Source organism: Cannabis sativa, chromosome 6 (assembly GCF_029168945.1).
Source record: "Cannabis sativa cultivar Pink pepper isolate KNU-18-1 chromosome 6, ASM2916894v1, whole genome shotgun sequence".
Taxonomy (NCBI): Eukaryota; Viridiplantae; Streptophyta; class Magnoliopsida; order Rosales; family Cannabaceae; genus Cannabis; species Cannabis sativa.
In genome coordinates this window covers 47,255,494-47,327,582 of record NC_083606.1, presented here as the reverse complement: position 1 = coordinate 47,327,582, position 72,089 = coordinate 47,255,494, and the positions used below count along the sequence as shown (strand labels likewise).

Sequence of the window (72,089 nt, the reverse complement as noted above, 5' to 3'; positions counted from 1 at the left end):
TTATCTTTCGAGATTAAACGGTGCTAACTTGCTAATGAACGTTCCTCCATTAGGGAGGATTACTCACTAAAACAATAGCTATGTAAAACCAACAATGGAGATCGAATATCCTTATAATAATAAAGCTCATTATTTAATGAAGGTCGTATTTTCTTTTAATATTTATTTTAATCAATTTATTTTAAACATATATTTATTTAATTAAAATTTCCAATTTAGAATGAAAAATTCCAAATATAAATTTTAATTTAATATTTATAAATTATACTTAGATGGATATGAAAATAACGTGAATTATTTCCATCTTAGTAATAATTTCCATAAATATTTAGAAAATTATTCAATTTAAGTTGTTTCAAAATTAATTTACAACTCAAATTTAATTTTCTATAAATATATATTGCATTTCGAAAAATGAAGTGTATAAGAACAATACTTTCGAAAATGCTTTAAAATAAAATAAAATAAATCCTGGAAAATTACTCTAATTTTATGTTGGCCCAAAATTAATAAAAATTAATTTTCAACAAAAAAATATAATTTTTCTATTTAATTAAATATCTAAGAAAAATTTAAAATATTTAAGTATCATGATAAAGAATCAACTTAAATATTAATTTTCTATTTAATTAAATACACTAGAAAAATACTTCAAGCAAAACAGATAATATCTATCTAGACTTTCATAGACTAATTAATTCAATTTCTAATTATAATATATTTTAGTTCATTTATTTTAATTAATCATTAAATGAAAAAATTATTGATTTAAGTTGGTCAAAAATTAATAAAATAATTTTCAACTTTAATCTATTTTTCAAATAAAATTCAAAATTTCTACATAAAAGAAATGTAATTTCGAAATTTTGGGAAATGATTAATAAAATAAAATAAAATATATTTTGAAAATTATTGAAACTTAAGTTATTCTGAATTAAGATTCTAAACTTAAAATAATTTCCAATTTTAATTAAATAACATGAAAATAACAATATTTAAGTATCATAATGAAAATCAACTTAGATATTGAAATTTCAATTTAATTAAATGCATTAAATTCAAGAAATAAATAATTAAGTATAGAGGAAACTTAATTATTAATTCTAGTTTAATACTAGGAAAATATTCTAAACTTAGATTGTACCAAAATTAATTATAAAACAATTAATTTCACAATCTATGATATTTTCCTAATTAATATTAAAAATAATAATTAGTACTAGAAATAACTATCTAGAATATATATCATTAACTAAGTGTTTTTCTAAAATTAACTTAAAATATTAAAATGAAAAATAAATTTCATATATTTTAAAAGTTAATTATGTTGCTAATTCAATTTTAAATAGGTTAGACTAATATAATTAACCTAATACAATTATTTAAATAAGGTAAATGGGCCTTCACAATTGGGGTAGTTCATGTGAGGGGGAGCTGGGTTCAGTATGTCGTACCCACTTCTATTGGCCCCCAACTCTCACACAATGCCCAAAAGAGAGGAATTTAACCTTTAAATAAATAATTGTTATTCATTGAATAAGCCCAAATCTAATTGGGCCTAAATAAATTTACTTATGTCAAAATTTATTTTAGCAACCTAGTCCATTTACTTAGTATAAACTTAAATGGGCTTCCTATATGCATCTAAGCCCAAAAGCAAACATATAGGCTCACACAGGTCAAATGATTTGGATGGGCCCTATCATATTACTAGGTTTACACATATGAAAGAAGTACAAAATTTACCTCTTACAAATTATTTATCAGATCTATCGTCAATTGGACTATGAATAAAATCAGATCATTGGATCTGTCAACAAGTTAATCATAGCAATTTAGATCAGATAAATAATAGGTTTGTAAAAAAAATTTGAATAAACAATATTAATAAACAAACTGTAACACCCTAACTACCTTAGGCGTATTACGTGATTTTTAAACGTACTGTGCAGCTCGTTGCTAATCAACGAGGTTTATGGAAAAACGTGATTAATTAAAATTTTGCGTTTTGATTAAACTTGTAAAACATATTATAAAAGACTCGGGATCCCGATTATAAAAATATTTACAAAAAGTTTCACTGTTTAACTATTACATCAAAATAAAAGTCGTCTAACGACAGTTACAAAAATCTCAGCCTTGCTGTCCCGAGGATCGTACGCTCCAGGCCTAACCGCCCCGACATGTACAATCTCATAAGCTCGCTCACGGTCCATCAGCTACAGCCTTGCCTTTACCTACACATGAACATAAACTGTGAGTCGACAGACTCAGTAAGAAAAGCATAATAATACTCATACATAATACTAACTGCCGTGTCCAACACGATACTGAGTCCCGCTACTGCCATGTCCAACATGGTACTGAGCCACTACTGCCATGTCCAACATGGTACTGAGTTCTGAACGTTCATAGGGACGGTACTATTGACACGTAACAACCTGATCGGTCGAACCGGTCATACTCCGCCGCCGGGTCATACTCCAACCCGTACCGACGTGTTACTATATCCTCCCGATCGGCCGAACCGGTCATACTCCGCCGTCGGTCATACTCCAGCCTGTACCGACGGGATACGTCAATAGCACGGAACCACCAACCAAGTGTCACTGATCGGTCAAACCGGTCATACTCCGCCGCCGGTCATACTCCGACCGTACCGACGTGACAGGGTTGGATGGTTCGAAGCCAACATACAACTAATGTAATCTAATAGGCTTCCTACATGCGCGCTAAACATGTAATCTACATATGCATACTGTTATACTAATCTTACCTGGATTCTGATTTCAGGTGTGCCGGTCAACCTGACTGGAACTGAAGCTGAGCGCTGACATCGGCTCATAAATCATAAAAATCACAACGCTATAAGTGACACGCTAAATCACTTCCCGGGGACTAAAACTAAGAACTAAAAGTTTCCCTATCGATAAAAAGCATGGCAATACCCCCTAAAACATAAAAACGAGGAAAACTAGGGTTTCAGAAAATTCCCCAACCGGTAGACCGGTTGCCCAACCGGAATTCCGGTTCTGGGAAATTCAGGACACCCATCCGAAATTCTGGATACACAACCGGAATTCCGGTTCCTCGCAGGCAGCAACATCAAATAATCATATCTTGCACAATTCAACCCCAAATCACCTCAAACTTTCCAGACCTGTTCTATACCTTCCCTAGAACATATCCAAGGCATCAAAACAACCCAGAAACCTCAAACCCGAAAAATGCCATTGGAGCTCAAGCTTTGAGTTCTAAACTCAAACTTGAGCAAAACCACCTAATCATGCATTTCACTAGCTTAATTCTACTTAATAAAGCTTATCTAAGCCTCAGAAAACAATTAACAACAACAACAATAACTCAGAAACAGATTCACTATATTTTCTTCCAAAAATCACATTTTTGCATAGAAAAAATCAAAGCTTTGAACAACCTAACTAACATGCTTCAAAACAGCTCAATTAACATCAATTAAACATGATTTAAACCTCAAAAATCAACAATCAAACACAGCAATCACAACAGCCATAAAAAGCATGCATTTACTCAACTTTTCACCATTTTCTTCAAGAAAATAAAGGAGGAAAAATAAGAAACACCTACCACAAACAAGAGTTCCAAAGTTTTGATGAATCTAGCTTCAATTTTGATGAAAAACCCAGCCTTTGAACCACATGCACCCAGCCGAAAATGAGAAGGAAAAGAGAGAGGTTTTTGAAAGCTTTTCTTTGAAAAATTTCCAACTTTTCTAACTTATGATTTTTTTTGTAAAATGACAAATGAATAATGACACCTAGCATAAACCCATTTCAGCCAAATAACACTCAAATAAATAATTATTTTTCAAATAATAAACTCACATAAGACAAAACACTAATGGGGCAAAAAGACCATTTTGCCCCTCCACCATAAAATCACATAAATCATACTAGAGGGGTATTTTTGGGAAATTCTAAATTCCCGGCCAATCCCGACATTCCCAATGTCTAAAACCCGTCCCCAAATTACTAACATACTAAGTTGTGATTCCTACTGAGCCAAACGCCGAGTTCCAAAATACCGGACATCGGAAATGCAAAATATGCAAGCTACTGAATAACATAAATAACAGTATCATAAATTATTTAAATAGCTATAAATAATTTCATAATTAATCACATTCAACTGATAATTTCCAAATTAACTAAGCGGGCTTTACAACTTTCCCCCCCTTAAAAGGATTTCGTCCCCGAAATCTCACCTGAATAACTCTGGATATCGAGCTCTCATATCTGACTCTAGCTCCCAGGTGGCTTCCTCCACCTTGCTGTTTCTCCAGAGTACCTTGACCAAGGCTATGGTCTTATTCCGAAGGACTCTATCCTTTCTATCCAGGATCTGCACTGGTTGTTCCTCATATGTCATGTCTGGCTGAAGCTGAAGACTCTCATAACTGAGTATATGAGAGGGGTCTGAAAAGTATTTTCTCAACATTGAGACATGGAATACGTTGTGCACTGCTGATAAGGCTGGAGGCAATGCTAACTGATATGCCACTTGACCTATCTTCTCGAGAATCTCGAAAGGTCCTGCAAATCTAGGGCATAACCTGCCTCTTTTCCCGAAACGTTTAATCCCCTTCATCGGAGATACCCATAAAAACACATGTTCCCCTACTTGGAACTTAACATCTCTGCGTTTCGGATCTGCGTAACTCTTTTGTCTGCTCTGTGAGGCAAGCATTCTAGCTTTTCTTCTCTATTGCCTCATTGGTCCGCTGAACTGACTCTGGACCTAGGTATTCCCTTTCCCCTATCTCATCCCAGTGGTTAGGGGATCTACACTTCCTACCGTACAACAGTTCATAGGGAGCCATCCCTATTGTACTCTGATAACTGTTGTTGTACGCAAATTCTATCAACGGTAGATATTTATTCCATGAGCCTTCAAAGTCCATAACACAGGCTCTCAACATGTCCTCCAATATCTGAATTGTCCTTCCGGACTGACCATCTGTCTGAGGATGGAATGCTGTACTAAATTTCAGCCTCGTACCCATTGCCCGTTGCAAACTTTGCCAAAATTTGGAGGTGAACTTCGGATCCCTGTCCGAAACTATAGACTTCGGTACTCCCTGAAGTCTCATAATCTCACTAACGTACAATTCTGCCAACTGATCCACTATGAATGTTGTCCTAACCGGCAGAAAATGAGCAGATTTCGTAAATCGATCCACCACTACCCAGATGGAATCAAATAAACCCGTGGTCCTAGGTAACCCGACCAAAAAATCCATCGTGATATTTTTTCCTTTCCATTCTGGTAGGGTTAGAGGCTGCAACAACCCTGCTGATCTCTGATGTTCAGCCTTAATCTGCTGACAAGTGAGGCATCTCGATAGGAATTCTACCAAATTCTTCTTCATACCGCTCCACCAGAAGTACGGTTTTAAATCTTGGTACATCTTGGTGGTGCCGGGATGCAGGGAGTATGGGGTAGAATGAGCCTCCTCAAAGATTTCATTTCTAAATTCCACACTGTTCGGAACGCAAACTCTGGCTTTATACAAAAGCATCCCACTATCTGACACTGAAAAGTCCTTGACTTGACCAGCCAACACCCCATCTCGGATTTTCACTAACTCCGGATCTGTCATCTGAGCGACTTTTATTCTTTCCAACAGATCAGATTGCAGCGTCAAGTTGTGAAGCTGACCTACCACAAACTCAACGCTGGATCTAACCATATCCTCTGCTAGCTGAGGTGAGATCTGAACCATACTAACTACTTGCCCGGGACCCTTTCTGCTCAGGGCATCAGCCACTACATTGGCTTTTCCGGGATGATAGAGGATCTCGCAATCGTAATCCTTCACTAATTCCAACCAACGCCTTTGTCTCATGTTCAAATCTTTCTGAGTAAAGAAATACTTGAGACTTTTATGGTCGGTATAGGTCTCACACTTCTCCCCATAAAGGTAATGCCGCCAAATCTTCAGTGCAAAAACCATTGCGGTCAATTCTAGATCATGAGTCGGGTATCGCTGTTCATAATCCTTTAACTGACGGGAGGCATAAGCGATGACCCGACCGACTTGCATCAATACACACCCCAAACACTGTTTGGATGCGTCACAGTAGACTACGAACTTCTCCTTGTCCGAAGGCAAAGCTAGCACCGGAGCAGTAATCAACCTCTGCTTTAGCTCCTGAAAGCTAGCTTCGCACTTATCTGACCGAATAAATCTCTGATTTTTCTTTGTAAGCTCGGTTAGGGGCATTGAAATTTTGGAGAACCCTTCGACGAACCTACGGTAGTACTCAGCTAATCCCAAGAAGCTTCTGATCTCTGTCACTGTCTTCGGTCTCGGCCAATCCCTGACGGATTCAATCTTCCCGGGATCCACCTTGATCCCATCTTTACTCACAATGTGCCCTAGGAAGGACACCTGAGACAACCAGAACTCACATTTCTTGAACTTGGCGTAGAGCTTATGTTCTCGAAGTCGTTGCAGTACCATCTGAAGATGTAACTCATGCTCCTCTTCTGATTGAGAGTACACGAGGATGTCGTCGATAAACACAATCACACAGATATCGAGGAAATCCTTGAATACTCTATTCATCAGGTCCATGAATGCTGCAGGAGCATTGGTTAGTCCGAATGACATAACCAGAAACTCGTAGTGTCCATACCTAGTGCGGAGAGCCGTCTTTGGAATGTCCTCCTCTCGGATTCTCAACTGATGATAACCCGAACGGAGGTCAATCTTAGAAAAGACCGTCTTCCCCTGAAGCTGATCGGCATAGACCTAATCCCCCTATTGGAGATAACCAATTCTCCGTCAGGTAACAGGGTTCCAAACCCTGATTCATCTCTATCATACGATCTATCCAATTTACTAGAGATTCTAGCAGCCACACAAAAACAACCTTGACCCAAGCACTCACCCGGAGAATGCCTCTTACTAATAAGACACTCCAGTAGGAATAACGGGTCTTAACACTACCCTGACGATCGTCTTGATTCTGGTTCCCTCGGAACCTCTTGTTCTGCCTCGAGCCACCAGATGCAGTGGATGATTCCTCCTCCAGTCCATGGCCGAACCACTACCTCCCCTGCTGAAACCTGACGCAGGAGGGGTAGGAGCCCCGCCACATTCCGGAGTCCTAACTGATTCCACATACATCTAGCTGCGCCCTCAGCTCACCATGCTTTCTTCGCCATCTCAGCTTAGATGGTCTTATCGTCGGTAGTGATCATAAGGTCATACTTCATCTTCACATTAAGTCCATCGAGATATTTTCTTTCTTACTGAAATCGGTTGGCGCAAATCCCGAGGCTAACCTCGCCAACCAGCTGAACTGAGTAATATATTCCGTCATGCTCATATTCACTCGCTGGGTCAGGTGGGCGAACTCTTTCCTCTTGGCGCTTCTGACCGCCTTGTTATAACATTTAACGCTGAAGAGTTCCTAAAACCTTTCCCAGGTCATAGTGACGACGTCATGGATCTGAGACACCATGTCCCACCAAACCAAAGCGTCTTCTTAAAACTGAAAAGTGGCACTCACCACTCTGTCGTTCCCGGTGACACCCATAAAATTCAGAATCTTGGTGATCACCGTCAGCCATTGCTCGGCTTCACTACATCCGGACCTCCCAGGAAAACCGGAGGTGCCTGCTTCCGGAACCGTTCGTACAAAGGTTCCAATCTATGGGCCGCCACCACTATCTCGGCCTGGGCAGCAGGGGCAGGTGCCACTGGAACTACGGGCACTGGAACTGCAAGAGCATCCTGCTGTCTCAACCTCTGAATCTCGAGGTCTTGTTCTTCTATCCGGGCTTGCATTTTTGCAAACCGTAACTTCCCAATTCTGGGCTTCCTGATTGACTTGGGCAGCCTGCGGCGAGTTAACATCACTCCAACCGCGAACCCTGCCCCTTGGACCTCTACCTCGGCCCAAAACACTTGAGGGGAACTGAGCTCCTCGACCTTGATCTGACCCGATTGAGATGCCCTGACTCCTAATATTTCGTCTGGCGTCCATCTAGTCTGAACCGCCTCGAAATCCCGAGTTGGCACTTCAGGTCACGATCATCGAGAGCTTACTAATGCCGCTTAATTTGGAAATTAAAAACGAAACATGCGCCTATTCTACTATCAGGCTACTAACATGCTTCCTAACAGGCTTTTCTTTTTCATAACTGAATAAAATAAACTACTAAAGCAATAAAGGCTTACTGAACCGTGAACCGAGCTAACTGCTGATGATGATTGTACATGTCGTGACGATCTTCGGAAGACAACCTGGCGGCTCTGATACCAAAATTGTAACACCCTAACTACCTTAGGCGTATTACGTGATTTTTAAACGTACTGTGCAGCTCGTTGCTAATCAACGAGGTTTATGGAAAAACGTGATTAATTAAAATTTTGCTTTTTGATTAAACTTGTAAAACATATTATAAAAGACTCGGGATCCCGATTATAAAAATATTTACAAAAAGTTTCACTGTTTAACTATTACATCAAAATAAAAGTTGTGAAGCCCGCTTAGTTAATTTGGAAATTAGCAGTTGTTTATGTTTAATTATGAAATTTTTTATAGCTATTTAAATAATTTATTACTGTTATTTATGGAATTCAGAAATGCATGATTATGTCATCAGCAGTTTTTATATTTCGCATTTCCGGTGTCCGGTATTTTGGAACTCGGCGTTTGGCTCAGTAGAAATCACAACTTAGTATGTTAGTATTTGGGGACGGGTTTAGACATTGGGAATGTCGGGAATGGCCGGGAATTTAGAATGTCCCAAAAATACCCCTTTAGTATGATTTATGTGGTTTTATGGTGGAGGGGCAAAATGGTCTTTTTGCCCCATTAGTGTTTTGTCTTATGTGAGCTTTTTATTTGAAAATTTAAATGCTTAAGTGTTTAATTGTTGGCTGAATAAAATGAGATGTTATAGCTTTTATTCATTTTTCCCAAAATTAGAAAAAAAATTACATTTTCTCAAAGAAAACTCTCTCAACTCTCTCTCTCTCTTTTCGGCCATTTGAGGCAGCTTCTAGGGTGATTTTTCCTCTTCAATTTCAAGTAAATTTCAGCTTGTTGTGTGTCTCTAATCAAGGTAATTCTTGTCTTGCTTTTTTCTAATTAGTTTTCTTGAGATTTTTATGAAATTGGATGAAATGCATGCTTGATTTTGGTATATGTTGCTGCTGTGATTTTGTTGTTGATTTATGTGGATTAAAGCATGCTAATTGAAGTTAAATTGGGATGTGTTAAAGCATGTTAGTTAGGTTGTTCAAGCTTTTAGTTTTTATGTGAAAAAGTTATGAATTTTTTGAAAGAAATGGTTCATTTTGTTTCTGTGAAATTGCTGGATGTTCTTGTGTGTTTTCAGAAGCTTGTTCATGCTTAGTTGAGTAGAATTAGCTAGGTTTGGATGCATGTTAGTGGATTTAACCAAGTTTGAGTTTTGGAACTCAAAGCTTGGTCTTTAATGGTGATTTTTGTATATGTGTTTTCTGGGTGGTTTTGTTGCCTTGGATTTGTTCTAGGGATAGTTTAGAACAGGTCTGGAAAGTTTGGGACCAATTGGGGTTGAATTGGTCGAGTTATGAGAATTTTAGTTGGCTGCCTGCGAGGAACCGGAATTCCGGTTGTGCATCCAGAATTCCGGATGAGGGTTCAGTAATTCCCAGAACCGGAATTCGGGCAACCGGTCTGCCGGTTGGGGAATTTTTCCGAACCCTAGTTTTCCTCGTTTTTAGGTTTTTAGGGGTATTGCCATGCTTTTTATCGATACGGAAACTTTTAGTTCCAAGTTTTAGTCCCCGGGAAGTGATTTAGCGTGTCACTTATAGCGTTGTGATTTTTATGGTTTAGGAGCCAGTAATCCGCCGCTGAGCTTCAGTTCCAGTCAGGTTGACCGGCACACCTGAAATCGGAATCCAGGTAAGATTAGTATAACAAAGATGCATATGTAGATTACATGTTTAGCGTGCATGTAGGAAGCCTGCTAGATTACATTAGTTATGTATTTAGGCTTCGAACCACCCAACCCTGTCACGTCTGGTACAGCCGGAGTATGACCAAGAATGAGTATGACCGGCTCGACCGATCAGCCGACACTTGGTTGGTGGTTCGGTGCTATTGACCTATCCCGTCGAGACAGCCGGAGTATGACCAAGAATGAGTATGACCGGCTCGACCGATCAGGAGGATACTTGTCAATAGTACCGTCCCCCGAACGTTCAAAACTCGGTACCATGTTGGACATGGCAAGAGTGGCTCGCACCATGTTGGACATGGCGGTAGCGGGACTCGCATCGTGTTGGACACGGCGAGTTAGTATTATGTATGATATTATTATGCTTTTCTTACCGAGTCCGTCGACTCACGCTTATGTTCATGTGTAGGTAAAGGCAAGGCTATACCGATGGACCGTGAGCGAGCTTTTGAGATTGTACATGTCGTGGCGGTTAGGCTCCGAGCGTACGATCCTCGGGACAAAGAAGGCTGAGTTTTTGTAACTGGTCGTTAGACGACTTTATTTTGATGTAAAAGTTAAACAGTTAAAACGTTTGTAAATGATTTTATAAATCGGGATCCCGAGACTTTTATAATATGGTTTATAAGTTTAATTGAAAAGCAAAATTTTAATTAATCACGTTTTTCCATAAACCTCGTTGATTAGCAACGAGCTGCACAGTACGTTTAAAAATCACGTAATACGCCTAAGATAGTTAGGGTGTTACAATTTGGTATCGTAGCCGCTGTGTTGTCTTCCGAAGATCGTCACGACATGTACAATCATCATCGCCAGCTAGCTCGGTTCACGGTTCGCAAGCCTTTATTGCTTTAGTAGTTTATTTTATTCAGTTATGAAAAAGAAAAGCCTGTTAGGGAGCATGTTAGTAGCCTGATAGTAGAATAGGCGCATGTTTCATTTCTAATTTCCAAATTAAGCGGCATTAGTAAGCTCGCCTTGAATACGACCTGATATGCCAACTCTTGGTTTCGCAGGCGGTTCTAACTAGATGGACGCCAGGCGGACTACCGTGAGTCGTGCAACTCCGTAGGGTCGAATCGGGGACGGGGAGCTCGGTTTCCCCCACCGCTAGGGGGCCAAGGCAGAGGTCCCCGAGGCAGGCTCGTGGCCGGGGTGATGAGAACCCGCCACAAGCCGCCCAGTGCTCCCCGCCGATCGTGGAGCCCCGACTGGGAGTTACGGTTTGCGGAGATGCAAGCCCGGATCGAAGAACAAGACCTCGAGATTCGTAGGTTGAGACGACAGGGTGCTCCCGCAGCCTCGTGCCCATAGTTCCGCCGGCACCTCGCCCGCCGCCTGTGCCGAGATAGTGGTGGCGGCCCATAGATTGGAACCTTTGTATGAGCGGTTCCGGAAGCAGGCACCTCCGGTATTCCTGGGAGGTCCGGATGTAATGAAAGCCGAGCAGTGGCTGACGGTGATTACCAGAATCCTGAATTTCATGGGTGTCACCGGTAACGACAGAGTGGTGTGCGCCACGTTTCGGGCCCGGAGGACGCCCTGGTATGGTGGGACATGGTGTCTCAGATTCATGATGTCACCACCATGACCTGGGAAAGGTTTCAGGAACTCTTTAATGCGAAATACTATAATGAGGCGGTCAGAAGCGCCAAGAGGAAAGAGTTCGTTCACCTGACCCAGCGGGAGAACATGAGCGTCACTGAGTATACTACTCAGTTTGACCGGTTGGCGAGGTTAGCCTCGGGAATTGTGCCGACCGACTTCAGCAAGAAGGAGAAATATCTGGACGGGTTGAATCCCAAGATCAGGCATGACCTGATGATTACCACCGAAGACAGCACCACCTATGCTCAGATGGTGGAGAAGGCACTGCGAGCTGAGGGCGCAGTGGGATGCATGTCAGAGTCAGCTAGTACTCCGATTAGTGGCGGAGCTCCTACCCCTCCTGCATCAGGCTATAGCAGGGGGAGTAGTGGTTCGGCCATTGATCAGAGGAAGAGGGCACCCACTGCTTCCGGCGGCTCGAGTCAGAACAAGAGGTTCCGGGGGAACCAGAACAGAGGGAGTCGTCCTGGTGGTAATGAGACCCGATTCTCCTATCCCGAGTGCCCTAGCTGCAAGAGGCACCATCGGGGTGAGTGCAAAGGACAGGGATGCTTTCATTGTGGCATGCCCGGACACTTCAAGAGGGAATGTCCCCAGCTCCGACCAGAGGCACCGCGAGCTCCAGCGATACCCACTCCAGCCAGGGTATTCGCTATCACGCAGGCTGATGCAGATGCCACCCCATCGCAGTCACAGTCGCCTTTTCATTAACAACTCGCTTTGTTCGGTCTTTGTTTGATTACGGGGCTACACATTCTTATGTGGCGGCCGAGTCTTTAGTAAGTTGGGTAGACCCTTTGATAGATATGAATCGTGGTTTGGAACCCCGTTACACGGCGGAGAATTGGTTATCTCCAATAGGTGGATTAGGTCTATGCCGATCAGGATAGATGGTAGAGAGTTAAGCGCTGATCTGATAGAGATGAGCTTAGTCGAATTCGATATTATTTTAGGAATGGATTTCCTATCTAAATATTCGGCGAGCATTGACTGTAAGAGGAAGATGGTGGTCTTCCAACCGGAAAGTGAAGAACCGTTTGTATTTGTGGGTTCGGTTCAGGGATCTCGGATCCCGGTGATCTCGGCTATGTCAGCGAGAGAATTATTGCACGGTGGGTGCTTAGGGTTTCTGGCCGTGGTGGTGGACACCACTCGGCCAGACACCGTTCGGCCAGAGGACATCAGAGTGGTTCGGGAATTTTTGGACGTTTTTCCCGAAGAACTTCCAGGGTTACCACCTCAGCGGGAGATCTATTTCGTGATTGACTTGGCACCAGGGGTGGATCCGGTTTCCAAATCCCCGTATAGGATGGCTCCAGCTGAACTTAAGGAATTAAAGATTCAGCTCCAAGGGTTGCTTGACATAGGGTTCATTCGGCCCAGTGTGTCACCTTGGGGAGCCCCGGTTTTGTTCGTCAAGAAGAAGGATGGATCTATGAGGATGTGCATCGACTACAGAGAGTTGAACAAGTTGACGGTGAAGAATAAATATCCATTACCTAGGATCGATGACTTGTTCGATCAGCTTCAGGGGAAGACGGTCTTTTCTAAGATTGATCTCCGTTCGGGTTATCATCAGTTGAGAATCCGAGAGGAGGACATTCCAAAGATGGCTTTCCGCACTAGGTATGGACACTACGAGTTTCTGGTTATGTCATTCGGGCTAACCAATGCTCCTGCAGCATTCATGGACCTGATGAATAGAGTATTCAAGGATTTCCTCGATATCTGTGTGATTGTGTTTATCGACGACATCCTCGTGTACTCTCGCCGAAGAGGAGCATGAGTTACATCTTCAGATGGTACTGCAACGACTTCGAGAACATAAGCTCTACGCCAAGTTCAAGAAATGTGAATTCTGGTTGTCTCAGGTGTCCTTCCTAGGGCACATTGTGAGTAAAGATGGGATCAAGGTGGATCCCGGGAAGATTGAATCCGTCAGGGATTGGCCGAGACCGAAGACAGTGACAGAGATCAGAAGCTTCTTGGGATTAGCTGGGTACTATCGTTGGTTCGTGGAGGGGTTCTCCAAAATTTCAATGCCCCTAACCGAGCTTACAAAGAAAAATTAGCGATTTATCTGGTCAGATAAATGCGAAGCTAGTTTTCAGGAGCTAAAGCAGAGATTGATTACTGCTCCGGTACTAGCTTTGCCTTCGGACAAGGAGAAATTCGTAGTCTACTGTGACGCATCCAAACAGGGTTTGGGGTGTGTATTGATGCAAGCCGATCGGGTTATCGCTTATGCCTCCCGTCAGTTAAAGGATTATGAACAGCGATACCCGACTCATGATTTAGAATTAGCCGCAGTAGTTTTTGCACTGAAGATTTGGCGGCATTACTTGTATGGAGAGAAGTGTGAGATCTATACCGACCATAAGAGTCTCAAGTATTTCTTTACTCAGAAAGATTTGAACATGAGACAAAGACGTTGGTTGGAATTAGTGAAGGACTACGATTGTGAGATCCTCTATCATCCCGGAAAAGCCAATGTAGTGGCCGATGCCCTGAGCAGAAAGGGTCCCGGGCAAGTAGCTAGCATGGTTCAGATCTCACCTCAGCTAGCAGAGGATATGGTTAGATCCAGCATTGAGTTTGTGGTAGGTCAGCTTCACAACTTGACGCTGCAGTCTGATCTGTTGGAAAGAATAAAGGTCGCTCAGATGACAGATCCAGAGTTAGTGAAGATCCGAGATGAGGTATTGGCTGGTCAAGCCAAAGACTTTTCAGTGTCAGATAGTGGAATGCTTTTGTATAAAGCCAGGGTTTGTGTTCCGAACAGTGTGGAACTGAGAAATGAGATCTTTGAGGAGGCTCATTCTACCCCGTATTCTCTGCATCCCTGCATCTCAGCCTTGCTGTCCCGAGGATCGTACGCTCCAGGCCTAACCGCCCCGACATGTACAATCTCATAAGCTCGCTCACGGTCCATCAGCTACAGCCTTGCCTTTACCTACACATGAACATAAACTGTGAGTCGACAGACTCAGTAAGAAAAGCATAATAATACTCATACATAATACTAATTGCCGTGTCCAACACGATACTGAGTCTCGCTACTGCCATGTCCAACATGGTACTGAGCCACTACTGCCATGTCCAACATGGTACTGAGTTCTGAACGTTCATAGGGACGGTACTATTGACACGTAACAACCTGATCGGTCGAACCGGTCATACTCCGGCTGCTGGTCATACTCCAGCCTGTACCGACGTGTTACTATATCCTCCCGATCGGCCGAACCGGTCATACTCCGCCGCTGGTCATACTCCAGCCGTACCGACGGGATACGTCAATAGCACGGAACCACCAACCAAGTGTCACTGATCGGTCAAACCGGTCATACTCCGCCGTCGGTCATACTCCAAATTTCGTACCGACGTGACAGGGTTGGATGGTTCGAAGCCAACATACAACTAATGTAATCTAATCTGCTTCCTACATGCGCGCTAAACATGTAATCTACATATGCATACCGTTATACTAATCTTACCCGGATTCCGATTTCGTGTGTGCGGCCAACCCGACCGGAACCGAAGCCGAGCGCGGACATCGGCTCCTAAATCATAAAAATCACAACGCTATAAGTTGACACGCTAAATCACTTCCCGGACTAAAACTAAGAACTAAAAGTTTCCCTATCGATAAAAAGCATGGCAATACCCCCTAAAACATAAAAACGAGGAAAACTAGGGTTTCAGAAAAGTCCCCAACCGGTAGGCCAGGTTGCCCAACCCGGAATTCGGTTCTGGGAAATTCAGGACACCCATCCGGAATTCCGGATACACAACCGGAATTCCGGTTCCTCGCAGGCAGCAACATCAAATAATCATATCTTGCACAATTCAACCCCAAATCACCTCAAACTTTCCGCACCGTTCTATACCTTCCCTAGAACATATCCAAGGCATCAAAACAACCCAGAAACCTCAAACCCGAAAAATGCCATTGGAGCTCAAGCTTTGAGTTCTAAACTCAAACTTGAGCAAAACCACCTAATCATGCATTTCACTAGCTTAATTCTACTTAATCAAGCTTATCTAAGCCTCAGAAAACAATTAACAACAACAACAATAACTCAGAAACAGATTCACTATATTTTCTTCCAAAAATCACATTTTTGCATAGAAAAAATCAAAGCTTTGAACAACCTAACTAACATGCTTCAAAACAGCTCAATTAACATCAATTAAACATGATTTAAACCTCAGAAATCAACAATCAAACACAGCAATCACAACAGCCATAAAAAGCATGCATTTACTCAACTTTTCACCATTTTCTTCAAGAAAATAAAGGAGGAAAAATAAGAAACACCTACCACAAACAAGAGTTCCAAAGTTTTGATGAATCTAGCTTCAATTTTGATGAAAAACCCAGCCTTTGAACCACATGCACCCAGCCGAAAATGAGAAGGAAAAGAGAGAGGTTTTTGAAAGCTTTTCTTTGAAAAATTTCCAACTTTTCTAACTTATGATTTTTTTTGTAAAATGACAAATGAATAATGACACCTAGCATAAACTCATTTCAGCCAAATAACACTCAAATAAATAATTATTTTTCAAATAATAAACTCACATAAGACAAAACACTAATGGGGCAAAAAGACCATTTTGCCCCTCCACCATAAAATCACATAAATCATACTAGAGGGGTATTTTTGGGAAATTCTAAATTCCCGGCCAATCCCGACATTCCCAATGTCTAAAACCCGTCCCCAAATTACTAACATACTAAGTTGTGATTCCTACTGAGCCAAACGCCGAGTTCCAAAATACCGGACACCGGAAATGCAAAATATGCAAGCTACTGAATAACATAAATAACAGTATCATAAATTATTTAAATAGCTATAAATAATTTCATAATTAATCACATTCAACTGATAATTTCCAAATTAACTAAGCGGGCTTTACACAAACATTGTCCATGTAACAGATGTGAAAATAAGATATTAATATAACTAAATTATTATTCTTAAACTAACCAACTAAAGGAAACTAATTTTAAAAAATCTTGGTTTATTTGAATCAAATTAAATTAAATATCTAATAAGATCAATGATTTGAAAGGAAAGAATCTTCAATATCACTTTCAGATCTTATAATTTAATAAAATAAACCAATTTTAAAATAGATTTGGTTAGATAATTATTATTTTAGGAATAAAATAATAAATGAATAATAATTACCATAATTATATGTCAAAATATCTCAAATTAAGCAATATTCAAATCTCTACAAAAATATCTATGTTATTTAAATATTTAAGATATGATTTATAAATTTCTAATAAGAAAAAAAATGATATATATATAGAAAAAATATCATTTTTAAACTTATAATTTATAAATAATTAAATATTTAACAAAATAATGAATTTTTGAATTTGAAAAAACATTATGGTAAGTATATCTATAAAAATATCTATGTTAATTTTAAATTTATTAATTATTTAATTTGTCATATAAGATAATTTTAATATAATATTTTAAATAAAAAGACAAAGTTATCTTTTAATTTAAAATATCTTAAATATCAAAATATCTAATCTTATAATTAAATAATAAATAAATATTAAAGAAGTTAACAAATTTTTAAATCTGACCATAATAGGAAATATTTAAAATTGGAAACATTCCAAAATAGAAATATTTCAAAATTAGAAAAATTACAAATTGAAAATATTTAAAATTGGAAACATTTCAATTTAGAAATATTTAAAAATGGAAAAATGAATTTTTAGGAAACAATCCCATGGAAAAATTGGATTTTTGGGAAAAAATTCCAAAAAATTGCACTTTTGGGGAAGGCAGCCCAGGAGGCTGCACGCAGCCTCCTACGCGCGCGGACAAGGAGAGCTGCAGGGTGGGACGCCGAGTTTTCTCGGCAGGTGCAGCATCTCCTCGGGCGGATGTGCAGGGTGCACACCGGCGTGAGGCTCGTCACACGCGCGCGCAAGGGGGGGCTGATCCGAGTGCCTGGTGCTCGCGATTGAGCACCCATGCATACCCGAAATCCCAATTTTCCAAGATTCATAACTTTTTCAATTTTTATCGGAATCGAGTTCCGTAAAAAACAAAAAATGCTTAATTTTTCACAAGGAATCCAAATAAAATATTTTCAAACATCGAAAAAATATTTTTCATGGAAAAAATACTGTACAACATCAACATTCATCAACTAACACATAAACCAACATGAAACCATCCAAATCAACAAAAAAACATATAAATCATCGTTTTAATTCATATTACATGAAAGTAAATCATTACCATGGCTCTGGTGCCAGTTGTTGGAAATTATTTTACCAGGATCTAGATTTACTAACAAGTATGTTGTATTAACAACCTAATATGAATTCTAAAAGAATGAAAATAAACACATATAAAGTTAGAAAACCTTACAGTGGGTGCAGCGGAATAATATGACTCCTTCCGTTCAGATCTCTAGCCCTTGATTCCTTTAGCAGAGCATCACCAAGATCTGAACCTGGATCTTCTTTTCTCCTTCTTTGATGCAGAATTTCCATAGTCTTACATACTATGATTGAGGTACTACTTGATGTGTGTGGGCACTACTCATTCACTCAAAGGTTTCGAAATTTAGAGAAAAGAATGGAGAGAGAGGCGTGTGAGGCATTTTCTGAGAGAAACAAAGTGATCAAAGATGTGTGTATGTTTCCTCAAGCCAACACTTTCTATTTATAGAAAACCCTCGAGGTTTAGGTTAGAATTGTATGGCATTAAAATAATGGAAACTACAAATAGAATTTCCTATGCATAGGGCCGGCCATACAAAGGGTATTGGGCCTCACTTTGCAACTTTCCCATTTTCTTATTTTCCATTCCCATTTTCTCAAAAATACCTATTTTCCAATTTAACCTTTTAAATGCCAATTCTAATTATTTAATAACTTGGAATTAATTATTAAATAATATTGCCATTTAATATATTTATTAATTTAGACATATAAAGTCTCTTAATCAATAAATTAACCTAAAATCTCTTTTCTTTACAATTTCGCCCTTGCTTAGTGAAAATTCATAAAGTAGACATAGTCTAACTTTTAGAATTATAATTGATTAATTAAAATCAATTAACTGAGTCTTACAAGTAGTATGGTCTCAACTAGTATGGGGACCATGGGTCTATATAACCGAGCTTCCAATAAGTCGAACCGAATTTACCAAGTAAATTCCCTAACTTATTAATTCCTCATTGAATCCACACTTAGAACTTGGAATTGCACTCTCAGTCATATAGAACGCTCTATATGTTCCATGATATAGACACGTCATTAGTTATCCATTGTTATAACCCTAATGTGATCAATGATCCTCTATATAGATGATTTACACTGTAAAGGGATTAAATTACCGTAACACCCTACAATGTATTTTATCCTTAAAACACTTAACCCTGTATAAATGATATTTCAGCTAAGTGAAATGAGATCTCCACCATTTATTTTTGTTTGGTTAAGCTCGAAGGAAATCATCCTTTACTTTCTATTCGCCAGATAGAAGCTATAGATTCCATATTTATGTTAGCGCTCCCACTCAATTGCACTACCGTGTTCCCAAAATGTACGTATCACCCTGACCCAAAAGTAGGCATAACTAACAAATCAAAGAACACGGATAACACTCTTGAGATTGAACCTAACCATATCAGGATTAAGATCATTTGATCTAGGATCAACAGGTGATATTTACTTGAATAGATATTACGGTAAGTGTTAATATATCTAATCAAAATTCAATATCGATCCCTTCCGATGTATACTCCATACATCCGATACTGGTAAACTTTGCCAATGTCCTGGAAAGGACATAACACATTTCCAAGGTGTAAGAATACCTATCGCTGATTATACCATGTCAGTCTAAATCAAGTGTTCTAACAAATCATGGAAGAAACTTTTGAACTTATAATTAAGATTATATTCCACTGTACTGACAACACTATAATCTTTAACAAACTCATATGTTCTGGACTTAAAAAGAATTCATACATTATATACATATAATCATGAAATAAATCATGTGAACCATGCAACATAAATGTTATTTCTGATCTTTATTAATAAGTAAATCTGATTATATTGAAATGAGTTTTATTTAGGGCACAAAACCCAACAAGAACATGTATAATACTCTTGAGATGGAACCTAATCATATCAGGATTAAGATCATTTGATCTATGATCAACTAGGTGATATTGAATTGAATAGATATTACGATAAATTTAACATATCTAATCAAAGTTCAATATCGGTCCCTTCCGATGTATACTCCATACATCCAATACTGGTAAACTTTTCCAATGCCTTGGAAAGGACATAACACTTATCCAAGGTGTAAGCATACCTATCGCTGATTATCATGCCAGTCTAAATTCAGTGAAATTACAAATCAGGGAATTAAACTTTCGAACATATAATCAAGATTATATTCCACTGTGCTGACAAACACTATAATCATTAACAAATACATATGTTCTCGACTTAATGGAATTTATACATTAAATATAATCATGAAATAAATCATGTGAACCATGCAACATAAAAATATTATTTCTGATCTTTATTAGTAAATCTCATTATATTAAAATGAGTTTTATTTAGGGCATAAAACCCAACATAGACCAGGTGGTATTTTTGTAATTTTTTAGTTTTGGACTGTATAAATGTCGAATGGGCCGGCCCATAGTAATATTGTAATTTTTTTCCCTTTTTTGTATTTTCCGGTTATTTTCCCTTAATTTAATGTATACTTTACATTTTGTTGAATATAGTATAATTAAATTGTTAATATATATAGATATATATAATTACTGCAAATTAGTATAAAAATAAGAAACTGATAATTTTTATATTTTTAAATAATAAAATATATTAAGAAATATCTAAAATCGTAAATATTATTATTTCATAGAAAACTATTAAATAAACATAATGAAATAATATTTATTGTTGGAGGAAAATAAATAACACTAAAAACTGCAAAAATTCAACAAGAAAAAAAAAACACTCACACAATAATCACGATAAAAAAAGTATTTCAATCAATAAATGAATAATAAATAAGTAAACAATAGATAAAAGCAATAATGTAAACAATGATACCAGAAATATAGTAGTTCAGCATAGCTCCGTCTGCCTAGTCACAACTAGAAAAACTCCCTTTATCTTTGCTTTTTGTACTGGTCTATCTTTGGTTAAAAAAAAAACTCAAAATCAAAGACTTTTTAGGCGATGACATAGGTTTCAAAAATACTGGAACCTATGTCTTCGATTATTATAAATAATCAAAGATACAGGTATTTATTTTCTTTAAAATAATTGATATTTTTACTTTCAATCGAAGCCACCGTTTAACGTCGCAACCGCCAAGCCTCAAACCCCATAAAATCCTAAATTCAAATAATTATTTTTTTTTTACTTTAAATCCACTTAACCCTACGCTTATGTACTATAGTAATAGGTCTTTAACAATAAAATCTTTAGACAATATTATTTTTGGATTAAAAAAAATCAAAATACAAAAAATGTAAAGCAAGGTAAAAGACATCAAATTATAGTAACTTATACCTCAATACAAGCTAAAAGACAACATCAAAATCTTTAAAATCGATGCCATTAATTGACCGTCGTTGTCCAAAAAACCTAAAAAATCTATCAGCCTAAACGTCCTTTTTTGCCCTCAAATCCTAAAATAAATTAAATTTTATTGTGCATAAGTATTTTTGGGTGAGGAAACTAGAGGATGTAAAAGAAAAATAAGGAAAAACAATAGTGTATGGAGAAAATAGATATTTAGAAGCACTGGCAGCGATTTTTTCATTAAGAGATAACTGGTAAAGAAAGAAGAAATGAGGATTTTAGATATGAGATTATGGTTTCATAGACCTATGTTATCAATTATTATGAAATAACTGAAGAAATAGGCCTTTATGTGTATTTATCGGCAATTTCCACAAAGCAAGATTGTCTTTGGGTCCGATAGATTAATAACATTTTTATAAAGAATTGAGATTTTTTGTTGTTTTCTCCTGGTTTGGACACAAGCTAGTACTTTAGAAAACTCATCAAGTTGAGAAATATTATTGACAAGCATGAGTTGTTGGGCGCTGGTAGCTCAAGGAAGTTTAAGGCTAAAAAATCCTACTTGCTCCTTATTTTAAAAGAGAAGGTGAATTACCACAAGCTAGTCTAGCATAAGTTAAAGATCCCGAAGCATCGTTTTATTTTGTGGCAGGCAGTTAACGAACATGTCTTGACTTGTGATCTCCTTACTAGGTTTATTAATGTGGAGTCTTTATTGTAAAGTCCTTTTTTGGCAAGTTAGGTGAAAAAATAATTTTTTCATTTATGGTAAAATTGCTATGCATTCATTTTCGATTTCTTACCTTATAAATTCAGTTTTTAGTTGCTCTTTTCCTTGTTTGGAAAGTTGCACTTTCAGCTGAACTTTCCTTTGTTGAAAACTTCTCAAAAGAGAAGGAATTCTCTTTTGGAAAGTTGTCTTTTTTAGGGAAACTTTGATTATTGCCTTTTCCTTATTAATTTTGATTGTATCTTGATACAATCAGAATATCTAATCTGTTTTTGGCAAGAATCAAGCATTGATAGAGGATCGGACCCGATTTTAGCATGTTTCCCGTTTCCGGTCAGATCTGCTGCGTCAGCATCCGAATCTGATGTAGCAGATCGTGTTGTCTTAGGAAGGTTTTTGTACAGCCGCTAATTCGAACTTGTGGTTGCCTCTTTTGTTTCTATGGTCTATAAATAGAGCCTAGAGAGCAGCCATTCGGATTACCTCTTCTATTATTCATTTTTTGCATTTATCTTTTGAGAGAAGAGAGTGTTTCTTTGTTTTGTGAGAGCCTAGTTGTTCATCTAGGTTCTAGTTGTTCTATTTCTGTTCTTACTCTATCCTAGAGGTTGTGAAGAACTACTTGACTGAGCAAGAGATTGGTCTTCGGGAGAAGACTTGATAAAGCCTTACTTCGGGAGGAAGTAAGCACTTGGTCTTCGGGAGAAGACTTGTTGAAGCCTTACTTCGGGAGGAAGTAAGCACTCACACTTCAAAGACGAAGGGAGTTCGGGCTTGAAGGTGTTTCAAGAAGTCAGATTCATAAAGTGGATTATAAAGGATTGCGGCAATACTTTAGAGGGAGTCTAAACTTGTTTAAGTCAATTGTCTTTGTAATTTTGATACTTTATTAATTGATTTCATTCTCTGGGCGTGGCCCCGTGGACTAGGAGTGTTCGTGAGAACACTGATACCACGTATAAATCTCTTGTGTCAAGTTATTTATTTTTCTGCAAATATTTTATATTCTGCCTGTTCTGTTTTGCTGTAGCAGAATTACTTTCTGCTGCTGCAAACACTTATAGTTTTTATATTTTCTTATATACAATTGACATTTGTAAAAACACGATTTTTCAATTGGTATCAGAGCGTGACACTAAACTCTTAGTGTTGTCCTATAACGTTTTTGTGTTAAACTGTCATTTTTTGCAGAAGGAAGTTCTATTTCTAGACCATTGTTGCTTAATGACTCTAACTATCCTTATTGGAAAGTTAGAATGAGGGCCTTCATCAAATCTCAAGATGAGAAGGCTTGGAGAATGGTTCTTTCAGGTTGGTCTCTTCCAGTTGAGACAGATTCTTCAGGTAATACTACTATAAAATCTGAACTGGAATGGTCTATTGAAGATGATAAACTTTCTGCCTACAATAGCAAAGCCTTGCATGCTATCTTTAACGGTGTAGGTGAGGGTTACATTAAACTTATATCATCTTGTGTTTCTGCTAAGGAAGCTTGGGAGATCCTTCAAACTCAGTTTGAGGGAACTTCTGATGTGAAAAGATCTAGATTTATCATGCTTCAAACTAAATTTGATGAGCTTAGAATGTCTGATAATGAAACCTTAACTGAATTCTATGAAAAATTATCTGATATTGCTAATGAATATTTTGCTCTTGGTGAAAAGCTTGATGATTCTGTTCTTGTGAGAAAAATTGTTAGAGTACTTCCAGAAAGGTTCGATACTAAACTTTTGGCAATGGAGGAAGCTAAAGATTTTAGCACAATGAAGGTAGAAGAATTGATGGGTTCCTTGCGTACCTTTGAATTAAATCAACAGATTAAACAAAAGGACAAACCCAAATCCATTGTTGATAAAGGTAAAAGTATTGCTTTGAAAGTTGTTGATAATGAAAATTCTGATAGTGAATGTGATGATGAGATTGCTTTATTAACTAAGAATTTTCAGAAATATATGAAAAAGATGGGAAATAAAAAGAATATTTCGAAAGGTTCAAAAGGTAATACTTTTATTAAACCATCTGTTTCTAACAAAAAGGGAATTCAGTGCAGGGAATGTGAAGGTTTTGGGCATATTCAAGCTGAGTGTGCAAAAACTTTGAAAAAGAATAAGAAAAGTTTCAATGTCACTTGGAGTGATGATGAAACCGAAAGTGATGAAGATAATTCTGAAAATGTTGCCCTAACCTCTGTTATGTCTAATGTGTTGTGTGATTCACAGGTGAAAGATAGATTGGTATGTCTGAATAATACCACCGAACAAGAGGAATCAGATTCAGATGAGTCTGAAATCTGTGAAGAGTCTCTTGCTGAATCATACAAAGTCATGTATGAAAAATGGATTCAGGTTGCTTCTGAAAATAGAGAGTTGAATAAATTGAATAAAAAATTGTCTCATCAGATTGAAATGTGTGAATTGAAAATAAAAGAGTATGAGACAAGTTTTTGTGATAAAGATGAAAAAATCACTCTCTTAAAAAAGGAACTTGAAAATTTTAAGAAAAATGTTCAAATGCTTAACCCTGGATATTCTATTTTTGAAAAAGCTCAGAATGCAGGTCAAAGAGGTTTCGCAAGCCTTGGTTCAAATGGAATGGAAAGTTCTGGAGTCACGAAGTTTGTAAAATCTAGTGTCCCAACGAATCACTCTGAGGCTACAAAGTCTGCTGTAACAGTTTCACAGCCTGTTGCAGCAAGAGCAGTTTCTGATGCTGCAAAATTTCCAGGATTTTCGAAAAGAGTAAGATCTCAGGTAAAAAGATTTGTTCCCACTTGTCATTTTTGTGGTCGAAAAAGGACATATCAGACCTAAATGTTTCACGTTGAAAAATCTGTTTAAAACAAATTATTTTGATAATTTGGAAAAATCTCAAAAGAAACATAAAGGTTTGAAACAAATATGGCTGAAAAAGAATTGTCTAGCTGGTTTTTCTGATAAAACTGCTGCATCTCAAATGTGGTATTTTGACAGTGGTTGTTCTAGACATATGACAGGTGACAAGGACTTTTTGACTATTCGGCCTATGCAATGTGGAGAAGTCACCTTTGGTAATGGCTTATCTGGAAAAGTTGTTGGTATGGGAACTCTAAATTTTGAAGGGTTACCTAGACTGAAAAATGTGATGTTAGTTGAAGGACTGAGGGCTAATTTACTTAGCATTAGTCAAATTTGTGACCAAGGGTTTACTGTTTCATTTGATAGTGATCATTGCTATGTTCTTAATGATGATAATGAATGTATCTTGCAAGGATTTCGATCCATTGATAACTGTTACACTCTAACCCCTGTGTTTACTTGTCATTCAGCTATCAACGACACCACAGATTTGTGGCATGCCAAGCTTGGGCACATTAATTATAAAAACCTGAAAAAATTGTCAAATGCAGGTATTGTTCGAGGTCTTCCCAAGCTTGGTAAGGAAAGTGTAGGTAAGTGTGAACCGTGTCAACTTGGGAAGCAATTAAAAATCACTCACAAGCCTGTGTCTCATATCAATACCTCAAAAGTATTGGAATTGCTTCACATGGATCTTATGGGTCCAATCCAAGTTGAAAGTTTGAATGGTAAACGATATATCTTTGTTTGTGTTGATGATTTCTCTCGTTTACCTTGGGTAGATTTCTTAAGAGAAAAATCTGACACTTTTGATGCCTTTAAAACTCTTTGTTTGAGATTAAGAGTTGAGAAAGGTTGTAATATTGGGAAAATTGTTCGAATTCTAAGTGATCATGGTAAGGAGTTTTAAAATTCTGTCTATGATGATTTTTGCAAGTCTACAGGTATAACTCATGAATTTTCAGCTCCCAAAACTCCTCAACAAAATGGAGTTGTTGAGAGGAAGAATCGAACATTGCAGGAAATGGCAAGAGTGATGTTAAATAGCAAGAAGTTGACAAAGTGCTTATGGGCTGAAGCTATTAACACAACTTGCTATATAATAAACAGAGTGTTTATTCGTCCAGGTACCTCAAAAACATCTTATGAAATCTTGAAAGGTAAGCGCCCCAATGTAAGTCATTTTCATTTTTTTGGATGTGTGTGTTATGTCTATAGAGATTGTGAGCATATTGGTAAATTTGATGCTAAAAGTGATGTTGGTGTGTTTATTGGATATTCCTTAAATAGTAGAGCTTATCGTGTTTATAACATGAGAACTCAAACTGTTTTGGAATCAGCTAATGTGGTTGTTGATGATTTTAAAGATTTTTCAGAGTTTTCCACAGAAGCCAAGATAGATAGTCTCATGGATGCTCCTCCAGAAGCAGCAAAAGCAGATCCTGATGCAGCAGAACCCATTGTTGATGCTGCAAATGACGAATCTGCTGCTGCAACTGAGACTGGAGAACCAGAACCGTCTATCTTGACTCATCCAAACATCATCACTGATTCTATTCAGAAAGAACCAAGCACCAGAGTCAAATTGAATCATCCAAAAGATCTCATTCTTGGAAATCCTTAAGAAAGCATGGTAACTCGCAGAAGGTATGTTAATTTAATCAGCTTTCTTTGCTTTGTTTCTCAATATGAACCGAAAAATGTGAAGGAGGCCATGACCTTTGAGGAATGGCTCAATGCAATGCAAGAGGAACTCAACCAATTTGTTCGCAACAAGGTATGGATTTTGGTCCGAAGACCAAAAGGTATAAATGTAATTGGAACAAAGTGGTTATTTAAAAATAAAAGTGATGAGTTCGGTACAATTGTGAGAAACAAGGCTCGTTTGGTGGCACAAGGATACACACAGGTAGAAGGTATTGATTTTGATGAAACTTTTGCTCCTGTTGCAAGATTAGAATCAATTCGTTTACTTTTGTGTATTGCTTGCATTTTGAATATTAAATTGTTTCAAATGGATGTGAAATCTGCCTTTCTAAATGGTATTTTGAATGAGGAAGTTTATGTTGAGCAACCAAAAGGATTCGAAGATCCTCAATTTCCAGACCATGTATACAAGCTTGAAAAAGCTTTGTATGGTCTGAAACAAGCTCGTCGAGCTTGGTATGAAAGGTTGACTCAATTTTTACTTTCTCATGACTATCACAGAGGTAGTGTGGATAAAACTCTTTTCATCAAGCATATAAAATCTGATTTTATCATTGCTCAAATTTATGTTGATGATATAGTTTTTGGTTCTACATCTAACCATGAAGTGCAGGTATTTGTTGATCAAATGAAAAGTGAATTTGAAATGAGCATGGTTGGTGAACTTAATTTCTTTTTAGGTCTTGAAGTGAGACAAATGGAAGGAGGTACATTTGTATCTCAAAGTAAGTATGCTAAGAACCTTGTCAATAAATTTGGCCTTCAATCGGCTAAGCAGGTAAGTACTCCAATGAGCACCACACTGAAATTAACAAAAGATGAGAATGGAGTAAAGGTAGACACTACACTCTATCGTAGCATGATTGGAAGTCTTTTGTATTTAACTGCTAGTCGTCCTGATATTTGTTACAGTGTGGGAGTGTGTGCTAGATATCAAAGTAATCCTATGGAATCTCATGTATCAGCTGTAAAAAGGATTATTAGATATGTTAATAGCACCCCTGATTATGGAATTTTGTACTCGAAAGATACTAATTCTAATCTTGCTTATTTTAGTGATGCAGATTGGGCAGGCAATGCTGATGATCGAAAGGGCACAAGTGGAGGGTGTTTCTTTCTTGGGAATAATCTAGTATCTTGGCATAGCAAGAAACAGAATTCCATATCCTTGTCCACTGCCGAAGCTGAGTTCATAGCTACTGGCAGTTGTTGTACTCAACTATTGTGGTTGAAACAAATGTTGATTGATTATGGATTTGAATTGGGTGTTTTGACTATTTTTTGTGATAATACTAGTGCCATAAATATTTCCAAAAATCTTGTTCAACATTCTAGAACAAAGCACATTGATATAAGACATCACTTTATCAGGGAACTTGTTGAAAATAAATCATTACAATTAGAATATGTTGATACTGAAAAATAATTAGCTGATATTTTCACAAAGGCCCTAGATGCAAGTCGCTCTGACTCCCTCAGAAAGTCTTTGGGAGTTTGCATTGTTTAATTTTATCATGTCCATAATTTTTGTACAATAGTGTTATGTGATTCTTCTCTAGCTTTTAATCTCCTATCATTGTATTTTGACAAATCATGTTTATGCTTTTGGATTATAATTAGTTAGGATCTCTTTCTTATCATACTTTGTGATGTTGTGTTAAAAGATTCATGTTACTATTCATGTGTGTCTGGGATTAAATAATGCCTTATACAGAGTTGAGCAATTTTTGTTTCAGTCTTGTCAGGCCCCTTGCTGCAATAGAGCTACCCATACTGAGGTGTGAAAGCCATCTTTTGAGTAAGCTGGAACATTGTAATTAGCAACTATGATGAGGATGCACTACCATAGAAAAGGGCTACCTTCAGTATGGTGTGATAGCATCCAGTTGCGGGATCAAATTGAAAAAGGCGAAAAATAAAAATCTTGCCAAGGACAATGATCCTATTTTCACTGCACACACTTATGTCTGACAAGTGTGTTCAAATTTGTAAGTCTCCTCTATTAAAATTAAATTGATAATCCTGGTTCACAATTTTTAGTAACATGCATATCTTTTTCCTCAACATCAATTAAGTATGATTTGTTCCTGAGATACTAATTAGTTATTTTCCTTAAAAGCATGACATGTATTTTATTTTGTCAATTGTCAATGATTTTTGATTTCTTTGCTTGTTTCGAATCACATATATTTAGTGTACACATTGTTTTTTTATTTTCGGTTTTAATAAAAAATAATAATAAAAAAAATAAAAAAAAGGAGGGAGGCGTGTGACTTGCTTCATGGGTTAAGGAAATCTTGTGCTTAAATGGTAAGTATCAACATTCATTCTTCTTTGATTTATTTTGATATTTTTCCAAGTAAAGATTAATCTTTATATGGTAATGTGCCTTTATTCTTGAAAGATTGATTTATTTTTGGAAATATTATTGGCAACTCTAGTTTCCTTTTATTTTTTTTTTTTTAAAAAAAAAGGAAAGAAGTTGAGGAGTGGGCGGTTTCCTTTTATGTGTTCATGGGCTGGCGGTTACCTTTTAAATTTTCAAAATTGGTTTCCCTTTCTTATTTTGCTTCCAAGTTTATATAAACCAATATTTGTTATTTAACTCACCACCTACCGGAACCTTCTCTCTTGTTTCTTGTGAGTTTCTGTTCATTTTCTTTTTCAGACCCAAAATGGTGAGAACCAAGAATCTAGGGCACTCTAAAAAATTGGAAGAAACCGTTGCAACTCCTTCCAATGCTCCCCCTGCTGCTTCAGTTCATCCTCCTGCTGTTGCAAAGCCTGGAGATTCATCGCTTCCCCAGCGTGAATCTCAAACCGAGAAGCCAAAACGTCCACCCAAGCAAGTTGCTCGCAAATCGGTAAGACCCATTCGCACCTGGACTTCCTCTTCTGAATCTTCAAAGGAATCTCCTCCTCTATTGGCAGTTCCACCTCCTGCTGCATCAATGCCTGGCTCCACTCCAACAGGCCCTTCTACTCGAACTCGAGCCCAGCAAGCCTCTGCTGAGAAGGAACTTCGAGCCTCTCAATCTCGTGAGAAGACAGTCCCTCCAGCCAAGAAGAAACTCAAGAATAATCCACCCTCGGCCTCATCAAGTTCCAGTTCAGAAGAAGAGGATCCAATGGAAGTTTCTTCAGACAAATCAGTGTCTCTTCACTCTGAGAAGGACAGTGAGGACACAGAACTCGAGCCAGAGCTTCCTCGACCAAAATCTGCTTTTGCAGCAAAGGCCTCTGCTGCTGCCCAAGGCAAGCAACCCATGGAAGATCCTTCATTTGGTAATGTCCCTTCCTCTCTTTCTGGCTATCCTCGATTTTATTATCGTGACAATGAACGTGACTGGAATTTATATGCAAACCGTAAGTTTGAAAGTGAGAGGAACTATGACTTGCATGCTCATCGTGTTTATGGTATTGTAAAGTTTATTCAATTTCATCAATGGGAAAATACTCTTACTGGTTTCATTGGATACATTGCAAACATTGTTAAGGATTTTTATGCTAATCTCACTGATGACTTCCTTGATGAGAATTCTAGACTTTATCGAAGAGTTTATGTTAGGGGTCATTGGTTCTCTTTTTCTGAAAAGGATATTGCTCAAGCTTTGCAATTTCCCGAGAATGTATCCAATGCAGTGATGTCCATGGATCGTGAGTTGATGCACTCTGAACTCACGGGTGCTCGTTCAGAGTTGAAACCAGGGGAGAGTCTTCGAATCACTCACCTCACTTTTGCTCATGCTTCTCTTATGCGGTTTGCCTTAAGCAATTGGGTTCCAAATTCAAACAAGACCGTGGTATCTCAAGATGTGGCTTCACTCTTATACCGCATCACTTCTGGCACTTCAATTGATTTGGCCTCCCACATTCTGAATCAAATTGTATCCTTCCGAAGAGGTAAAAACCCAACCTTTAAACTTGTGTTTCCAAATCTAATTTATAAGGTTTTATCTTCTCAGAAGAATGTTGCCCAATCACATGAAACACTTGAGCCTCCCATCAGTGGACCTACATTCCAGCCCTCTGAATACTTTGATGATGTGTTTCAAAAACGGCCAAAGGCTGGTGCCGTCGCCGCTTCGCTCGTCGCAAGTTCAGGTTCTGCTGTAGCAGAACTCCTGGAAGTCAAGTCCGAACTTCAGAATGTGCATAATCGCCTTGGAGCAATGGAAGAAGTCCAGCATGAGATGTCCAAGCAACTGTCTTCCTTGATTAAACTCTACCGAGACTAAGTTGATTCTCCTTTGTTTTTGATTGAACTTATATCTATTTTTCTTTCTTTGTTTACTTTGGCACTCCGATAAACAAAAAGGGGGAGAGATATTTATTTTTAATTTGTTTGCTGCCCAACTCTGGACCCTTTTTTCAGGGGGAGTTGTGGTTGGTTAGTACTTGTGAACATATCTTTTCAAGTTAGCATGTTTTTGGTTTCTTTGTGATATTCGATTGTGTTACTCAGGGGGAGTAGTATCTTTTGCTCTTGCTAACTTTGCCTTGCAGGTACTTTATGTTAAAAATTATTTTGTTCATCTAAAGTGCCAAAGGGGAAGATTGTAAAGTCCTTTTTTGGCAAGTTAGGTGACAAAATAATTTTTCCATCTATGGTAAGATTGCTATGCATTCATTTTCGATTTCTTACCTTATAAATTCGGTTTTTAGTTGCCCTTTTCCTTGTTTGGAAAGTTGCACTTTCAGCTGAACTTTCCTTTGTTGAAAACTTCTCAAAAGAGAAGGAATTCTCTTTTGGAAAGTTGTCTTTTTTAGGGAAACTTTGATTATTGCCTTTTCCTTATTAATTTCGATTGTATCTTGATACAATCAGAATATCTAATCTGTTTTTGGCAGGAATCAAGCATTGATAGAGGATCAAACCCGATTTTATCAAGTTTCCCGTTTCTGGTCAGATCTGCTGCGTCAGCATCCGAATCTGATGTAGCAGATCGTGTTGTCTTAGGAAAGTTTTTGTACAGCTGCTAATTCGAACTTGTGGTTGCCTCTTTGGTTTCTATGGTCTATAAATAGAGCCTAGAGAGCAGCCATTCGGATTACCTCTTCTATTATTCATTTTTTGCATTTATCTTTTGAGAGAAGAGAGTGTTTCTTTGTTTTGTGAGAGCCTAGTTGTTCATCTAGGTTCTAGTTTTTCTATTTCTGTTCTTACTCTATCCTAGAGGTTGTGAAGAACTACTTGACTGAGCAAGAGATTGGTTTTCGGGAGAAGACTTGATAAAGCCTTACTTCGGGAGGAAGTAAGCACTTGGTCTTCGGAAGAAGACTTGTTGAAGCCTTACTTCGGGAGGAAGTAAGCACTCACACTTCAAAGACGAAGGGAGTTCGTGCTTGAAGGTGTTTCAAGAAGTCAGATTCATAAAGTGGATTACAAAGGATTGCGGCAATACTTTAGAGGGAGTCTAAACTTGTTTAAGTCAATTGTCTTTGTAATTTTGATACTTTATTAATTGATTTCATTCTCTGGGCGTGGCCCCGTGGACTAGGAGTGTTCGTGAGAACACTGATACCACGTATAAATCTCTTGTGTCAAGTTATTTATTTTTCTGCAAATATTTTATATTCTGCCTGTTCTGTTTTGCTGTAGCAGAATTACTTTCTGCTGCTGCAAACACTTACAGTTTTTATATTTTCTTATATACAACTGACATTTGTAAAAATACGGTTTTTCATTTATCATGTCCTATTTGTGAGTTAACTTTAGAGTCTAATATTCATCTCCATTTTTAAACGTGCTTTTCCTAGAAAGGTTATTTATGAGGTAACAAACTGGTTGGGCTAAATTAATGGCAGAAAAATCTTGATGAGTGGCTGAACAGAGCAGTTAAGCCTCTTAATTGGGTAATAACCCGCGTAACCCTGATATTCTAACTAGTAACTACCCATAAATCTTGTCTCACTAATTTTAAGATACTGCGTGAAAAATACTAAAATTCATATATGACGTGCACAATACATCTGAAATTTAATAAAATCTTTATAATCGAGAAATTATAACTCTAATGCCTTTTTATGACAATAGGGCTTATTTTTTTTCTAATGCACAAATAATTATAAATTATTAATTAAATCAATAATATTCTGCTAATTTTTATGTCTAATTATGCTGTCATTATATTAATAATCTTAGCCAACAAACCTGTTCTTTTAACACCTACCCAAGTAATCCAGCTAGTAAAGGATAAGGTCCAAGCTTTAAATCACAGCCACTTAAAAACCAACGCCATAGCTCTTTGAGAAAAATTACAGTAAAAAAAAAAAGATGGCCATAACTAATATTTATTTAACAAAGTTGAAATTATGATTTTTAAATTTAGAGAAAATTAGTGAACTTTTCAAACCCACTTAAATTTGTTATTTTCCTTAGAAATGAGAAATAATGAGATTTATGCATTTAAAATTACTTAGCTTATGATTTTGATACTAAAAAAAATTTCTACCCTTTAAAAATAACTCATTTTATGTTTTTCATCTCAAAGTTATTTATTTATTTTATTTATCATCATAAACCTACAAGTTAAAACTTATTTTTCAAGAATTATTTTTTTTAATTTTTTTTTTCTAAGTATCATCTTAAAATCTATTCTCATACTAACCCAAAAAAAATGATTTATTACTCATCAAAATTTTGCTAATCTAATTGAGATGAGAAAAAAAAATCAAGGAAGAAGAAAAAAAAAAGTAAAGAAGATAAATAAGAAGTGATAATACATGGGAGAGAGGAGAAAGAAAGATAAAAAAAAGGAAAAAAGAGCATAAATGAGAATAATTATATAAACGAGTCTCATTATATTACATATTAATAAAAAATATTTAAATTATAATAGTTTTATTACATGACACATTGTATTGGAGACACATGTCATAATAATTCTTTTCTTTTATTTTTAATCTACTACATGCAACTACAATTTATTTAATGTGGTCATACATATCAATGGTCAAGAAAATATCTTTATAGTATGAGGACAAAATAGGTGTGCCCACCATAGAAGTTTTCAATATAAATATATATAATATTAATATTATTAGTTTTAGGTTAATTAAACTTATATTAATTTTAGATTAATTTAAATACATATAAATATTAATATATTATTTGTAATATTTTTATTTTTTATTCTTATTTTTAATCTTAGAATAATATTCAATTTTAATATTTTTAAATTTTATTTTTATTTTTATAGTATTTTTAAAAGTTTAAATATTGTTTTTTAAAATAAATTAAAAAATTAAATAATTTCGTTTAATTTATAAAATTTTAAAAATACAAATAACAAAATAAAACTAGCCATATAACTAAACATATCTACAATTTAAATCTATATATATATATAAAGGAGAAGTATGAGATGGTGACATGACATTCTAAAATCACTTTAAAATTATTTTTCTCTTCTCTCTTTAATTCTCTCAATTTTAATATTTTATTAAAGCATAAATCTATTGTTGCCCCTGATTTTGCCCAATATACGTGGACCAACCAGGTAAGGACACGTGGATCAAGCAATTCACAATATTGGCTAAGTCTTTATGCCATAAGGTAGCGTCCAGGACGTAGCCCCCGGAGAAGGCGCATGGAACTCCATATGCTCCCGGAAACTCGAATAACGCTAAGACATCTCCGCGAGGTGTCAGGCTTCTCCTGAGCAATCAAGTCGCATTAAATGCCGCATGGGAGGAAGCGTGTTGGGACTGCTACACACAATAGAGTCTGACGGTACAACCTCCAACCAACAGCGGCACAGTAATGATCATTTAAGTCTAGCGACGGCTACACTCTGAAGAGTCACATCAGTCAAAAGACAACAAGGACATTCCACATAAAGACCCTACAGCACCTAGGGATTTGACCATGCATTACCCATGGTATATTCATTGGGAATGCCCAACTTTATGGATACTTACAGATACACTTGTAAGGATAATTCTAGGGATCACCCCACCAAAAACACTATAAATACCCCCTCAAAGCGCATTAAATGGGATGGAGAATCTTGGGCTGCATATGAGCAAGTAGAGTAAATACTCACCAAGAACATTCTCTGTATTTATAAGGGTGAAACACTCCCCAAATACATTCTCTGTATAAAAGACATCCATAAATAACAAAGACTCGTGGACTAAGGCTCATTAACGCCCCAACCACGCAAAAATCCTTCTCTCAATTTCTTACAGCTCAGTAACTTTATAATATTTTATTAGTTGCCGAAAATCTCGGTCAACATTTTGGTGCTTTCATTGAGAGCTGAAGAAAGCCACTGTAAACAAACACTTGACTTCACAAACATGGTGGAGACTAGAAGTACTCGTCAGCCTCGCCCTCTTGAAGATGCTCAAGACCCGAATGAGGAAGATGTAGCCTCACGAGCAGCTGAGGGTTCCGAGGAAGAGGAAGGAATTCCAGATGATGACTACGAGGGAAACCTCGATGAGTATGCCTACGACAAAGGTAGTTACTCGGAATTGGTGCTTCTCAGACAAAAAGCTATCGATCACGAAGCCGAGATCGAAGCTCAGAAAGTGCAAAACCAGAAAATGCAAGAAGTGATGCTGGCCATGCAAAAAGCCATGGAGGCAGCTGGCATTCACGTCCACCCCAAGGCAATGACCGCTGGACTTGGCAAGGAACCAGCGACGTCCTCGCCTAGTTCCCAACAGCAGAAATCTAGGGAGCCTAGCCCTATAAGGTACCCTGCTGAAGGGAACCAAACAAAAAACCCTACCTCTACCCCAGGGCGAAAGAAAAAGGCACAAGATCCGCGAAAGGTCCGCTCAGATTTCCCTAAAGGGAAAGGTCCGCAGAGGCGCAAGCCCCAAAAAGGGAGCTTTGGCCCTCAGGATCGAGAGGACCGAAAAAGTGTTTCCGTGCACCAAGAACCCGGGGGTAGAGGGAGAAGAGGACAGAGGTGTCCTCCCGTTGATTTGAGAAATCAAATCAATGGGAACCAAGGTGATCTCCGAGATCACCTTGACCAAAAAAGATACGGACCCGCGGTCTCCACGGGTACGTTAAATGAAGGAATTATGGCGAAACTCGCCATACTTCGAAAAGGCATTGCCCGAGTCTCCCAGAGACAGAAAGGAGACGACTCCGACTCAGACAGCGAGGATCAGGAGCCATGTGCTAAGCACATCTTAGAGGCGAAGCTCCCTAAAAACTTCAAGATGCCCGAAATGGCAGCTTATACCGGGAACTCCGATCCTAGCGACCACTTGTCACGGTTCAACCGTGTCATGACAGTCATGAGGGCAGCAATGACGCCAAATGTCTGTGCTTCCCGCTATCTAAGTGGGTCCGCGGAGGAATGGTTCAAAAAATTGGAACCGGGATCTGTGGGCTGTTGGAACAAGTTACAGACCAACTTCCGGAGACAGTTTGTCGCCGCGAGAAAGGTCAACCTGGAGGTCAGTGCCTTGACTAATATCAAGCAACTGCCCACCGAGACCTTGAAGAATTATATAAAGAGGTTCCGAGAGGAAGCCTCGAAAACCAAGAAAGTTGATGACGGACAACAGCTCGCGCTACTCCAAGCAGGCATCCGTACTGGGACTCCTTTCTGGAATGAACTACAGCAAGAAGGGGCCGCTAGCCTTCAGGACTTCCAGAAGAGAGTCCAAAAATATATCAACCTCGAAGAAGCCCAAATCGTGGCTTACGGAGGATATTATCCCACCGGGATAGCAGGATATACGCCCGGAGTATCGCCCTCGGGTATTACCCCGACCGCAACTCCACAAGCAAGTGGCATACAATTCTTTGCTACCCCCGGATATAGTCAGGGCCAGGCCTTGGCACCAGCATCATCCCATTTCGGCAACCCGTCCGGAATAAATGGACAAAATCCTTCGCACTATGCTCCGACTGCTAGCCTGGCAGGCCCTTCCCGGGGCTCGAGGAGTAAAAGGTCCTCCAAGGGTAGCACCAAGACGGGGGAGAAGCGCCAGAAAAGGGGGTACACCCCCCACTACACTCAATACACAAAGCTGTCGGACTCCCAAGAGCGTGTGTACTTTGCTACTAGGAAAAATACACACTATCGGAGGCCACAACCGTTGTACAAGGATAGCTCCCGGAGAGATCCGAGCAAAAGATGCGAGTACCACAACGACATCAGTCATAGCACCAATGAATGCAAGAATCTCAAGGACGAGATTGAAAATCTAATCCGATTAAGCCACCTCTATGAATGGATCAAAAATAGGTTGCCGCACCTTAATCCGGGCCAGGCGACTGTGGGTATGCCTCAGGGAACACCGGGGGGTACAACAGGGGCATTAGCTCCAGCTGCTCCCACGAGCGACGCCCAGCACATCCCCGGTCTGCCGCCCAGGCCTAATGGGAGGGTAGCCATGATCTCCGAAGGTCCCCATATCGGAGGAACTACTCGCAAGGAGCTTAAACGATACGCAGGGGTCGTGAAGCACAATGAGGTTTGGGAAGTTACTCAACTCCCAGCTCAAAGGCCCCGGCTGATGGACCAACCCATCACATTCACGGAAGAAGACGCCAAGACAGTGCGCTTCCCTCATCATGACCCATTGGTCATAGAGACCCCCATCGCGAATAAAGTGGTGGCCAGAGTCTTAATTGACAATGGAAGTTCCGTGAACCTACTCTTCAAGGAAGCCTTCACCGCGATAGGCTTGACGGACTGGGACCTCTCGCCTAGTGGGTCCCAGCTCACAGGGTTTAACGGGCCGACACTTATCCCGATGGGAAAAGTAAGGCTCCCAGTCACCTTGTGCAGGACACCCCCCAGAGCACATTCAAATACTGCACTTTCGTAGTGGTGGACTGTCCGACAGCTTAAAACGCGATCCTCGGCCGACCGGCCTTGGTAGACTTTGGCGCAGTCACATCGATTCAGCACCTGTGCCTGAAGTTCCCTACCCGGGAAGCCGGGATCGGAACGGTGAGGGGAAACCAGGGGGAAGCAAGATAATGTTACAATGTCGCAACCCACCTGCCCGTACTAATGGTCCGGGAGTCAGTTGAGCCAGAAGTGGCTAAAGAAGATGAGTTAGACCCCCGTGTGGGGTCCGAAAGAATTGTGGAACCAATGGAGGATGTCGAGGAATTATCAGTGTGCGACCTCGACTCCACCAAAGTACTCCGGCTGGGGAAGAACCTAGATCCGGAGGAAAAAGAAAAAATAATAAAAACACTGAAGGGTGCCATCGACATCTTTGCATGGCGCCAAGAGGACATGACTGGCATAAGCCCTCATGTCATCACCCACGTACTCAACGTCAATCCGGACATGCCCCCCGTCCAGCAAAAGCGACGCCTGCTCGACTCGGTGAAAGCCGAGGCTCTGGAGAAAGAGGTGGACAAACTTTTGACTAACGGCATGATCCGCAACGTATACTATCCGGAGTGGCTAGCCAATTCGGTCCTGGTGCCCAAGCCGAACGGAACTTGGCGTGTTTGTATAGATTTCACTGATCTAAACAAAGCTTGTCCGAAGGACTGCTTCCCGCTACCCAGGATCGACCAGATGGTAGACGCCACTTCTGGGTTCAAACTACTATCCTTCATGGACGCCTATGCTGGGTACAATCAAATAAAAATGCATACGGCAGACCAGGAGTGCACTAGCTTCAGGACTGATAAGGGGGTATATTGTTACTTAGTCATGCCCTTCGGACTGAAAAACGCCAGAGCAACCTACCAGAGAATGGTTAACCGGATGTTTAAAGGCCTCCTGGGGCGAAATATGGAGGTTTATGTAGACGACATGCTCGTCAAGTCCAAAGCATGCAACAACCATGCAAGTGACTTAGAGGAATGCTTCGAAGTGGTCCGGAGATACGGCATGAAGCTCAACCCAAAGAAATGCACCTTTGGGGTCAAGTCAGGAAAGTTTCTGGGCTTCATCGTCAGTCAAAGAGGGATTGAGGAAAATTCGGAAAAAATCCAGGCTCTCCTGAGCATGCCATCCCCCAAAAAGCATAAAGATGTGCAGAGCCTGACTGGAAAGGTTGTTGGAAATTATTTTACCAGGATCTAGATTTACTAACAAGTATGTTGGATTAACAACCTAATATAAATTCTAAAACAATGAAAATAAACACATATAAAGTTAGAAAACCTTACAGTGGGTGCAGCGGAATAATATGACTCCTTCCGTTCAGATCTCTAGCCCTTGATTCCTTTCTGTAGCAGAGCATCACCAAGATCTGAACCTGGATCTTCTTTTCTCCTTCTTTGATGCAGAAATTTCATAGTCTTCCATACTATGATTGAGATACCACTTGATGTGTGTGGGCACTACTCATCACTCAAGGGAATTCGAAAAACAGAGAAGGAAGAAAGAAAGAGAGAGAGTGGCGGTTTCATAGTGTTTGAGAGAATAAACTGTAAAGTGTCTGTCTCAAAACTGAAGCCTTTACCTTCTATTTATAGAATACCACATAGGGTTAAAGTTGAATTATTTGGCATTTAAAAATTGAAAAATAAAATGAGAAATAGGAGCATTAAGTGGCCGGCCATTCATTGAGGGAAACAAATCCTTCCACTTTTCAAACTTTCCTATTTCATCATTTCTAGTTTCCCATTTTCTCAAAATTGCCAATTCTCTCTTTCAACTTCATAAATGTCAAATCTAATTATTTAATAACTATAATTAATTATTAAATAATATATTGTCACTTATTTTATTTATTAATAAAAACTAATCAAAGTTTCCCAATTAATAAATATACCCTTTAAACTCTCTATTTACTGTTTTACCCTTGCTTAGTGAAAATTCATAAAGTAGACATAGTCTAACTTTTAGAATTATAATTGATTAATTAAAATCAATTAACTGAGTCTTACAAGCAGTATGGCCTCAACTAGTATGGGGACCATGGGTCTATATAACCGAGCTTCCAATAAGTCGAACCGAATTTACCAAGTAAATTCCCTAACTTATTAATTCCTCATTGAATCCACACTTAGAACTTGGAATTGCACTCTCAGTCATATAGAAACGCTCTATATGTTCCACGATATAGACACGTCATTAGTTATCCATTGTTATAACCCTAATGTGATCAATGATCCTCTATATAGATGATTTACACTGTACAAGATTAAATTACCGTAACACCCTACAATGTATTTTATCCTTAAAACACTTAACCCTGTATAAATGATATTTCACCTAAGTGAAATGAGATCTCCACCATTTATCTTCGTTTGGTTAAGCTCGAAGGAAATCATCCTTTACTTCTATTTGCCAAATAGAAGCTATAGATTCCATATTTATGTTAGCGCTCCCCCACTCAATTGTATTACCGTGTTCCCAAAATGTAAGTATCACCCTGACCCAAAAGTAGGCTTAACTAACAAATCAAAGAACACGAGTAACACTCTTGAAATTGAGCCTAACCATATCAGGATTTCGATCATGTGATCTAGGATCAACAGTTGATATTGAATTGAATAGATATTATGGTAAGTTTCAAAATCTAATTCAAAGTTCAATATCGGTCCATTCCAATGCATACTCCATGCATCCGATACTGGTAAACTTTGCCAATGTCCTGGAAAGGACATAACACTTTTCCAAGGTGTAAGAATACCTATCGCTGATTATACCATGTCAGTCTAAATCCAGTGTTCTGACAAATCAGGGAATCAACTTTTGAACATATAATAAAGATTATATTCCACTGTGCTGACAACACTATAATCTTTAACCAACTCATATGTTCTGGACTTAAAAAGAATTCATACATTATATACATATAATCATGAAATAAATCATGTGAACCATGCAACATAAAATGTTATTTCTGATCTTTATTAACAAGTAAATCTGATTATATGAAATGAGTTTTATTTAGGGCATAAAACCCAACAAAGGTAGCTGCCTTAAGCCGCTTCATCTCACGGTCCACGGACAAGTGCATACCCTTCTTCAATATATTGAAGAAATGCCAAAAGTTTGAGTGGTCGGACGAGTGCGAGAAGGCATTCAAAAAACTAAAAGAGCACATGGCCAAGCCTCCTATCCTATCAAAACCCGTTCTCGGAGAAGACCTATTTCTATATTTGGCTGTCTCCGAACACGCGATCAGTGCTGCCCTAGTCCGGGAAGAAGAGAAAACTCAACATCCTGTGTACTATGTCAGTAAGCGCATGATAGGAGCCGAAACAAGATACCCAGTCATTGAAAAGCTGTTTTTTGCCTCCTGATGGCGTCAAGGAAGTTGAGGTCATACTTCCAAGGACATCCGATCAAGATACTGACCAACCACCCCCTCCGGCAAGTCCTCCAAAAACTTGAAGCATCCGGAAGGCTCCTCAAGTGGGCAATGGAGCTAAGTCAATTCGACTTGCACTACATACCCCGAATTTCTATAAAAGGTCAAGCCTTGGCGGACTTCATTACTGAAGGCAACGAAGCCAAGGCTACCGCGAATATGCCGGTACCGCCAATCCCCACATGGAGAGTATTTGTAGACGGAGCCTCCAATGAAAATGGTTCCAGAGCCGGAGTGGCAATGATATCACCAACCGGACTGCGACTCCAGGCAGCCCTACGGTTCGACTTTGCAGCTTCAAACAATGAGGTCGAATATGAAGCCCTAATAGCAGGACTGAAATTAGCAAAAGCCGTAGGAGCCAAAAGAGTGGAAGTCTATAGTGATTCCCAACTGGTCGTAAACCAGATATCTGGAGAATACCAAACACGCGGCGAGCGAATGGCCGCGTACGTAACAATAGTCCGGGAACTACTCCACGAGTTCACGGACTACTAAATAGAAAGAATCCCCCGGGAAAAGAACGCTCACGCGGACTGTCTGGCTAAGTTAGCCTTAGATAGCGAAATCGAAGAGTTGGGGGTAGTACCAGTGGAACGCTTGGCAGAGCCAAGCATCAAAATAAAAGAGACCACGATAACGGTTGGGCAAGAACCCAGCTGGATGGTCCCCATCATAAAATACATAACAAAAGGTGAGTTGCCCCAAGAAAGGGCACTGTCTCGGAAGATTCAGTATCAGACTCACCGTTATGTAATGATGGATCAAATTCTCTACCGAAGAGGACTCAGCATGCCTTATTTAAGGTGTGTATCGAACCCTGAAGCTAGACAAATCATGCTAGAGATCCACGAAGGGTTCTGTGGAGATCATACGGGAGGACCTAGTCTCTCAAAGAAAATATTGAGACAAGGGTACTTCTGGCCAACAATGAAAAAAGATTGCATAGACTACGTCCAAAAGTGTGATTCGTTTCAAAGGTTCGCGAACATACCGAGAGCTCCTCCAAATGAAATCACCCTGATGACTAGTCCCTGGCCCTTCGCGGTATGGGGAATAGATCTTATTGGGTCCCTGCCAACAGGAAAAGGAGGAGTAAAGTATGCAATAGTAGCAGTAGACTACTTCACCAAATGGACAGAGGCTGAGCCCATGAAGACCATAACTGCTAAAGAAGCACTGGACTTTGTTATCAAAAACATAGTGTGTCGATATGGCTTGCCTCACAAAATAGTCTCTGACAATGGAAAGCAATTCGATTGCGAGGAATTTACTGACTTCTGCAACCAACACGGAGTAGTGAAAAGCTTCTCTGCGGTGGCCAGACCTCAAACAAACGGTCAAGCGGAAGCAGTCAATAAAATCCTAAAGGTCACCTTGAAGAAAAAGCTGCTGGCCTGCAAAAACAACTGGCCTGAAGAGTTGCCAAGAGTGTTATGGGCCTACCGGACGACCCCCAGAACCACGACTGGTCACTCGCCTTTTTCAATGGCGTACGGTTGTGAAGCGATGGTCCCTGTAGAAACTTTATTCCCGTCCCACAGGAGAACGACTTACGATCCAGCCACGAATCAGGCTTTGCTTCAAGAGGCCTTGGATCAAGTTGAAGAAATCCGGGACGAGTCTCAAATACGGATGGCAGCTTATCAAAAGAAGGTGACCAAGTATTTTAACTCTAAAGTTAAAAACAGAAAATTTGCTATTGGGGATATGGTCCTAAGAAGAGTCTTCCCAGCCACCCAGGAACCCGGAGTGGGGGTACTTGGGCCAAATTGGGAAGGACCATATGAAATCGAGGACAAAATCGGCTCAGGCACTTACAAGCCAAAGAGAATGGATGGAACCATTGTGCCAAGAGCCTGGAATGCCGATCACCTCAGAAAATATTACCAATAGCCAAGAATGTAACTTAGACTTTCTTTAAAGAGTTTGTACCGTCTAAATGTATACATCCTCCACATGTTAAATAAAACTGAGTGCCTTAAAAACAAAGTTTCTATGCCACTTAGGGGGGTACTAGGGTATACCGCACAAACAGACAGAAAACAAACTAAGTAAAATATCCTGACCCAAAGGGCAGGTCAAAAAGAGTATGCACAAAAATAAAAAAGCATAAGTATAAAAATCCTGATCCAAAGGACAGGTCAAAAAGAGAAATATGTGCATCAAAAAAGATCACGTATAAATATCCTAGCCCTAAAGGGCAGGTCAAAAGATATACAAATGGCCCGGGGACAGGCCTTAGAAATTGTCTCCCCTCTAAATAAAAACAGCTATATAAATATTGTCTCAAAATAGCTGTATATAAACAAATATATATAAAGGAAAAAAAAGAGAAGTGGGTGAAATCCTGGTTGTACTGGGTTAATCTCGAGCGGCCTAATCAATGCGCGGAGGGAGACGAGGTCCGATGCGTGCCTCCACCATGGCATCAAGCTTTTTCTTCTTCTCTCGAAATTTGGCAATCATCTCCTCAGGTTTGGGGTAGAAGGTAAGCTTGATATTCTGGTCATTGGTAGACCAAGCCATGAAGACGCCATCGTCGAAGCGCTTAGGGCACCGGCCGCAGGAAACGGGAGAAAGAAGCTCAGCCCTTTTTGCCTTCTTTGAGGCTTGTTCCTTGAAGTCCCTGAGCTCCTTCAGCTCCGCGGCCAGAGTGGCCCTGGATTCTAAGTTTGCCTGGTGAGTTTCCTCTAAGGATCTCACCTTGGCAACCATCTCGTCCAAGGCTTCCCTGGCATCCCGAAGCTCCCGCCTGGCCTTTGCGGTGGCCTCACCTTCCGCCCTCAGCTCCTCTTGGTGCTTGGCCTCCAGCCTGTCTCTCCGCAGGGCCTCCTCCCGGATCATCGCCTCCGCATGGGCTTCCCTCCGCTTAGCCTCTTCCACATTGGCTTTCGCAGCGGCCTTCCGGCGCTCAGAAGCCTCTTGGTAAAGCTGCCTCTCAGCAGTAAGATCCTGAAGAACCTTCCTGACTTCGTTCATGTCCCCAAAATCAGACAGGACGAAGCCATGGTTGATTATGTTCTTGGAGAGACGGACAGCTTCAGCAGCAAGCTAAAAAACAATACAAGTATAAGAAAGAATCTCCAGAAAAGAAAAGAATAAGGGGAAAAACAAAATTACAAAACACGTACCACAGTGAGGGAGTGGCTGAGATCCTGGACTTGGAAGATGGAGTTCAAGGATGCACAAGCAGCGAACCGCTTAGGCGCGCACCGGGTAAGCTGAGACGCAAATCGCCGGTCATCTCCGCAGCAAAGGGAGCTAAGGTGGGCCCAAGGAAGCGACCGAACCAGTCCGATAGGGGGTCCAAATTTAGGTCCCAGGGATTCTGGTACTCCGGGTTATTGATGGTGTTTTGCACCTCAACCCGCAGAACCCTCCTAAGGGCTTCCACCTCAGCATACCCCCGGGAGTATTCATCCATGGCGTAGTTGTGTTTAGCTATCCGGAGCTCCTGTCTCGCCTCGTCTCTAGGAACCGGAGTCAGTACAATGTTGGGAGGGGCAGTATGTCTTCCATGGGAGAGACCCCACCATCAAGACCGTGGGCCGGAGTATCAGCCCTCCGAGGCCGCTTGGGCTCCTCCTGGGCAATCATTTTGCCTTTACGTTTGCGAATCAGAGCAATTTCTTGCTCTTCTTCACCTTCTTCAACTTCCTCAGGAAGAGCCCGGAGCCCTCCTGCACCTTCTTCAACTTCCTCAGAAAAGCCCCATTGCTTTTCTTGACCTTCTCCCGGCAGCACCTCCTCGTCATCCACTAAATCAATAGTGTCTGGAGGAGCACTGGAAGAAATCTTTAAAGCGGGGGCCATCGGGGAAGAAGTAAAGGGAGGAGGAGCCTCAGGAGTGTGAACCCCAGCAAGTTCGGCCAAAATGGCGTCCATAGAAGCACCTGCTACAACAAAAGAAAGCAAGTGTTAGAACATCCGTGGGAAACCACCAACACAAGATATGGCAAGCAAGCTAGTCATACCCTGACTCTCTAACTCGGCCCTAACAAAGTTCCGAATTTTGATGCTGGCAGCATCATCTCCGAGGTAGCTGTCCGAAGGCCGGAACCAGCTGGATGTTATGTAAGCTGAAGGGCCTAAGGGAACGGGCTCCGGAGGACCAGAACCCATCCGGGACCGACCTAGGAAATCTCCTAAGTTTGAAAAGTAAAATTCCTTCAAATGATCCCTCCACCGGGTCGAGGGCATCCTAAACCTATAAAGACGCTCGTCGAACCCTACGTGCCTAAGACTGGTATACTCGCCAACAGAAGGAACATAATGAACTATCAAAGGAGACTTAGCGCCGGCGCCTGAAGTGCTGGCACCAGGAGCCCCAGTTTCGGCTCCTGAGCCGAAGGCTGTGGCCTGGGAGCCTCACTCCTTCTCTCCACCGGGCTCCCCACGCAAAGTGACTTCCCGGAAGCCACCTGGGCCTTAGAGTACGCCTTCTCCTGGGCCTTCCGGTAGAGATACTCCTGGTACTTCTTCTCTGCAGTGGCAATGATCTCGTCCCGGAAGGTCTTCTCCGCGACCGGCGCCCTCACGTTGGGACAGATAACCCGGGAAAGGTTAGAGTCCTCCACGGATTGGTGCGGAAGGATGAGTTTTGCCTTCCTGCATTTCTCCGTAGTGACCAGGCCCCCGACGTCAAGATCAGCCCGGTCGTAAGAGGCAAAGGCCTGGGCTCTCCGAAGAAAGACCTGAGTAGGTGCAGTCCGTTCATAGGGTGGAATCCTGACCCACTCAGTAAGGAGCTCCGGATGGTCCACTGCCCGGAACCCGGAGGAGAAGAAAAAACGATGGCGATACTCCTTAACGTGAGTTTGCCTGTTATACGGGACCACCCTTTCGTTAGCAGGGTGGGCCCGGAACCCGTAAAAACCATCCTTAAGTTTGTCCCCCTTCTTGGGGACAGAAACAAGTTTGTAAAAGTACAATATTTCCGCCGGGCGGGGAGATCCCCATCCCCGGGCAGAATAAAAAATAAATAAGCCTAAAAGCAGGCGGTATGCTTGGGGAATAAGTTGGTATGGCGCAAGGCCGACGAAAACTAAAAAATTAACAAAATAATCTTGAAGAGGAAGCATGGCCCCAGCCATCGAATGCGTCTGGCTCCAGGCCCCGAAGCCGCCGTAATTGTGATTGGGCGTCTTCGCGTCTCGAGGTGGCCGATGGTAGGTCCCTGATGTGGAAGGCTTGATTCCAGCTACCTCCACAATGTTCTCCAACTGATGGGGACAGGTCAGAGTGGAGTGAAGCTCGGCGGCTTCCCATCCGGTCGCCCGAGACTTGTACCCCTCCTGGGCAACAGGCCCCAGGGAGACCTCCTCGAGGGTAGCCAGGCGCTTACCACTTTTCTTCGATGATTTTGAGCCAGAAGCAGACATTTGTCGATTCTGTAAAAAGAGTAAGATTCCAGCAGTTAGGCGCCATACCAAACCCTAAATTGAGGAAAAGGGAATGGGGGTCCCCTAACCGCTGGAAAGAGGCCCCCTCCGGACACCTGTCATACAGGAAACCCTACGAGGATTCCCTGGACAAGAGTCGGGTGCAATAAATTCACAGAAGACGGCCTTACACGCTAAAGAAAACAGAAAGAAAAAAGTCTGTCCTATGCCCTAAGCAACCATTATACGAAGAACGTATGGTCTTCTACAAAAAATAACAACAGAGGCTTGACAACAGCAATCCTATCACTAGAGCAGTAAACTCAAACCGATTATATGAAGGATTTAAACACTTGCATGCCCAGAAACTTCGAATGCAAACCCAGAAAAGAACAAACAGATAAGTAACAGCATGCCATTCAATAATAAAGCAAAGGGTGCAAAGAACTTACGATGAAGTGTTGAAACTGGGGGTCCTGCTGTGAATCGAATAGAGACAAGAAGGACTGATAGCAACGAACGAAGAGGAACTGGGGAAAATTGCAAAGTGTTTAAAGGCCTTGTTTTAGGTCTGAGAATTTTCTCTCTGGGAAATTTGAGCAAAGTTGGCAAGAAATGGGAAGTAACCGAAATGAAGAAAAAGTTGTGGCTTTTATAGGCAAAGCTGCATGAGGAACAGGCGTCATCACCTACCAATCAAACGGTGGGGGAAGCGCACGATTTGAATGCTCAAAGATCAACGGACTAGATCGATTTCCAATAAAGGCGGTGGAAACGTTTGAGTATCCGTCTGACACCATTAATGCGCCGTATCAATCAATGGGCGGGAAACGAATCGACCCCTGCAAAAAGTGAATCGCTGCATTAAAAGCCATCATTAAATACACCCTCACGCGCTCAAAGTTCGTGCCAAGAAACCGAGGAGTCAACCGGAGGTACTTGAACAAGCCTTGTTTCATTTTTTCAAATAAACAAGGCTTGGGGGGTAAATGTTGCCCCTGATTTTGCCCAATATACGTGGACCAACCAGGTAAGGACACGTGGATCAAGCGATTCACAATATTTGCTAAGTCTTTATGCCATAAGGTAGCGTCCAGGACGTAGCCCCCGGAGAAGGCACATGGAACTCCATATGCTCCCGGAAGCTCGAATAACGCTAAGACATCTCCGCGAGGTGTCAGGCTTCTCCTGTGCAATCAAGTCGCATTAAATGCCGCATGGGAGGAAGCGTGTTGGGACTGCTACACGCAATAAAGTCTGACGGCACAACCTCCAACCACAAGCGGCATAGTAATGATCATTTAAGTCTAGCGACGACTACACTGTGAAGAGTCACATCAGTCAAAAGACAATAAGGACATTCCACATAAAGACCCTACAGCACCTAGGGATTTGACCATGCATTACCCATGGTATATTCATTGGGAATGCCCAACTTTATGGATACTTACAGATACACTTGTAAGGATAATTCTAGGGATCACCCCACCAAAAACACTATAAATACCCCTTCAAAGCTCATTAAATGGGATGGAGAATCTTGGGCTGCATATGAGCAAGTAGAGTAAATACTCACCAAGAACATTCTCTGTATTTATAAGGGTGAAACACTCCCCAAATACATTCTCTGTATAAAAGACATCCATAAATAACAAAGACTCGTGGACTAAGGCTCATTAACGCCCCAACCACGTAAAAATTCTTCTCTCAATTTCTTACGGCTCAGTAACTTTATAATATTTTATTAGTTGTCGAAAACCTCGGTCAACATCTATATTTTACTATTATTTTAATAATTTTTCTATAAAAAAGCATAAATCTATAAATTGATATTTTACTATTATTTTAATTTTCTATAAAAATATAAAATATTTTAAAAAAAAGTTAGAAAATAAAAAATAAATTCCAAAAAAAATATTAAAACTTAAATCAAATATAATTAATCGTAAATTTCGTTTCTATACATACATAAAATATCAATCAATATATATATATAAATCTATATCTATATATCTACATATATATATATATATAAAGCAGAGACATAAAGCAGTAACATAGTACTCTGAAATTTCTTTAAAGCTATTTTTCTTTTCTCTCTTTAATTTTCTCATTTTTTTAATTTTTTATTAATATAAAATTGCTCTAAAACTATATATGTTCTCTTTTTTCCTTGATTCTCTCACGTTTTTAATTTTAATTCTATAAAAAAAAATACAAAAATAACTCAAGGGATGCGATACAATAATGACAACGGGTGATATACGGTGATGAAAATAAGTGAAATACAATGAGACAACAAGTGAGATACAATAATAATAATAATAATAATAATAATAGTTTTTAATGATCGAGATATGAAAATAATGCATTATGAGAAATACCGTAATTTTTTTATACCACCTTATTGATTTATTTTTATAAAAATAATTTCTTTTAATAAAACTATTTAGAATACTCCATATAATAAATTTTAAACTTCTTAATAAATAATTCTAAATAATAATTAATAAAATTGTGCATTTAGTTTTTTAATAAAAAATTATTTAGAAAAATATGAAATAAAATAGTGCATTTATAATTTAACTATATATTAAAATTACAATTTTATTATAATACTTAAAAAATTAAATTATACTATAATAGTAATGTATATAACATATAAAACAAAAAGTAAAATATTTTACCCAACATAATTTCATTTCTTATCTGATTTACAAATTTTTATTAAAAAATAAATAATTCATCTAAATTTATCACTAATATAAATATATACATTACATAAATGTGTGAGTGGCAGTGCATTCACGCCTTTGCAGGAGAGACGAGTATGTGTATATACGTGGAGAGTGGACACATGAAAACCTCTTTTGAGGCAATTATAGATAAAGCAAAAGAGTGAATAGCAGTCGGCTTCATCTTTACTCTTTATCTGCGCTTCATTATACCTTTATTTAACTTTGTCGGTCCCTATGCTTCACTTTGAGCACCTAAAACACCTCTCTCTCTCTCTCTCCCTCTCTCTCTCTCTCTCACAATATAAAATATATGATTATTCCCAGCATCTAAGTAATAAATACACACCTTATTCCCCAAACTACATTATAGTAATAAACTGTCTGTCTTTTACTTTGTTTTCACATCTTCATCACCCACATGCACCAATATCTCTAGTACTATCCACAACATATATATAAGCCAAAAACCATATATAATTTCTTACTTCACAATCATTATTGTAACCCTATATAAATACCAAAAACAAAAAGAGTAGTAGAGTAATATTAGTAAGTGAGATATGGAGATTTTGTCACAGCTATGGTCCTTGCTAGGCCTTCTAACCGTTCTCCAAAATGTCTTACCTTCTCAACTACTCTCCCTACTCCACTCGCTCTACGAGTCCCTCCAAGACTTACTCAGCCCTTATTCCTACCTCGAAATCCCCGAGTTCAATGGCTACTGCGGCGTTGAACTCAACGACCTTTACCGCCACGTCACGCTCTACATAAACGCAGTTGATCCCTCCGCCACAACCTGCCGCCGTCTCACCCTCACGCGCTCCAAATCCTCAACGCGCTTCTCGTTCGCAGTAGCCCCGAACCACTCCGTCCGCGACGTCTTTTCCGGGCACACTCTCTCGTGGACCCACCATGTCGACCCAGTCCCCGACTCCCTCGAGGAACGGCGTAGCTTCGTCCTTAAGCTCCCAAAACGACACCGTCAGGCACTTCTTTCCCCGTACTTAGACCACATTCTCTTAAAAGCAGAAGAGTTTGAGCGTGTTTCAAGGGAGAGGAGACTCTTCACCAATAATGGCCACGGTTCTTATGAGTCTGGCTGGGTCTCTGTTCCGTTTCGTCACCCGTCGACGTTCGACACTTTAGCTCTCGAACCTCAGCTGAAAAAGCAGATAACGGACGATTTAATGGCGTTTTCTAATGGCAAAGAGTTTTACCACAGAGTTGGCCGTGCATGGAAGCGAGGGTATCTTTTGTACGGCCCTCCTGGGACTGGTAAATCTAGCTTGATCGCTGCCATGGCGAATTACCTCTGTTACGATGTGTACGATCTTGAGTTGACTAAAGTCTCCGACAACTCGGAGCTCCGAGCTCTGCTCATACAAACGACGAACCGTTCGATCATCGTGATTGAAGATATCGACTGCTCGGTTGATCTAACGGCTGAGAGAGGCTCCAAAAATAGAAAAAGATCTCAGCCTTCGATTAACGGTCACGATGATGAAGATCAGCAGAGCGGGCGGGTCACTCTCTCGGGGCTCCTGAACTTCACAGATGGTCTCTGGTCTTGCTGTGGGGAAGAGAGAATCATAGTCTTCACCACAAACCACAAGGTGAACGTTGACCCGGCTCTGCTCCGGTGCGGCCGTATGGACGTGCACGTCAGCCTCGGCGCGTGCGGACCCGCCGCTTTCCGGGCTTTGGTGAAGAACTATCTGGGGTTGGACACCCACGCTTTGATGGAGGTGGTGGATAACTGTTTGAGATCGGGTGGGGCCTTGACGCCAGCTCAGATCGGAGAGATACTACTGAGAAACAGGGGAGAAGCTGACGTGGCAATGAGGGAGGTAGTGGCAGCAATGCAGGCGAGGATATTGGGTGGACGCAGAGAACAGGTGAAAGATAGTCAATATTGCGAGGTAGAAGCCGGGTCAAGGTCACCGGAGAGTGTCCTTCTTAGAGGGTCGCCGGAGAATTGGGTGTCGTCGCCGGGGAAGAAGAGAAAGATCAAGTTTCTGGTCAGGCTTAGATCTTTGACAAAGTCTGACTCAGGTAGAAGAGGTGTGGGTGACCATTAATGACGTGAGGCCTCTCTAATAGCTAGATGATCACTTACTTTGTAATGCTCAATTCCATGGAATTTTTTTATTTTACGAAGTTTGAAAATGGCTCTATTTGGTTTTATGTAATTGAACCATTTGATTAATTGACCTGTTTTTCTTTTTTTTCTTGGGCAATCATGTTTAATCCTAATCAAATGTCATTCACGATGTAATTTCAGGGGAACTAATAAAAAACGAAAATCCTTTGTTAAATATAATACCAAAAAGAAACCTTTCATCACGAATATTGCTCAACACTCTCAAAAATTTTATTTTCAATCTTTTGCACCATTTTGTAAAAGTTATTAATTAGACAATCTATTCTGTTAAAGGATAAAATTGATCCTATATTGTTTAAAATGATAAAAATAAGATTATGAACTTTGTTGGGTTTTATGTCCTAAATAAAACTCATTTCAATATAATCAGATTAGATTTACTTATTAATGAAGATCAGAAATAACATTTAATGGTGCATGGTTCACATTATTTATTTCATGATTATTTATATAATGTATGAATTGTATTTAAGTCCAGAACATATCAATTTGTTAATGGTTATAGTGTTGTCAACACAGCGGAATATAATCTTAATTATATATTCGAAAGTTTATTCCCTGATTTGTCAGTTCACTGGATTTAGACTGACATGATAATCAGCGATAGGTATTCTTACACCTTTGATAAGTGTTATGTCCTTTCCAAGACATTGGCAATGTTTACCAGTATCGGATGTATGGAGTATACATCGGAAGGGACCGATATTGAACTTTGATTAGATATATTAAAATTTACTGTAATATCTATTCAATTCAATATCACCTGTTGATCCTAGATCAAATGATCTTAATCCTGATATGTTTAGGTTCGATCTCAAGAGTATTATACATGTTCTTTGATTTGTTAGTTAAGCCTACTTTTGGGTCAGGGTGATACGTATATTTTGGGAACATGATAGTATAATTGAGTGGGAGCGCTAACGTAAATATGGAATCTATAACTTCTATAGGGATTTAGAAGTGAAACGATGATATCCTTCGAGCTTGGCTAAACAGAGATAAATGGTGGAGAACATATAGAGTGTTCTATATACTGAGAGTGCAATTCTAAGTTCTATGTGTGGAGTCAACGAAGAATTAATAAGTCAGTGAATTTAAGATATAAATTCTTAATCTGCTTATTGGAAGCTCGGATATATAGACCCACGGTCCCCATACTGGTTGAGACCATACTGCTTGTAAGACTCAGTTAATTGATTTTGATTAATCAATTATAATTCTAAAGTTAGACTAAGTCTAGTTAGTGAATTTTCACTAAGTAAGGACGAAATTGTAAAGAAAAGAGATTCTAGGTTTATTTATTAATTAAGAGACTTTATATGTGTAATTAATAAATATATTAAATGACAATATTATTTAATAATTAATTTTTAGTTATTAAATAATTAGAATTGACATTTAAATGGTAGAATTGGAAAGTTGGCGTTTTTGAGAAAATGAGATGCAGGAATGATAAAACAGCAAAATTGCATAAGTGAGGCCCATTATCGAAAGCCCATGGCCTGCCGCACTTATAGGGTTTTATCATTTATTTTTTATTATTTTAATGCCAAATAATTCTAACCTAAACCTAGGTGGTTACCTATAAATAGATAGTGATGACTCTCATTCACACTTAATTCTGTCAGATGAAAACTGAGCCTCATATTCTTTTCTCTATAGGCCGAACCACTTCCCTTCTCTTTTCTTCTTCAATAATTTTGAAATCCTTGAGTGAATGAGTGACTGCCCACACACATCAAGTGGTATCTCAATCATAGTGTGTAAGACTGTGGAAAATCAACCAACAAGAAGGAGAATCAGCGTCAAAGGAAGGAGAGAAAGAGATCCATGTTCAGATATTGATAATGCTCTGCTACAGAAAGGAATCAAGGGCTAGATATCTGAACGGAAGGATTCATTATATTCCGCTACACCCAATGTAAGGTTTCTAATACTTTATATGTGTTTATTTCATAATCGTTTTAGAAGTTCATATTTAGGGTGTTAATCAACATACTTGTGAGTAGATCTAAGATCCTGGTAAAATAATTTCATATCTGGAAAAATACTATGTTCTTTCCAGAACATTGGTTAAAGTAAAGCTCAGGTTGGATGCATGGAGTATGCATCGGAATGGACCGATATTGAACTTTGACTTAGATTTATTGAACTTACCGTAATATCTATTCAAGTCAATATCGCCTAGTTGATCCTAGATCAAATGATCTTAATCCTGATATGATTAGGCTCAATCTCGAGAGGCTATTCGTGTTCTTTGATTTGTTAGTTAAGCCTACTTTTAGGTCAGGGTGATATGTACATTTTGTTGGGTTTTATGCCCTAAATAAAACTCATTTCAATATAATCAGATTTACTTATTAATATAGATCAGAAATAACATTTAATGTTGCATGGTTCACATGATTTATTTCATGATTATATGTACATAATGTATAAGTTCATCTGAAACCCTTTTCACATACTTGATCCTGTTTATTGTGCCGTCAACACATTGGAAAGTAAACATGACTATGTGAATAAAGTTTCCTAGATTTATCAGACATAGGGTTTTACTGATATGATAATCTACAACAGAGTTTACTTGCATTTGGAGAAGTGCTATGTTCTTTCCAGAGCATTGGTTAAAGTAAAGCTCAGGTTGGATGCATGGAGTATGCATCGGAAGGGACCGATATTGAACTTTGACTTAGATTTATTAAACTTACCGTAATATCTATTCAAGTCAATATCGCCTAGTTGATCCTAGATCAAATGATCTTAATCCTGTTATGATTAGGCTCAATCTTGAAAGGCTATTCGTGTTCTTTGATTTGTTAGTTAAGCGTACTTTTAGGTCAGGGTGATATGTACATTTTGGGAACACGATAGTGCAATTGAGTGGGAGCGCTATCATAAACATGGAATCTATAGCTTCTATCTGGCGAATAGTAAGCAAAGGATGATCTCCTTCGAGCTTGACCAAACGAACATAAATGGTGGAGTACTCATTTCACATAAGCTGAAATATCTTTTATACGGGGTCAAGTGTTTTAAGGAATAAATACATTGTAGGGTGTAACGGTAATTTAATCCCTTTACAGTGTAGATCATTCATATAGAGGATCATTGATCACATTAGGATTATAACAATGGATAACTAATGATGTGTCTATATGGTGGAACATATAGAGCATTCTATATACTGAGAGTGCAATTCTAAGTTCTATGCGTGGATTCAACGAAGAATTAATAAGTTAGTGAATTTTAGTAATAAATTCTTGATCTACTTATTGGAAGCTCGGTTATATAGACCCATGGTCCCCGCATTAGTTGAGATAATATTTCTTGTAAGACTCATCTAATTGGTTTTGATTAATCAATTATAATTCTCAAATTAGACTATGTCTATTTGTGAATTTTTCACTAAGGACAAAATTGTAAAGAAAGAGTTTATAGGAGCATATTTGTTAATTATGATACTTTGTATGGTTCAATTAATAAATATGATAAATGACAATATTATTTAATAATTATTTATAGTTATTAAAAAGTTAGAATTGGCATTTAAATGGTTGAATTAGAAAATTGGCGTTTTTGAGAAAATCAGATGCAGAAAAGGTAAAACTGCAAAATTGCAAAAAGTGAGGCCCAAATCCACTAGCATAGGGCATGCCACTTTTGTAGGAAATTTAAACTGATATTTTCATTATTTTAATGCCAAATAATTCAAACCTAACCCTAGTGGAATGCTATAAATAGATAGTGAAGGCTTCAGGAAAATTACACTAAAATTTCTACACTTTTCTTCTGACACTTCTGATTCAGAAAAAACTGAGCCTTCTCTCTCCCTATCTGGCTGGCCACTCCCTCTCTTCTTTTCTTCCTTCAATTTTGAAATTCTTAGTGTATGAGTAGTGCCCACACACAGCAAGTGATACCTCTATCATAGTGAGGAAGATCGTGAAGAAAGACTTTCAGCAAAAAGGAGTTTCAGCATCAAAGATTCAGAGAAAGAGATCCAGGTTTAGATATTGATAATGCTCTGCTACAGAAAGGAATCAAGGGCTAGATATTTGAATGGAAGGAGTCATATTATTCCGCTGCACCCAATGTAAGGTTTCCTAAACTTTATATGTGTTTATTTCATCGTTTTAGAAAGTTCATATTTAGGATGTTAATAAACATACTTGTGAGTAGATCTAAGATCCTTGTAAAATAATTCCAACAACTGGCCTCAAAGCCATGGTAATTGATTTACTTGCAAGAAATTTAGACTTTAAAATGATTGTTTGTTTGTTTTTGGATGGTATCATGTTGTATTGAGTGTTATTTGATGATTGATTGGTGTTTGTGAATTTTCGTTAAAAATAATTGAATATCTGTGTCTGGAAATATTTTTATTGGATAGTATGGAAAAAATTAAGCAAGTTATTTTTTTACAGAACTCAATTTCGATTTAATTTGAATTAGTTATGATTTTTTGAAGATTCGAAAAAATCGGAGTTGTCCTGAAATTTTCCTACGATCGCGAAAACTGTCCGTACAGCTCACAATTTTTTCGTTTTTCTTCGTTTTTTCATGCTTTTTCATGGAATTAACTTCCGATTTTTTTGTGTAGTTCTGTATTTATACTATTACTATTCCTAATTCAATTCTAATTATCATATTGAATTAATTTAATATTTTTTAAATTTAATTCAAGATATTAGTGTAATTTGAATTTGAAAATAGTTAGTATCTATCTTTTTTTTGCTTAATATCTATCTTATTTTTAAATATGATTATATCTTATCTTATTTTTAAATTTACGGTCAGATTTTAAATATTTTAAATTAAATTTTTTTTAATAATAATTTGACCTTATTTAAATTTAAAATAAGATAACTATAATCATGTAATTTTAAATAGATATGTAAGATATTTTGCTAACTTTTAAATTTTGTTATTTTATTTATTTAAATTACATTTAAAATTTCAAAAAGATATTCATTTATCTTTTCTAATTTTTTATTTAATTTTTATTTATAAAATAACATTTAAATTTTAAAAGTAGTTAGCAAATTTTGAAATGATAATTAGGTTGGTTGAAACCTAATTTTTTAAAATTGTAGGTTTAATTTTAAAATTAAATTTTCGAAATTTTCGAAATTTCTTTTTTTTTTTCGAAAAATAAGTATTTTATTTATTTAATTAATTATTTCGAAATTATATATTTAATTTTAAATTAAATAAATCCTACATCCAACTATCCAGCTAACCTTGTTGCAGGAGTTTGTGTTTTAGCTTATATGTAAGTTTTCAAAACCTATTATTACTTGATTGCAAATAGCCATGGTTATCTTTTGCCAGATCTATTGATCTGATGACTCCCTTGGTCAAGATAATAATTTGTAACAGGTATATTTACAATCTTCTTTCATCTATGTATGACCTAGCAACATGATAGGACCCATCCAAAGTGTGCCTGTGTGAGCCTATGTGTTTAATTTTATTATAGATACATATAGGTTGTTGTTGCTAAAATAAATTATCATAGTTCTTGATAGAATTTATTTAGGCCCATTTAGTTTTTGGGCTTATTCAATTAATAATAGTTATTCTTATTAAGGTTAAATTCCTCTCTTTTGGGCCTTGTGTGAGAGTTGGGAGCCATAGTAGTGGGTACGACATACTGAATCCAGCACCCCGTCACATGAACCACCCCAATTGTGAAGGCCCATTTGCCTGATTTGAATAACTGTACTAGGTTAATTAAACTAGTTTAACCTAATAAAATTGATTAGCAACATAATTAATTTCATTTATTTTGAAATTAATTTAAGAAAATTATAGTTTAAAGAATTTTTTATTCTAAGCTAAACTATATGTATTTTCTTGTATTTAATTAAATATAGAATTATAACCATCTAGATTCTTTCTGAAGCTTAATTTAAATTTTTCATTAAATATTCCTATTTAAGTTGATATTTAGTTATCTACAGCTAACCAACTTAAATCTGAATATCTTTTGAATTTAAAATTTCAAAATTAAGTTGAGGAATTTTAGGCATTGGTTATTAAGATTCTTTAGATATTTTTTAAGTTAATATCTTTTCGAATATTAACTTAAAATGGAAAATTTTAGATATTTTTTAGGTTAATATCTTTTCGAATATTAACTTAAAATGGAATATTTTTGAATTAAGTGGTTACAACTTAATTTTTGATATTTAATTAAATTTAAATTTGAAAATATTTAAGTTCTAGATTTTTTCTAATACAACTTAAATTAGATATTTTTTCAAATTTTGTGGAACAGATACTTAGTCAAATAAGATATTTTCTAGATAGTTATTTCTAGACTACTTATTATTTCTAATATTAAATAAGAAAATATTATACATTGTGAAATTAATTATTTAAATAATTAATTTTGGTACAATTTATTTTAAGTATATTTTTTCCTAGTATTAAACTAGCGATTAATAATTAAGCCTTCTCTACACATAATTATTTATTTCTTGAATTTAATACATTTAATTAATTTGAAAATTAAATATCTAAGTTCATTTTCATCATGATACTTAAATATTTCTTTTTCATGACACTTAATTAAATAAAAAATTATTTTTAGTTGAAATTTAATTTTTCAACTAAATTTAAATAATTTTCAAAATATATTTTTTTTCTTTATTTTATTAATCAAATTTCGAAATTGCATTTCTTAAATGCTGGAATTTCGAATTTTATTTGAAAAATAGATTAAAGTTGTAAATTATTTATTTTAATTTTGGACCAACTTATATGAATGATTTTTTCATTTATTGATTAATTTAAAATAAATTGAATTAAAGTATATTATTAGAAATTGAATTAATTAGTCAAAGAAAAATCTAGATAGATATTATTTTGCTTGAAGTATTTTTCTAGTGTATTTAATTAAATAGATAAATTAATATTTAAGTTGATTTTGATCATCATACTTAAATATTTGAAATTTTTCTTATGTACATTTAATTAAATAGGAAAATTATATTTTTTGTTGTAAATTAATTTTATTAATTAATTTTGGGCCAACATTAAATTAGAATAATTTTTCCAGGATTTATTTTTTTTTTATTTTAACATGCATTTTTTCGAAAATTGTATTCTTAAATACTTTAATTTTTCGAAATGCAATATATATTTATAGAAAATAAAATTTTAGTTGTAAATTAATTTAAATTAATTTTGTAACAACTTAAATTGAATATTTTTCTAAATATTTATTGGAAATTATTACTAAGATGGAAATAATTCATGTTATTTTCATAACCATCTAAGTAAAATTTATAAATATTAAATTAAAATTTATATTTAGAATTTTTCATTCTAAATTGGAAATTTTAATTAAATAAATATATATTTAAAATAAATAGAATAAATAAAGAGAATCAAAGAAAATACAACTCTTTTTAAATAATGAGCTTTATTATTAAGATATTTGATCTCCATTGTGAGTTTTACACCGCGCTTGTTTTAGTGAGTAATCCTCCCTAATGGAGGAACGTTCATTAGCAATTTCGCACCGTTTAACCTCGCATGATAAGTAGTTTGTAAGTGTTTTGTATGGTATGGATCACCCTAATGGTGGCAACCATACTTGACTTGCAAGTTATGTAACAATGGTGGAAGCTCATAAGATAGAATTGCCTTGACTCTCGCCTAAACAGGACAACGCTGAATTCCAATCTTGATCGAATAAAATGTTGCTAGAATGTTTATCATTTTAGATGAGCTGACAACTCTATTCAATGGATGATGCTTTGAGTCTCGCCTAAACGGGACACTGTATCAGTTTGTTGAAAAACCTTGGAAATTATTTAGGATTGTATGTTTTAGTATTTTCACTTGTCATTCCTACTTGCTATATGCTTATAATTTTTGAATTGTGTATGAATTTATATTGAACCATGTTATTTTCTGTTATTAAGTTGTAGTTTAATTTCGAATCTTCATTGTTGGTCTAACATGTTTGTTTTTCTAATGAGATAAATCCCTAATGGATTTTCACCATTAGACATACATAATAGTGTAAGATCTCGAAAGATAAATATTGTATATGCAACATCTAGCTGTTCATCAATTGATGACACCTTAGACTAGTATTTTTACAATATGAAACAAGAAGATTATATAAATAAGATTGCTTTGTCTTTCGCTAATCGAAGAATCGTTGGATTCTTATTTATAAACGAAATTATCCTAATTCCTCTTAGCTTATTCATTTCGAATTAGCTCAATAATATATCATTGGATGAATGGTCTATAAATCATTTCATGTCATTATATTTTCTCTTAAGAAATTAAATGACGCATATGATTATAATCCCGAAATTCTATTCCCAATTGATATAAATCCTCAATCTTAGAAATCTCCTACTTGTATGGGCAAATCTGACTTAGAGTTTGTATTAGTAGTGCTGGTCCAAGAAAGAATTACTCATTATATTTGGTATAAATTTAAGTCTTTGATTTTAATTTTAGATTCCAAATAGAAATTTTCTTATATTTCTAATTCCAGAATACAATACAGTTACACTTTCTCAAGTGTTTAATATCCATCTTCTATTAATGGATTAAAACTCTATGGAATATGAGTTAGGTATTCTGTGACCAGGATCCACTTGCAGTATTCTAAGAACTCTTTGATGTAACTAAACCTATGTCATCAATAGACACTACCATATTTTTTTAATCTATGGCATTTGTATCTTGTTCATAGTGGATTTGACAAGATCAATCTCTGCAAAGAGTTAATATGCCTATATCCACTGAAAGTAGTTCATCTCATTCGCAGATGGATGTACATTCAGCGGTGGATATGAGTTTTTCGTTGTATTCTTAAAACGATAACTCTAGATTATACCTTTTAGCAAAGAAATTTGAAATGTTTGAAAAATTTCATTAATTTCTAGCAATGGTTAAAACCATTAAGGTAAGTGATTAAAGATCTTGCGAACTGATAGGGGTGGAGAAATAGTTAGTAGATATGCAGTTCAAAGATCATTAATTTGATTTTTGAATTATATCCAAACTTACCTCCGCAGAAATTTCGATTTGCACATTGATGATTAGTTACTAGTCGTTGCCTAATTCCTTCTATGGTAATACAATTTCAGAATGATGTAATGGTTGTATACTTAATGTAAATCATTACTAGATTCATGGATGACCTAATCAAAATCTTAAGAAAAGCTAGAACTATTAATCATGGTTTGTTAGCTATTCTAAGTGATTAGGGGTGGACCATCCCATAGTCAATAGATAAGAAAGTGTTTGTTCAAATAAATACTACTTTTCTAAGATAATGACTAAGTCTGAAAACAAGTAGTAAATAAAGGAGATATTTTTCTTGATTCCAAAAGTGTTCTATCATCTTATATAACATATGATGATCCCATTGCCTCTGTTGTCTTGTCACAACCGAAGAGGTCAATACCATTTAGTTTTCTTATACATAATTCACGGTACCTCGTCGTAGTGGGAGAGTTTCTAGGAACTGACCTTCTTATGACTTGGGAGACACTAGTGATTAAAATCCATTGTGAGTTTAAACAAGTAATGGATTGTCAAGATAAGAAACTAAGAAGAAAGCCAATAGAACTATGGTTTAATCCATTCACATGGAGTAACCTAAAGTTTTCTATTACAAGGACATAAAAGGAAATTTTCGTTTATAAGTCTATTCAATGGACTTAACAAAACTTCCTGTTCCTAGTAATATAGGTTTGAGTTTATCTAAACCTATGGCTTATGGTGTACCTGGTAATTACTTACTCTAATGCAAGCAACTTACTTTAGTAAGATGCTGAAGCATTTTCTTTCTAATGGCAATATATAGAAGCTTCACAACTTCTTAGGCATAGATTTTATCTAAGGAAAAGTCTCAACTATTCCAGAAAAGATAAAGCCATGAAAGAATTTCTTATATCAACAGTGAGAGGTCTTAGATATGCTTTTGTATGCCTTAGACAAGACACCTGCTGTTGAGTGGGAGTAATGAGTAGGTATCAGATTAATCCAGGAGAATAACATTGGAAGACAATCAAGTAAATCCTAAGATTAAGAAGAGGAACTATATGTTGTCTATAACGGTGTGTTTAAAACTCTTAGACTACACCATATCAGATTTCGAAATTTGCCTTTGTGCTAGTAAATCTTTCTGATAAGATGGTGATTACTCTGGGGGTGGAATAGTGATTTTGGAGAAGTGTAAAAACCTATCTGAAGTCTCTAGGTCTACTAGAGAGAGACTGAATGTTAAAGTTGCAGGAAAGGTATTTATTCAGTCTAAGGAAAGTTCTATACATCTTTGGCACCATTCCAAATTGCCTTAAACTACTAGTGTTAATTTCCTGATTAACCAAAAGTAGTTGCCAAAGGTATAGGATCCAATATCCCAAGAGAGTAGACATATAGAGAGGAATTTCACATTATCAATGATTTTGTGATTAAAGGAAGAGTAATGGTGGAGAAAAGGTTGTGGTTAATTCAACCTTTCAGATCCTATTACGAGGAGTTTACTACTACTACACTTGATTTGTATATCAAGGTGTTGAGATAATTTGAAACACACTTTTTGTTTTATATTAGTGCAAGTGGGAGTTTGTTGGGTTTTATGCCCTAAATAAAACTCATTTCAATATAATCAGATTTACTTATTAATATAGATCAGAAATAACATTTAATGTTGCGTGGTTCACATGATTTATTTCATGATTATATGTACATAATGTATAAATTCATCTGAAACCCTTTTCACATACTTGATCCTGTTTATTGTGCCGTCAACACATTGGAAAGTAAACATGACTATGTGAATAAAGTTTCCTACATTTATCAGACATAGGGTTTTACTGATATGATAATCTACAACAGAGTTTACTTACATTTGGAGAAGTGCTATGTTCTTCCCAGAGCATTGGTTAAAGTAAAGCTCAGGTTTGATGCATGGAGTATGCATCGGAAGGGACCGATATTGAACTTTGACTTAGATTTATTAAACTTACCGTAATATCTATTCAAGTCAATATCGCCTAGTTGATCCTAGATCAAATGATCTTAATCCTGTTATGATTAGGCTCAATCTTGAAAGGCTATTCGTGTTCTTTGATTTGTTAGTTAAGCCTACTTTTAGGTCAGGGTGATATGTACATTTTTGGAACACGGTAGTGCAATTGAGAGGGAGCACTATCATAAACATGGAATCTATAGCTTCTATCTGGCGAATAGTAAGCAAAGAATGATCTCCTTCGAGCTTGACCAAACGAACATAAATGGTGGAGTACTCATTTCACATAAGCTGAAATATCATTTATACGGGGTCAAGTGTTTTAAGGAATAAATACATTGTAGGGTGTAACGGTAATTTAATCCTTTTACAGTGTAGATCATTCATATAGAGGATCATTGATCACATTAGGATTATAACAATGGATAACTAATGATGTGTCTATATGGTGGAACATATAGAGCATTCTATATACTGAGAGTGCAATTCTAAGTTCTATGCGTGGATTCAACGAAGAATTAATAAGTTAGTGAATTTTAGTAATAAATTCTTGATCTACTTATTGGAAGCTCGGTTATATAGACCCACGGTCCCCGCACTAGTTGAGATAATATTGCTTGTAAGACTCATGTAATTGGTTTTGATTAATCAATTATAATTCTCAATTTAGACTATGTCTATTTGTGAAATTTTCACTAAGTAAGGGAGAAATTGTAAAGAAAGAGTTATTAGGGGCATATTTGTTAATTATGATACTTTGTATGGTTCAATTAATAAATATGATAAATGAAAATATTATTGAATAATTATTTATAGTTATTAAATAGTTAGAATTGGCATTTAAATGGTTGAATTAGAAAATTGGCGTTTTTGAGAAAATCAGATGCAGAAAAGGTAAAACTGCAAAATTGCAAAAAGTGAGGCCCAAATCCACTAGTATAGGGCCAGCCACTTTTGTAGGAAATTTAAACTGATATTTTCATTATTTTAATGCCAAATAATTCAAACCTAACCCTAGTGGCATGCTATAAATAGATAGTGAAGGCTTCAGGAAAATTACACTTAAATTTTCTATTTTTCCTTTAGAGAAAAACCTGAGCCTTTCTCTCTCCCTATCTTTAGCTGCCACTTCTTCTTTCTCTTCCCTCTTGAATTTCAAAATCCTTAGTGTATGAGTAGTGCCCACACACAACAAGTGATACCTCAATCATAGTGAGGAAGATCGTGAAGAAAGACATTCAGCAAGAAGGAGTTTCAACATCAAAGATTCAGAGAAAGAGATCCAGGTTCAGATATTGATAATGCTCTGCTACAGAAAGGAATCAAGGGCTAGATATCTGAACGGAAGGAGTCATATTATTCCGCTGCACCCAATGTAAGGTTTCTTTAACTTTATATGTGTTTATTTTATCGTTTTAGAAAGTTCATATTTAGGGTGTTAATAAACATACTTGTGATTAGATCTAAGATCCTGGTAAAATAATTTCCAACAACTGGCCTCAGAGCCATGGTAATTGATTTACTTGCAAGAAATTTGGACTTTAAAACGATTGTTTGTTTGTTTTTGGATGGTATCATGTTGTATTGAGTGTTATTTGATGATTGACTGGTGTTTGTGAATTTTCGTTAAAAATAATTGCGATTCTGTTTCTGGAATTATTTTTATTGGATAGTATGGAAAAAATTTAGCAAGTTACTTTTTTACAGAACTCAATTTCGATTTAATTTGAGTTAGTTATGATTTTTTGAAGATTCGGAAAAATCAGAGCTGTGCTGAAATTTTCTTGCGATCGCGAAAACTGTCCGTACAGCTCACAATTTTTTCGTTTTTCTTCGATTTTTCATGCTTTTTCATGGAATTAACTTCCGATTTTTTGTGTAGTTCTATATTTATACTATTACTATTCCTAATTCAATTCTAATTATCATTATGAATTAATTTAATATTTTTTTAAATTTAATTCAAGATATTAGTGTAATTTGAATTTAAAATAGTTAGTATCTATCTTTTTTGCTTAATTATCTATCTTATTTTTCAATTTGATTATATCTTATCTTATTTTTAAATTTAAGGTCAGATTTAAAATTTTTAAATTAAATCTTTTTTTTTTTAAATAATTTGACCTTATATAAATTTAAAATAAGATAACTATAATCTTGTAATTTTAAATAGATATAAGATATTTTGCTAACTTTTAAATTTTGTTATTTTATTTATTTAAATTACATTTAAAATCTAAAAAAGATATTCATTTATCTTTTTTAATTTTTTATTTAATTTTTATTTATAAAATAACATTTAGATTTTAAAAGTAGTTAGCAAATTTTGAAAAGATATTTATGTTGGTTGAAACCTAATTTTTCAAAATTGTAGGTTTAATTTTAAATTTTAATTTTAATTTAATTTCGATTTTTATATTTCAATTTTTTTTTTAAATTTTCGAATTTTTTTTAATTAATTATTTAATTTCGAAATTAATTATTTAATTTAAAATTAAATAAATCCTACATCCAACTATCCAGCTAACCTTGTTGCAGGAGTATGTGTTTTAACTTGTTTGTAAGTTTTCAAAACCTATTATTACTTGATTGCAAATAGCCATGGTTACCTTTTGCCAGAACTAATGATCTGATGGCTCCCTTGGTCAAGTAAATAATTTGTAAAAGGTATATTTACAATCTTCTTTCATCTGTGTATGACCTAGCAACATGATAGGACCCATCCAAAGTGTGCCTGTGTGAGCCTATGTGTTTAATTTCATTATAGATGCATATAGGTTGTTGTTGCTAAATAAAATATCATAGTTCTTGATAGATTTTGTTTAGGCTCATTTAGTTATTGCGCCAATTCAATTAATAACAGTTGTTCATTTTAAGGTTAAATTCCTCTCTTTTGGGCCATGTGTGAGAGTTGGGAGCCATAGAAGCGGGTACGACATACTGAACCCAACACCCCCTCACATGAACCACCCCAATTGTGAATGCCCATTTGCCTGATTTGAATGACTGTACTAGGTTAATTAAACTAGTTTAACCTAATAAAATTGATTAGCAACATAATTTATTTCATTTATTTTTAAATTAATTTAAGAAAATTATAGTTTAAAGAATTTTTTATTCTAAGCTAAACTATATGTATTTTCTTGTATTTAATTAAATATGGAATTATAACCATCTAGATTCTTTCTGAAGCTTAATTTAAAATTTTCATTAAATATTCCTATTTAAGTTGATATTTAGTTATCTACAACTAACCAACTTAAATCTGAATATCTTTTGGATTTAAAATTTCACAATTAAGTTGAGGAATTTTAGGCATTGGTTATTGAGATTCTTTAGATATTTTTTTAAGTTAATATCTTTTCGAATATTAACTTAAAATGGAATATTTTAGATATTTTTTAGGTTAATATCTTTTCGAATATTAACTTAAAATGGAATATTTTTGAATTAAGTGGTTACAACTTAATTTTTGATATTTAATTAAATTTAAATTTGAAAGTTCATATTTAGGGTGTTAATAAACATACTTGTGAGTAGATCTAAGATCCTGGTAAAATAAATTCCAACAACTGGCCTCAGAGCCATGGTAATTGATTTACTTGCAAGAAATTTGGACTTTAAAACGATTGTTTGTTTGTTTTTGGATGGTATCATGTTGTATTGAGAGTTATTTGATGATTGATTGATGTTTATAAATTTTCGTGAAAAATAATTGCGATTCTGTTTCTGGAATTATTTTTATTGGATAGTATGGAAAAAATTAAGCAAGTTACTTTTTTACAGAACTCAATTTCGATTTAATTTGAGTTAGTTATGATTTTTTGAAGATTCGGAAAAATCAGAGCTGTGCTGAAATTTTCTTGCGATCGCGAAAACTGTCCGTACAGCTCACAATTTTTTCGTTTTTCTTCGATTTTTCATGCTTTTTCATGGAATTAACTTCCGATTTTTTGTGTAGTTCTATATTTATACTATTACTATTCCTAATTCAATTCTAATTATCATTATGAATTAATTTAATATTTTTTTAAATTTAATTCAAGATATTAGTGTAATTTGAATTTAAAATAGTTAGTATCTATCTTTTTTGCTTAATTATCTATCTTATTTTTCAATTTGATTATATCTTATCTTATTTTTAAATTTAAGGTCAGATTTTAAATTTTTAAATTAAATCTTTTTTTTTTAAATAATTTGACCTTATATAAATTTAAAATAAGATAACTATAATCTTGTAATTTTAAATAGATATAAGATATTTTGCTAACTTTTAAATTTTGTTATTTTATTTATTTAAATTACATTTAAAATCTAAAAAAGATATTCATTTATCTTTTTTAATTTTTTATTTAATTTTTATTTATAAAATAACATTTAGATTTTAAAAGTAGTTAGCAAATTTTGAAAAGATATTTATGTTGGTTGAAACCTAATTTTTCAAAATTGTAGGTTTAATTTTAAATTTTAATTTTAATTTAATTTCGATTTTTATATTTCAATTTTTTTTTTTAAATTTTCGAATTTTTTTTAATTAATTATTTAATTTCGAAATTAATTATTTAATTTAAAATTAAATAAATCCTACATCCAACTATCCAGCTAACCTTGTTGCAGGAGTATGTGTTTTAACTTGTTTGTAAGTTTTCAAAACCTATTATTACTTGATTGCAAATAGCCATGGTTACCTTTTGCCAGAACTAATGATCTGATGGCTCCCTTGGTCAAGTAAATAATTTGTAAAAGGTATATTTACAATCTTCTTTCATCTGTGTATGACCTAGCAACATGATAGGACCCATCCAAAGTGTGCCTGTGTGAGCCTATGTGTTTAATTTCATTATAGATGCATATAGGTTGTTGTTGCTAAATAAAATATCATAGTTCTTGATAGATTTTGTTTAGGCTCATTTAGTTATTGCGCCTATTCAATTAATAACAGTTGTTCATTTTAAGGTTAAATTCCTCTCTTTTGGGCCATGTGTGAGAGTTGGGAGCCATAGAAGCGGGTACGACATACTGAACCCAACACCCCCTCACATGAACCACCCCAATTGTGAATGCCCATTTGCCTGATTTGAATGACTGTACTAGGTTAATTAAACTAGTTTAACCTAATAAAATTGATTAGCAACATAATTAATTTCATTTATCTTGAAATTAATTTAAGAAAATTATAGTTTAAAGAATTTTTTATTCTAAGCTAAACTATATGTATTTTCTTGTATTTAATTAAATATAGAATTATAATCATCTAGATTCTTTTTGGAGCTTAATTTAAATTTTTCATTAAATATTTCTATTTAAGTTGATATTTAGTTATCTACAACTAACCAACTTAAATCTGAATATCTTTTGGATTTAAAATTTCAAAATTAAGTTGAGGAATTTTAGGCATTGGTTATTGAGATTCTTTAGATATTTTTTTAAGTTAATATCTTTTCGAATATTAACTTAAAATGGAATATTTTAGATATTTTTTAGGTTAATATCTTTTCGAATATTAACTTAAAATGGAATATTTTTGAATTAAGTGGTTACAACTTAATTTTTGATATTTAATTAAATTTAAATTTGAAAGTTCATATTTAGGGTGTTAATAAACATACTTGTGAGTAGATCTAAGATCCTGGTAAAATAAATTCCAACAACTGGCCTCAGAGCCATGGTAATTGATTTACTTGCAAGAAATTTGGACTTTAAAATGATTGTTTGTTTGTTTTTGGATGGTATCATGTTGTATTGAGAGTTATTTGATGATTGATTGATGTTTATAAATTTTCGTGAAAAATAATTGCGATTCTGTTTCTGGAATTATTTTTATTGGATAGTATGGAAAAAATTAAGCAAGTTACTTTTTTACAGAACTCAATTTCGATTTAATTTGAATTAGTTATGATTTTTTGAAGATTCGGAAAAATTGGAGCCGTGCTGAAATTTTCCTGCGATCGCGAAAACTGTCCGTACAGCTCACAATTTTTTCGTTTTTCTTCGTTTTTTCATGCTTTTTCATGGAATTAACTTCCGATTTTTTGTGTAGTTCTGTATTTATACTATTACTATTCCTAATTCAATTCTAATTATCATTTTGAATTAATTTAATATTTTTTAAATTTAATTCAAGATATTAGTGTAATTTGAATTTGAAAATAGTTAGTATCTATCTTTTTTGCTTAATAATCTATCTTATTTTTAAATTTGATTATATCTTATCTTCTTTTTAAATTTAAGGTCAGATTTTAATATTTTAAATTATTTTTTTTAAAATAATTTGACCTTATTTAAATTTAAAATAAGATAACTATATTCATGTAATTTTAAATAGATATAAGATATTTTGCTAACTTTTAAATTTAGTTATTTTATTTATTTAAATTACATTTAAAATCTGAAAAAGATATTCATTTATCTTTTCTAATTTTTTATTTAATTTTTATTTATAAAATAATATTTAAATTTTAAAAGTAGTTAGCAAATTTTGAAATGATATTTAGGTTGGTTGAAACCTAATTTTTCAAAATTGTAGGTTTAATTTTAAATTTAATTTTTTTAAAAAAATTTCGAATATTTCAAATTTTTTTTAAATTTTCGAAAATATTTTTTTATTTGATTAAAAATTTCGAAATTATTTATTTATTTAAAATTAAATAAATCCTACATCCAACTATCCAGCTAACCTTGTTGCAGGAGTATGTGTTTTAGCTTGTTTGTAAATTTTCAAAACCTATTATTACTTGATTGCAAATAGCCATGGTTACATTTTGTCAGATCTAATGATCTGATGGCTCCCTTGGTCAAGTTAATAATTTGTAACAGGTATATTTACAATCTTCTTTCATCTGTGTATGACCTAGCAACATGATAGGACCCATCCAAAGTGTGCCTGTGTGAGCCTATGTGTTTAATTTTATTATAGATGCATATAGGTTACTGTTGCTAAAATAAATTATCATAGTTCTTGATAGAATTTATTTAGGCCCATTTAGTTTTTGGGCCTATTCAATTAATAACAGTTGTTCTTATTAATGTTAAATTCCTCTCTTTTGGGCCTTGTGTGAGAGTTGGGAGCCATAGTAGTGGGTAAGACATACTGAACCCAGCACCCCCTCACATGAACGACCCCAATTGTGAAGGTCCATTTGCCTGATTTGAATAACTGTACTAGATTAATTAAACTAGTTTAACCTAATAAAATTGATTAGCAACATAATTAATTTCATTTATCTTGAAATTAATTTAAGAAAATTATAGTTTAAAGAATTTTTTATTCTAAGCTAAACTATATGTATTTTCTTGTATTTAATTAAATATAGAATTATAATCATCTAGATTCTTTTTGGAGCTTAATTTAAATTTTTCATTAAATATTTCTATTTAAGTTGATATTTAGTTATCTACAACTAACCAACTTAAATCTGAATATCTTTTGGATTTAAAATTTCAAAATTAAGTTGAGGAATTTTAGGCATTGGTTATTGAGATTCTTTAGATATTTTTTTAAGTTAATATCTTTTCGAATATTAACTTAAAATGGAATATTTTAGATATTTTTTAGGTTAATATCTTTTCGAATATTAACTTAAAATGGAATATTTTTGAATTAAGTGGTTACAACTTAATTTTTGATATTTAATTAAATTTAAATTTGAAAGTTCATATTTAGGGTGTTAATAAACATACTTGTGAGTAGATCTAAGATCCTGGTAAAATAAATTCCAACAACTGGCCTCAGAGCCATGGTAATTGATTTACTTGCAAGAAATTTGGACTTTAAAACGATTGTTTGTTTGTTTTTGGATGGTATCATGTTGTATTGAGAGTTATTTGATGATTGATTGATGTTTATAAATTTTCGTGAAAAATAATTGCGATTCTGTTTCTGGAATTATTTTTATTGGATAGTATGGAAAAAATTAAGCAAGTTACTTTTTTACAGAACTCAATTTCGATTTAATTTGAATTAGTTATGATTTTTTGAAGATTCAGAAAAATTGGAGCTGTGCTGAAATTTTCCTGCGATCGCGAAAACTGTCCGTACAGCTCACAATTTTTTCGTTTTTCTTCGTTTTTTCATGCTTTTTCATGGAATTAACTTCCGATTTTTTGTGTAGTTCTGTATTTATACTATTACTATTCCTAATTCAATTCTAATTATCATTTTGAATTAATTTAATATTTTTTAAATTTAATTCAAGATATTAGTGTAATTTGAATTTGAAAATAGTTAGTATCTATCTTTTTTGCTTAATAATCTATCTTATTTTTAAATTTGATTATATCTTATCTTCTTTTTAAATTTAAGGTCAGATTTTAATATTTTAAATTATTTTTTTTTTTAAATAATTTGACCTTATTTAAATTTAAAATAAGATAACTATATTCATGTAATTTTAAATAGATATAAGATATTTTGCTAACTTTTAAATTTAGTTATTTTATTTATTTAAATTACATTTAAAATCTGAAAAAGATATTCATTTATCTTTTCTAATTTTTTATTTAATTTTTATTTATAAAATAATATTTAAATTTTAAAAGTAGTTAGCAAATTTTGAAATGATATTTAGGTTGGTTGAAACCTAATTTTTCAAAATTGTAGGTTTAATTTTAAATTTAATTTTTTTAAAAAAATTTCGAATATTTCAAATTTTTTTTAAATTTTCGAAAATATTTTTTTATTTGATTAAAAATTTCGAAATTATTTATTTATTTAAAATTAAATAAATCCTACATCCAACTATCCAGCTAACCTTGTTGCAGGAGTATGTGTTTTAGCTTGTTTGTAAATTTTCAAAACCTATTATTACTTGATTGCAAATAGCCATGGTTACATTTTGTCAGATCTAATGATCTGATGGCTCCCTTGGTCAAGTTAATAATTTGTAACAGGTATATTTACAATCTTCTTTCATCTGTGTATGACCTAGCAACATGATAGGACCCATCCAAAGTGTGCATGTGTGAGCCTATGTGTTTAATTTTATTATAGATGCATATAGGTTACTGTTGCTAAAATAAATTATCATAGTTCTTGATAGAATTTATTTAGGCCCATTTAGTTTTTGGGCCTATTCAATTAATAACAGTTGTTTTTATTAAGGTTAAATTCCTCTCTTTTGGGCCTTGTGTGAGAGTTGGGAGCCATAGTAGTGGGTACGACATACTGAACCCAGCACCCCCTCACATGAACGACCCCAATTGTGAAGGTCCATTTGCCTGATTTGAATAACTGTACTAGATTAATTAAACTAGTTTAACCTAATAAAATTGATTAGCAACATAATTAATTTCATTTATCTTGAAATTAATTTAAGAAAATTATAGTTTAAAGAATTTTTTATTCTAAGCTAAACTATATGTATTTTCTTGTATTTAATTAAATATAGAATTATAATCATCTAGATTCTTTTTGGAGCTTAATTTAAATTTTTCATTAAATATTTCTATTTAAGTTGATATTTAGTTATCTTCAACTAACCAACTTAAATCTGAATATCTTTTGGATTTAAAATTTCAAAATTAAGTTGAGGAATTTTAGGCATTGGTTATTAAGATTCTATAGATATTTTTTAAGTTAATATCTTTTCAAAATTAACTTAAAATGGAATATTTTCAAATTAAGTGGTTACAACTTAATTTTTGATATTTAATTAAATTTAAATTTGAAAAATATTTAGGTTCTAGATTTTTTCTAATACAACCTAAATTAGATATTTTTTCAAATTTTGTGGAAAAGATACTTAGTCAAATAAGATATTTTCTAGATAGTTATTTCTAGACTACTTATTATTTATAATATTAAATAGGAAAATATTATAAATTGTGAAATTAATTATTTAAATAATTAATTTTGGTACAATTTATTTTAAGTATATTTTTTCCTAGTATTAAACTAGAGATTAATAATTAAGCCTTCTCTACACTTAATTAATTATTTCTTGAATTGAATACATTTAATTAATTTGAAAATTAAATATCTAAGTTGATTTTTATCATCATACTTAAATATTTCTTTTTCATGACATTTAAT

General features: G+C 36.0%; 2 protein-coding genes across 2 annotated transcripts; one reads left to right on the top strand and one right to left on the bottom strand.

The window, feature by feature from the left end:
* Positions 1-42,923: 42,923 nt before the first annotated feature.
* On the bottom strand, positions 42,924-44,653 carry LOC133039476 (uncharacterized). Its single transcript, XM_061118392.1, has 2 exons — positions 43,897-44,653; positions 42,924-43,816 (listed from the first exon to the last, which is right to left on the bottom strand). Exon 1 carries the CDS (start codon positions 44,648-44,650, stop codon positions 44,249-44,251), a length of 402 nt encoding a protein of 133 aa, XP_060974375.1. The 5' UTR covers positions 44,651-44,653; the 3' UTR covers positions 42,924-43,816; positions 43,897-44,248.
* Positions 44,654-49,136: 4,483 nt separating this feature from the next.
* LOC115724466 (AAA-ATPase At4g30250) lies at positions 49,137-51,121 on the top strand. Its single transcript, XM_030653757.2, has one exon. It carries the CDS (start codon positions 49,445-49,447, stop codon positions 50,960-50,962), a length of 1,518 nt encoding a protein of 505 aa, XP_030509617.1. The 5' UTR covers positions 49,137-49,444; the 3' UTR covers positions 50,963-51,121.
* The last annotated feature ends 20,968 nt before the right edge of the window (positions 51,122-72,089 follow it).

Bases quoted from the DNA above. Each gene is read 5' to 3' on its own strand.
- LOC133039476 (XM_061118392.1), bottom strand. From the start codon at position 44,650: ATGGACGCCATTTTGGCCGAACTTGCTGGGGTTCACACTCCTGAGGCT.
- LOC115724466 (XM_030653757.2), top strand. From the start codon at position 49,445: ATGGAGATTTTGTCACAGCTATGGTCCTTGCTAGGCCTTCTAACCGTT.